We start from the raw sequence: 72,089 nt of genomic DNA on the forward strand, positions 1-72,089 counted from the left end.
GGTCACGGTACAAAATCTCCATAAACAAAACCTGAGCACATGCTAATTTGAACTTCTTGTCCCCATTTCATAGAGCTGCTTACGCAGAAAGTTGTGCTTAAAAAATTCCGCTGAGCGGAAATGAGCAGAATACCAGCCATAAATTGTTCATTTGGACAAGTAGTTTGACTGATAACCTTATTCTGGTTAGCGTCATTTTGTTGTGCTTAGCTACTTGTTATGCTTAAGCAGTTCTATGAAATTGGGCTCTGGTATTCAACAACTTTGACAGTATCGACTCAAATGAGAATATTTATCACGACTATCTACAATGTTGCCTCGTTTCTGAGTAGACTTGAGTTGCTTTCGTTTAATTAAAAATTTTGAAAATGTGTCTATATTTTTTAGTTTCTTTAATACTGTTATAGGCCTAATTGTTATTTTATCAACTGTTTTGGAGGGGAGGGGGAGGTGATTGTGGCCCTCTTTTTCGCCTCTGTATTTCTAATTTCTCACTTATTTTTTTTGTATCTGAGTTTTTCCAACTTCGACTATTATATGTTGTTGCTCGGGAGTCGGCCAGAGCCAAGTACACTTGTTTACTGCCGTATCGTATAGTTTGGCTAGGGATCACACCTGGTTTTCTATAAAACCCACCGAATTTCCCTTGCCGTTCATTCCACTGTTTTGTTGTAGCTCAAAAGACAAAAATACTTGGCAGAGGGGAAAATGCCAAACCACGCCCCTTACTTAATTTGAATAAAAACTCGTTATAGCCTGATCTAGGCTAAGTACCTATCCTATTAAGAAACAATTTTGTTTTGGTCCATTCATTGCATCTCCTAAATCCCCCTCATTCTTCAACATTGCCAAACTACAGGTATATTGAAATGTATTGTAATGCAAACGACGTTTACGCGTTTCTACGATAATGGGGTGGGCGAAACCATGTGCTCTGTTTTACACGGGCACAGGCCGTACAGAAGAAGGTTCAGGCCATTCGCATGCTGGACGTTGGGCTACACACTTGTCTGCTAAAACAACACCCGCTATTAATGTTGTTCTCTATTTAGAAACCTAGAGAATTAGCTGTAAATTTTCTTTAGCAAAAACAACAGTGCTTTTAGCTCTATTTTAGTAAAAAGCCCGCCACGAACTTGAAACTTTTATGAAGACTACACGAACTCAGCCCGGGGACTACCAGAGCTACAACGCCCAGCCAAGCGGGAGCAGAGAGCGGCAAACACGGCACAGCAAGTATAGCAAAGAGACGACCTATGCCGCTGCAATGCAGTCCATACACAAAACGAAAGGTGAGCCATGTTTTCCAAGTACACTGTCTTTCTAAAATTATTCGTAAAACCCAATTTACTAATAATTGTCATTTCAAGATAGCTAAGTGATTTTTTTAAATAAATTTACGGCACTTGCTCTTTTACCAGTTAACTCCTCTTAAAAACACTGATTTATTGCATTATTTTGAATTACATTGTGTCTGTCTGAAATAAATTACATAGCTAATCTAAATTTTGTGATTTCAAGATAGCTCAATGAATTAAACAAATTACGGCCCTTAGCCTCTATTTTTCCTTTGTACTCTCAAACGCTGATTTATTAATATAAATGGACAAGTTCCCGTATCATGGCACCACCGTTTCATTTCGTAATAATTTATAAAACAAAATAGTATATAATTTTACCTATGGGATAATCCTTTTGTAAATATTTGTCAGGAAAAGTTTTCGTATCCTAGCACCACTTTTTCTTTCGTTATGAATAAAATTGTATTTTAAAATCTCTTTTTTTACTCAAATTACATATTTATGCCTTTTGAAAAATGAGTAAAAATGTGGTGGCAGAATACGAAAAGTTTTCCGCTGGGGACCTGACGCTAAAAAAAAAAGCACATGTTTTCCGCGCACTGCTTTACCATTTAGCCCCGCCCACCATGTCTATTCTGTGTCCACCCACGTGGGCAGCTCTCTGCACGTAGCTATAAGTGTGCCAGTACAAGCAGAGCGTGATTGACCCGACCGGCCTACTTATTATTTTGTTAGTTGCAGCGAAGTGTTGGCAAGTGTCCAATTTTAGAAAGCCTGTAATTTTCTGTATGCACAAAATCTAGCTAAGCACAGAAAAAGTATTGCTTAGCAACAGAAATAGGTTATCAGCCCAAATTACATCATGTTTACATTGTAGTGACTGGTGCCCCACTCATTTTTTCGGTTATTGTTTTGCGGTGTTCCCATAAAAATTCATTTGGCTGCATAGGCCCCCCTCCCTATGTCCATTGTTCTTGAGCATTTTTCTAAAGAATCCTATTATAATTTGTCATTCATTTCACAAAAGATGTTCTGAGACAATATTTTACAAAAAAGGAAACTTTGTACATTTTATGCCATTATTAAAAAAAAATTCAATGTTTTTCCCCAAACTTGTCTTCTATCCCGCACCCCCCCCCCCCCTCCCCTCAAAAAAAAATAAAATAAAAAATACTATGAGAGATAGCAACATTGTTTATTTTGACCTAAATGTTAGCGTGGAATTGTTGTTTAACAATACGTGAGAACTGTTTAATACTGGTTCACTGTTGGGTAAAATAATTGTATTTTCTAGTGATTCAACTGAAAAGCCCGTATCTTATTTTTATCCAGACTTATATGCACACATAACTCCCCCTCCTTATTCTTTATAATTTTTGGTATGGATGTTAAAACACTTTGCTCAGTAAATGCACACAATCACCGCCTAAAAAAATTCTTATAATATTAAAAAAGCTACATACAACGTGAGTTGTTTTTGCCCCTTCCGTTTGCAGGCATCTTGTTATACATTCCCCGCATTCTTTAAAGTAATACTTTGCCAAACTGTATGTAAATCTCTTTGTTATGCAAATGAGACGCTTCTGCGTTTTTGTGTATTCTGAATGCATTGCTCTTTTTGACTGACAGCCAACTACCAGTGGGCGAAACCATGTGGTTTTACACTAGTGCAGCAGACTGGACGAGAGGCCGGCTCACTGCTCTTTACATTTTGCTCGCCCGCTACAAAAAAACTCCCGCTTTGTTCTTATACCCTTAATAAAAACCTAGTTAACTTAATTAGTTTTCTATAAAATAAGTGTCTTTTGCTTTGTTTTGGCAGCAGTTTTCATGGCTTCAGTGTGTGTTAACTGCTTCAGTACGTCGTCGCCACAGAGTGAGAACTGAACTTTACGAAATTTCTGCCGACATTGATGTTGAGCTCGAGCGACCAGAGGCTCCGGGGAAAGGGGCCCAGCTTTCTTTGAAGAAAGCTGTAGCAACCTTCCGCACCGGGGCTTATTTCTCTGTTGAGCTTCCAGTTGCTTGCTTCTTCAAGTTGGCTTCAATGTGTCACTCTTATAAGTTTGATCCCGATGACAACGGGAAGAAATACTGATTGGCGAAGACGGTACCGAACAACGTTCCACTGCCAGAGCAGACGACCAAGCCCACGCACGGGACCAGAGCAGACCAACCCAGGCCGTGGGTCTAGAGCTGCAGCAGCCCGGCCCATCAGCAACGATGGCTGCTGCCTCTGCGTGAAGTCCACAAACGTGAAAGGTAAATACCCTGGTATAATATTGTTTGTGAGTCTCATTGCCATAATTAAATTAATGTCATTATCAACCACATTGTTGAGATGAGACATTCGTAGAAAATAAAAACAAAATCTTTGGGGCAATAACCTTAGTTAGCAGGCATTTTCCAGATTTAGTTTTCTTTCCACGGCTACATTTTGCCCCCACTTTTGATTTTCCAAAGTTTTTGAGCGTTTTTCCAAGTTTGGATTATTATCAAACAATTTGTTTATATAAATAATTTCCATAAATTTATTTTCCAGTAAATGCCTGATCTCAAGCCCACATGACCAATAAATAGCATAAAATAATAGCATAGAGATATTATTTTTATTAAAAGTTACGGACGGGTGTCCATGCTGGCTCCATTGAGTTTACAAAAACAAAACAATCGCCAGATATGTAATGAGTGGGTTAGGCCATACCACTATTTTGCCATAGGGATTTTTTGAGGATGAGGGGATAACATCTTTTGCCAACTCATAACCATCATAGGTAGTGCTCTTTTTTTTCTGCAAAATATATATTTTTCAGATGAGCAATTGTTCTTGTAGAAAATAAAAATAAAACTTTTTGGGGAAGATACTTTATTCTCTGCAGTGGTTTAGAGGCATTTTCCAATTTTTGATCTTGAAATTAATATGGCCGAGTGCACCCCATTTCACCCGCTCTTTCTGTCTCTAATTTAGAAACCTAGTAAACTGTAAATGTTATATAAATGAAAGTTATTTTGCCTTTATTTTGGCAGCAGTGTAAATTGCTTCAGTTTGTGTAAAATGGTTCAGTAGACAACGGTACTGAACATGTTTCACTGCAAAAGCTGACGCATCAAGACCAGACCAGACCGCCAGACCAGACCTGCCCAGCCCGATGGCTGCTGCCTCTGCGTGAAGTCCACAAACCTGAAAGGTAAAGACCCTAGGCATAGTATTGTTTGTGAATTCCATTGTCTTCATTAAATCCACTTTTATTATCGACCACATTGTTGTGACAGGTTGGTCTTGAGGAAAATTAGAAGAAAATGCCCCCCTCAGTAGTATCCAAAGTTTTAAAACATTGTTTAAAATACATTTTGCCACTCAACGTTCACTTCAACAAGTTGTACAGCATGACTTGGGTAGTATAACAAAAGTCTTACAAATTAATTAAACAACAAAAATCATAATAAAAGACAGCTTTTATTTGTTGTAAGCTGCTGGTAAATTTTAACCAATTATTTTGACTTTTTTTCTGAAATGCCAATAAAGCTCGCAAAAGTGCTTCTTTAGACATAGTTATTGTGTTTTACTACTGGGGTCACTGTTGATGCAATTAATCTTTTGTTTATCCCTTTTTAAGGGGAAAATATATTTAGCGTTTTTCCGATTAGAAAAACTAATATAACTGCCTACTGTTGATTTCATCCAGATTTCATTACAGAATTTTTTTTTTAAATGTTTTCCCCGATTCTTTAAATTTTTGTTATATCTTTATTTATTTACTTTTTTTTTGGGGGGGGGGTATTGGTGAACTTAAACAAAAAACTACTACCGCATATTTGTTTAAAAAAAAAACCTTGTCTTGGCAAAAATACACACCACCACACTCTTGCTTACTTTAAAAACAAATCTTAATTACAGTACCAAAAAACATAGAAGCGATACCGTTATTTGTCACACATCTTTGTCAAAAAGTTTGCTAATCTCTTTTTCTTATATTATGCAAATGAGGTGATTCTGCATTTCTTATCCTGAATGCATTGCTCTTTTTGATAACAGCTATCTAGCGTACCCCAGCAAGAAAAGACGAACCCAGTCCACAGGACCAGAGAAGACTCACCAGCCTATGGGGTTAGAGCTGCAGCACCCAGCCCAGCAACATATGGATGCAGCTGCGTGAAGTCAACAAACCAGTTATAGGTAAAAAGCCCTAGGCCTATTAGTGTTTGTGATTTCAAAATTTCATCATCGACCAAATTTTGGACATTGGTCTTGACAAAAAAACATTAAAAACTTTAAAAGTTTGCTATCAATAGTCAACTTTCATTATTGTTTTTGGTCAACTTGTCTCATGTGAAATGCACACAACCACGCTCTTGCTTACTTTGAAAACAAATCTATACAGTACCAAAAAGCATAGAAACACACAGCATTGTTCTGGTCTCTTCGGTTTCTAGGCATTCTTCAAAGAAAGACTTTGCCAAATTGTATGCAAATCTCATATTAAACCAACGGTTCTTTTCAGAACCACCCCAACTCATTTAGAGATTATTACATGGTGTTACCGCAAACTCTTCTATATCTTATCTCCACCATGCAAAGTTTCAAATCCTACAATTCTCATGTTATGAGATGATTCTGCATTTCTTATCCTTCGCGTAATGCTTTTTTTGACAACAGCTAGCTAACTATATCCAGTAGGCAAAACTCATGTGGCAGCTTTACATGGCTGCAGTGGGCTGGACACGGCTCGCTACTCTCTACATTTCTTGCCCATTTAAAAAAACACCAACTCTTTCTGTCTGCTAAATTGTTAACTTTCTTTAAAAATAAGTGATTTTGCTTTATTTTGGCAGCAGTGTATGGCTTCAGTGTGAAATGCTTCAGAACGTCGCCACAGAGTGAGAACTGAACTTTACGAAACTGCCGACATTGATGTTGAGCTCGAGCGACCAGAGGCTCCAGGGAAAGAGGCCCAGCTTTCTTTGAAGAAAGCTGTAGCAACCCTCCGCACCGGGGCTTATTTCTCTGTTGAGCTTCCAGTTGCTTGCTTCTTCAAGTTGGCTTCAATGCATCACTCTTATTAGTTGAATCCCGATGACAACGGGAAGAAATACTGATTGGCAAAGACGGTACTGAACATTGTTCCACTGTAAAAGCAGACCCACCCAGGACCAGAGCAAACCCACCCAGCAAGGATGGCTGCTGCCGCTGCGTGAAGTCCACAAACCAGAAAGGTAAAGACCCTAGGCATAATATCATTTGTGAATTCCATTGTTATAACTAAATCTGATTTTGTCATCGACCACATTTGAGATGTTCATATGCTTTGGGAAAATATGTTAATTATTTTGTTACCCCCGAACAAAGATATTGACAAAATAGGGACACTGCCAATGTAGGGCTAGATAGCTCAGTTGGTAGAGCGTCGGCACGTTAATCCGGAGGTCGTTGGTTCGAATCCCACTCTAGTCAATGCTTTGTTCAACCCCAAAAATTATTTTATTCTTATCACCGGATATGTAATGGGTGGGTTATACCCTCCATGGTTATACTATGAAAATATACCATTATATTTTGACAAAGATTAACCAGCATGGGATGTGCTCCAATTTCTTCGTCGACCACATATTGTTGAGATTTGATACTGGTTTTGCAGAAAAAGAAGGGACAAAATTATTTGGGAAAATGCTTTATTCTTTGCAGTGTTGAGAGGCCCAAGTCATATCAAAACTTCTTAGGCGGTTTTTATGATGTTTGTCACAAACTGATCCCTTCACCAAGCCTTACTGGGTAACATAGAAAACAAATCTGAAAGATGCAAACATTTTCTATATAAATGAATTTTTCATTAATTATTTTGTAAATTTCTTGCCCCAAGTCGAATTTTTCCCATTTAGTTTGAACATTTTCCATAAAATAAGTGATTTGATTCTGTTTTGGCAGCAGTGAAAATGGTTTCAGATTGTGCAAAGAGTTGCTTCAGAGAAGATGCAACTAGTCCGTGGGACCAGAGCAGACCTACCCAGCCCATGGGACCAGAGCTGCAGCAGCACGGCCCAGCAACGATGGCTGCTGCCACTGCATGAAGTCCACTAACCTGAAAGGTAAAGAACCTAGGCCTAATATAGTTTGCAAAATTCATTGTCACAACTCAATTTGATTTCATCATTGAACACATTGTTGAGATGAGACATTGGTCTTATGAAAAATTGGCAAATTATTTTACTCTTTGCAATGTTAGTAGGAATTTCCTGGCCCCGTGGCCACATAGCCACATAATGAGCGTTTTTAATGAAACTTGCCTCAAATGTTAATTTCTCCAAGTCTTTTTTTCATTTTTTTCTTTTCGGAATAGTGATATTTGCTTTGTTTTTGTACCTTCAATTCCAGGCATCTTGTAAACTGCATGCATTCTTCAAAGCAAGGCTTTGGTAAACTGTATGTAAATCTCTTATCCAAACACATGTAGCAACTGTACACGGATGCACTGGGCACAAGGCCCTCTACATTCGCCCCCTAAAACAGCCTCCGCTTGTTCTGGCTCCTCATTAGAAAACTATTATTTAACTGACAATTTTCTTTATAAATAAGTATTTTTTGCTTTGTTTTGGCAGCATTGTAAAGGGCTTTGGTTTGTGTGAATTGCTTCAGTACGTCGTCGCCACAGAGTGAGAACTGAACTTTACAAAACTGCCGACATTGATGTTGAGCTCGAGCGACCAGAGGCTCCGGGGAAAGAGGCCCAGCTTTCTTTGAAGAAAGCTGTAGCAACCCTTCTCACTGGGGCTTATTTCTCTGTTGAGCTTCCAGTTGCTTGCTTCTTCAAGTTGGCTTCAATGTGTCACTCTTATAAGTTGGATCCCGATGACAATGGGAGAACATTCTTAAAGAAGAAATAATGATTGACGACGTTACTGTACATTGAGCAAGGATGGCTGCAATGAAGTCCACAAATCTAAAAGGTAAAGACCCTTCGCCTCATGTTGTTTTTCTCCATTGTCAGAAACATGGGTCTGATTCTTAGCTTTATAGCAGTTAATGGCTGTATTGCTTCTGACTGGTACCCCCCCCCCCCCCCCCCCCCCCCCCCCGCCCCGCCCTCAGACAAAGGTGTTGACAAATAAGGGAGATCGGCAACATTTGGCTAGAAAACTCAGTAGGTAAGGTACTGGCACATTAGTCTAGAGGTTCTGGTTAAAATCCAAGCGACTCGGTGCTAGGATTTTGGAAAACTTGGTACCTGCACATTTACTCGATGACCAAAGTACTCAAACTTGAGTGATAATGAGGTCATCCTCTAGTACTCCGCAGTAATTGATACCAAATGAAAAAGACTTGACTACAACACTGATGTCTTCCTGAGAGTACACTTTATGCATAAGTCCTCTTGAAATAATGAGACAGTTGAGTGAACCTGAGCCGGGCTCTGAGTGCTATTCACATGACAGCAGTTTAACTGGGGTCCCTTGCTTCATTTTAGCATGGTTGTGAAATGCAGCAATGTTTAAAAAAGATTATGCAAGAGTACTTGGACAGAACAAGTTGTTGTCCTTTCACACAGGTACATTTTGTAAAATTTTACAAGCATGCAACAATTTAGCAAGGGACCCTTGCAAAATTGATCTCGTCTGAAAGGGGCTCTTGTTGCGTGTGATGTTAACACTTCAGCCTTTGATTTCACAAAACTCTTCCCGACTTAAGACTAATCTTGGGACTTAGGCCGAGTCCCAACCCTGCACTGTAGCATGCAGACCTTAAGATTAATCATAAGTTAAGACGAGTTACTTGTCCTAACTCGAGATAAGACGAGTCCTAACTCTTTGTGAAATCGACGGCAGGGCTCAAATTTTGTTGTGTAAATTTTCCACAAGACCACAAGGCTTCTGGGTTAAAACTTTCACTGGACCAAAATAAAGTTACAATATCGAAGTATTAAAGGGAAAGAACTTTCTGCCAAGTTTTACATGTAAATTGTTTTTATTTGAACAAGCACTATAAATGCGATGTACCTCATTTGTCGTATAGGTATTTCTTATGCCCTTGACATTCAACAGAATTTTAAAATTAGCACAAGACTCGACTTAAACTAACGTCAACATTTCAGACTCCAGTTCAAAATAATCCTTCACCCTTTTAAGGCACTTTATCAAGGCAATCTACATCCGGGACATGATTCACCTCATCAGAATTTAGAACAATTCTTCTATCTTCGAATGACAGCTCAAAGCTCACCTCTTCAAACGAGCATTTTAAATCCTGGACCTTTGACTTTGCGAACCGGCACCCATGAATTTCATTTTGTTGTCAGATACTGTGGGCTTTATAAATGCTGTATATTTTTCTTATTATTTGAATATCGTTTCTTTCTTCCATCTTGATTAAATTCTATTTTCCCCCTTGCAGATCTTTTCATGGACTCTGTCTGACCAGTGTCATGTTTTACCTGGTTGCAACACTCCACCCAGCGAGGACGGTCATGTGTGGAACTAGACATCAAAAGGTGAGTTGCTGTAATGAAGTTCCAGACCTTTTGTTACAAATCTATGCATTATCATTCATTTTAACACCCGGCTCATTAAATGTTGCTTAAAAATGAATGCCCTGTAAATCTTTAGCAGTGTGCCAGTTTTTTAAGGCACTTACAGTAGTGAAAAGATTGTTCGGTTTTATAAAAGCCAGCAGCAACAGGCTGAAAGGAAAAACCATTCCATTTCATTAATGAAGAATCTTTTTTTCTTCAAATGATTGCATTCAAATTTAGTTCTATTTTGGGTGCTTTCTGCTTCATATTTTCTCATGTGAAGGCAGATATTCCGGTATTCATTCTACAATAGTCTTGCATAAAGTCTTTAGGTAAAGCAATTTTTAATGAAAAGATGGCTGCCCATGGTCAGTTCAGAAGAGTGAATAATTACGATAAATGATGCTGATTGAAAAATTGGTTGAACCAGGCTGACTACTTAGATTTAGCAGACACTTGGCATCAATAGATTTAGTACAAACCTTAGCAGAAATAAAAAGGACAACAGAAACACCTGGGTAAACAATCTCAAGGCATTTTGTTTTCATTTCAAAGTTTGGTGGAAATTTTTCCAGCTTTATGCTTGACAGCAGGCCTGGAATTACACAGAGGAGGCAATGGATGCCACGGCCTCCATTGCCCCTGGTCTTGGCCTTGGTGCCCCTTCCAAATGTTTTACATTTTCCAATGAAAGTGCCCTTTTACAAAAAAAGAAAGAAATTGCCCTGCCCTTTCAAAGGTGAAATTCCAGGCCTGTGACAGTGAATATATTGTGAATTATAAGGCTTTAACTTTAATCGTGGAGTAACATAGCAAAAGGACCTACTGTGACAACCACAGGATGTAAATAAAGTGTAAACACCACAGAATTGCATTGAATGAAACTTTGTTGAATTTGGCGGGGGAAACCTATGTTATTATTCTTAAAACATTCACTAAATTTGGACTATAATAATGAATTTAGGGGTTGTTTTTCTCAGGTCAGAGACGGCAAACAACCAGAGAGAACATCTTTTTGTGCTGAAGACTCTCGAGAGTCTGTGACCAGTAGATGGCAGTTTTATCTATGGATGTGTGGTGTGGGTGTGTGTTATCTGTGGATCTGGAGTCCTCGCCGGAGTCCTCGCCGGAGTCATCGCCGGATTCAGGTAAGGAAAACTTGGCAAAATCCGACCTCCACTTTTAACTTTGTTTGGCAATTCATCTCTTTGATAGATTTTGGAATTTAGTTATTTTTTTATTTTTTTAATTTCCCATGAGCAACTGTACTTAACCAACAATCTACTAATGTATTCAGAGACGCAATGTACTTACACTTCGATTTTTGATGCAGTACAAAAGAAAAAGCCCAAATTGATGTGTTTAAACGTTGATTATTTAATTGAACTGATTGTTAACACTTCATTAGTATAAAACTGCTTGACCAATTAACCTTTCTAAAAAGTATTGAAAAACAAAGTTATACTATTAAATAGCGCTTTAGGGTAAAACAAAACAAAATTCATGTGTTTTCACATAATTTGTTTTTATTGAATTGAATTGTAATAATTTATCAGTTAAAAACTGCTTAAATTATTAGACATTTTCGAAAAAGTAACGAAAAACAAAGTTACATTGTTAAAAGAGCGCTATAGTGGAGGTCGGAAAATGCAAGTTGACCTTAAGGTGTAAAAGTCTTCAAGAAGTGTGTGAAGTCAGCGAAGGGTAAGAGGAGATCTAACCCGCTCTCTTGCAGAGTCCAACCCCCGTTGAGCCCCCGCCCCAATGTTCGTCGATCTTGTTGATGTGTCCTTGCTAGTAGAGATTTCAAGGTGACCTCATCAGAGTTTCCTCGGGGTTTCTTAATTTGCATATTGGTCGAAGCCGATGATGCTTGTTAGTTAGGAGACCATAGTCTTTCTGGAAATTTCTGTTGGGTTGGTACTTCAAGTCTCATCAGTTGTTTTGTTTATTTAAAATTGTTGTGATTTTATATTAAAAATAGCGCAATGCTTTAAAAGGTCTATTTACGTCTTTAGAAGGGCAATAAAACAACCCTCCCAAAACCCACCAAATGTCTTGGAGGTTACCATGGAATGTCTTTAGAAGGGCAATTGCCCTGGGCAATAACCCCCCCCCCCCCCAACCCACCAAATGTCTTAGATTTAACCATGGAGTGTCTTTAGAAGGGCAATTGCCCTGGGCAATAACACAACCCTCCCAAAACCCACCAAGTGTCTTGTCTTAGAGGTAACCTCAAAGTGTCTTTAGAAGGGCTATAGCCCTGGGCAATAAACCCCCCCCCCAAAAAAAAAAAAAAGTCTTAGAGGTAATTGTCAGTCCCATTAATGATTGATTAGTGTTTGATTTTGGAGTGGAAAATATAAAATTTAGACCACAGCTAAATTAATATTTACCATCTGAATATCAGCATCACATCAATCATGACCATAAGAAAACATGTCTCGGACCCGTACCCATTTAAATAAAGGTTCAAGTGACAAATTAGGAGGGGGACCTGTTACAAATACATACAACAAGTTAAAGGTATTTTTCATAACTGCAAACTGCGACAAAAATAAGCGAAATGCGAAAAACTTCTCTAAGCTATTTATTTGTGAGCGCTGCGATAAAGACAAGGAAAGAAGAAAGAAGAAAAAGAAGAAGGAAAGAGAAAAAAGGCAGAAGAAGAAAAAAAGGAGCAGATCCTCCATGGGAAAAAGACATCACCAATGTTTGGGTTTGTATGGGTGGTAACCCAGTATAAAGGCCTAGAGTATTGAAAAATGTGGCTTTTGAAAAATGCTCTCTTTCAGCACGATCATTGGCTATGGGTAAAGTATAAAAGATATGACTGGTGTAAGTCTTAGTCTTGATTCTAAGATACTCAATCTTGAAGCAAGATTAAGAGCTACCCAGTCATCAGTAAAGCCACAACTTGAGAAGACTCTCCCTTTGATGTCCCGATCATTGGCTATGGGTAAAGTACAAAAGATATGACTGGTGTAAGTCTTAGTCTTGATTCTAAGATACACAATCTTGAAGCAAGATTAAGAGCTACCCAGTCATCAGTAAAGCCACAACTTGAGAAGACTCTCCCTTTGATGTCCCTGATGAGTGACTGGATGTGACGTCGGGTAATTGCAGCAGAGGTTAAGTATCCGGGTCTAACAAGCGTTCTTTTCACAGCGACTAACAAGCGTTTCTTTCACAGCACTAACAAGCGTTTCTTTCACAGCGACTAACAAGCGTTTTTTCACATTGACCAGTCTAGGCCTAGAGTATTAAAAAAATGTGCATTTTGAAAAAATGTAGAGGACTAATGCTCTCTTTCAGCACGATCATTGGCTATTGGTAAAGTATAAAAGATATGACTGGTGTAAGTCTTAGTCTTGATTCTAAGATACTCAATCTTGAAGCAAGATTAAGAGCTACCCAGTCATCAGTAAAGCCACAACTTGAGAAGACTCTCTCTTCGATGTCCCGATCATTGGCTATGGGTAAAGTACAAAAGATATGACTGGTGTAAGTCTTAGTCTTGATTCTAAGATACTCAATCTTGAAGCAAGATTAAGAGCTACCCAGTCATCAGTAAAGCCACAACTTGAGAAGACTCTCCCTTTGATGTCCCTGGAGTGACTGGATGTGAGGTCAGGTGTTTGCAGCAGAGGTTAAGTATCCGGGTCTAACAAGCGTTTCTTTCACAGCGAGTAACAAGCGTTTCTTTCACAGCGACTAACACACGTTTCTTTCACAGCGACTAACACACGTTTCTTTCACAGCGACTAACAAGCGTTTCTTTCACAGCGACTAACACACGTTTCTTTCACAGCGACTAACACACGTTTCTTTCACAGCGACTAACACACGTTTCTTTCACAGCGACTAACACACGTTTCTTTCACAGCGACTAACACACTTTTGTTTCACAGCGACTAACACACGTTTCTTTCACAGCGACTAACACACGTTTCTTTCGCAGCCACTAACGCACGTTTCTTTCACAGCGACTAACGAGCGTTTCTTTCACAGCGACTAACGAGCGTTTCTTTCACAGCGACTAACACGCGTTTCTTTCGCAGCGACTAACGGGCATTTCTTTCGCAGCGACTAACGGGCATTTCTTTTGCAGGGATTTACAGGCATTTCTTTTGCAGGGATTTACGGGCATTTCTTTTGCAGGGATTTACGGGCATTTCTTTCGCAGGGATTTACGACGTTTCTTTTGCAGGGATTTACGACGTTTCTTTTGCAGCGACTAATAAGCGTTTCTTTTGCAGCGACTAATAAGCGTTTCTTTCTCAGCGACTAACGAGTGCTTCTTTCGCAGCGACTAACGAGTGCTTCTTTCGCAGCGACTAACGAGTGTTTCTTTCACAGCGACTACCGAGCGTTTCCTCCACAGCAACTAACGAGGGTTTCCTTCCGGCGACTAACAAGCGTTTCTTTCACAGCGACTAACAAGCGGTTTTTGGACACAGCGACTACCAAGCGTTTTTTTCACAGCGACTAACAAGCATTTCTTTTTCACAGCGACTTACAACTATTTGTTTCACAGCGACTAACGATCGTTTCCTTCACAGCGACTAACTAGCGTTTCTTTCGCAGTAACTAACAAGGGTTTCTTTCAAAGCGACCATGCAGCGACTAACAAGCGTTTTTTTCACAGCGACTAACAAGCGTTTCTTTTTCACAGCGACTAACAAGCATTTCTTTCAGAGCGACGAACGAGCGTTTCTTTCAGAGCGACTAACGAGTGTTTTTTTTTTACAGCGACCTTCTTTTCCACAGTCTCCGGTGGGCAAATGAGTGACAATGTTCGAACTCTCTTCAAAGTCTCGGAATGGCAGCCCGAGGTTAGCTGGATCAAAACATCAAAGGTTAAGTATCTGAGCTTAGGCGATGCATACCACCATCGACTGTGGTCGTGCAAAAGATTTGGTAATGTATCGGTTGATATGTAGGTTAAACTTTACTTGTGAAGAACTACTACCAAAAACTGGACCCTATAAATAGAAAAGCTACGACAAGAATGTTGGAGAATCATGAACTAATCTAAACCTTAGTTTATTATTAATTTGGAAGGAAAGTGAAACATTCAACAAAACAAAGAAAACGACGAAGTTCAACTTCTCTTCAGAAGTAAAGGCAGTTGTAACCAGCAGTTTAAATAATAGTACCATTTGATATTCTACAACAGCAAGATGGAAAAACCGACCAACCACCGGGGTAGAACAACCTTAACAACCACTTAACTTGCTTTCACAAAATTGTCCTGGGATCAATCCAAACAAATTGACATCCTTCTGGAAATAGTGTTAGTCAGCTCTTATTGCAGTTTATAACAAAGATATGTAAAATGCTAACTTCAACTATATGTTCCCTCAGTTGAGCAGTCTCCTTTGGAGTGGTTACTACAACCGGACCTGTTTGGATGAGCATCGTTGGAGGAAACGGGGGAGAGCCGTCTCTTGTGGAGCTGTGACTACAACCCAGACCCAAGTGCGAAGAGTCGAAACAGTCGGCAGGTAAGTTTGAAAAACAAAAACCCTACAACTTTTCCTTGATTGAGAAGTTTCATTCAACACATTTTGAAAAGCAGTAAATGTTCCAGAATTTGCTTTTAAGACTTTAAATCGTTGATTTGAAAGAATACAAATCATCACAAAACAAACTGGTGGAAAACTTAATTACAAAACAACGTGTTGTGTAAGCATAATCGGAAGCCCAATTTATTACAGCTGCTTATATAACAAGAAGTAGCTAAGCACATCAGTATCATTCTTATTAGAATAAGGTTACATGCAAAACTGCCATGTCACATGTACAGTGTGTGACTGGTATCCCGCTCATTGCTGCTACACAGAAAAGTTGTTGACCAATATTTTCTGTTTTAGCAACTCCGCCAGATTAGGTCCTAATTGGAGCACGGAGGAAATTTTTCTTGAACATGAAGGCATTCAGACTAAACATTTTCTCAGAACAATTGACACGTTCATTAAAAGAGTTTATAAAAAATAATCTGTCATAAAATATTTCATTTTCTGTCACAGATTGAGAGGATGGCCTCTGGTGATAACCTACAACCAATCTTGAGGCTACTATCCATGCTTTTCGGACAGAATGGCAGAAAGGACTGTCAAGTTAGTGCTTTGAGTTGATTCGATGAAGTGATGTCCAGATGTTGAGGCTAAATGACACTGGAAAGTGTACCGCCAACTAAGGTATGTGCGACGGCAAGCCCGATGAATCTCACCTACCAGTTCAATTGTTTCAAGTTAGTCGACTTGTTCAGGCTAACCAATGCTTTTTTGACTGCCTGTCACCAACTGAGGGAACTATGTCAAGTCTAGCATATTGATAACTATGTACAGAAACTTGCAACCAAAACTTAGATTTTTAATCTCTCAAACAAATCTATTATAAGGCAAACAAGTGTCTAAGTAATAAAGTAGTCGTCAAAGTATGTTTTAGTTTCACTTGTGATTCTGCAACAACAAGCAGTATAAATGAGCAGCCAGCCCACAAGAAAACAACAACTTAAGAACCAATGAAATTGCCTTCACAAAAACATTTTTTTAAGCCAAACAAATTGAAACTCGTAAAATAAAAGGAGTCAACTCTTCTTGCAATTAATTATAATAATTAATAATAATAAAACCAGCTCTTATAAAGCGCAAATCCAAAAAAATGATCTTTGCGCTTTACACACAAACAAAAGCAAATAATATAAAAAATATAAAGATGTAAATGTAGATAAATTTGTGCAAACTAAATTTTCCCTCAGATGAACAGTCTCTTGTGGAGTGTTGACAACCGAAGCCTGTTTGGATGAGCATCACTGGAGGGTACAGGTAGTGAAGACAACAACTGAACATGATTGGATGAGCATCGACGGATAACGCAGGAGCAAAGAGTCAACAACGGAATGCTTGGTAAGTTTAAACAAATCATTCTAAAACATTTCTATGAAGAGGAGGTTCATCCCACAACCAGCACAAAACGAGTGTATGTTTCAGAATTTCACTTTTAACTCAAAGTTCTCGAAAGATTGCATCCTTTTCATCATTCTAGTTTGCAATTAAACACACCATACAACCAACTGATGGAAAACTTCATTAAAATTGAAGGTAAAGTTGTTTAGAAATGAAAACACACACAAAAAGAAAAACACTGACGTTGAGGTTGATTTCACAAAGAAAGTCCTGACTTCAGGCGAGTCCCAAGTTAGGACAAGTAACTTGTCCGTTCTCGAGATAAGACTAGTCTTAACTCTTTGTGAAATCCACCCCTGGAATGCTGCATGTGTAAGTCCAACTACTTTAAGAACTCCTTGGAGCTGGAGGGGAACTTTTTTGCACATGGTAGCGTTCAGACTTTAAACCATTCATCAGAACACTTGATTATTGTATTAAATGAGTTTGTCCAAAATTAATCTTTTGATAATTGTTTGTTTTCTACAGATTGAGAGGATGCCTTTTGGAGATGACACACACCCCAATCTTGAGGCTATAAATAATCAATGCTTTTTGGACTGAGATCCTCCACCTGAAGGTCTGCGTCAAGTCTAGCCAGATGACTCTCATAGTTACAGGTTTTTATTGAGGTGAGTTTAGATGTTGATGGTAAACCAATGCCTTTTATATTTACTGTGTGTCACCACCTGAAGGACTATGTCAAGTCCGACATATCGATAACTTTGGAATGACAAACGCGATATGCAGCAAAACAAAGAGTATTTAGAATCCCTCAAACCAATCTCTTCAGTAGTAAAGACACTTGTAACCAGCAGTCAAAATGCTTAGTATCGTTTGATATTCTGCAACAACAAGCATGAACACCAGCCAACCACTGTCTTACAATGACAAAACATTCTTATTTATTTATAATCCATCAAACAAATCTTTTAAGAAGTACAGATTTGTAACCTAACAACCAAAGTACTAATTAGTATTGTTTGAGATTCTGCTACAATAAGCATAAAACAACCAACCACTGAAAAAAAACACCTTATGAATAGGTTTGCAAAGTTCAAACTAATTGAAATCCTCCCTGAAACAAAAGAGGTAGTTCTTCTTGCAATTTATCATAAAGATTTGTAAATACATGGATTAATTTGTGCCTACTATCCCATCCCTCAGTTGAGCAATCTGAATGCTACAATTGAACCTGTTTGGATGAGCATCATTGGAGGATGGAGTGCGACTATAACTGGACCGGTTACAGGTGCAAAGAGACAACACACTGCTTGGTAAGTACAGACAAGTTCATTCTAAACTTTTCTTTGAAGAGGAAAGCTCATCCCACAAACTTGGGATAGGAGTAAAAGGATTCAGAAGTTTGCAATTGTCGATTTGAAAGGACACATTCATTCCTTTCAATAAACAAAACACACAACCAACTGGTGGAAAACTTCATTCAAATAGAAGGTGAAGTTTTTCAGAAACTGATGTCAATCAAACCACAAGCAACGTTGTGTCATGTTGAGTGTGCATATTCATGGGTATTTGAAGAACTGATTGGAGCTTGATGGGTTGTTGGTTCATAATTAACACATTTGAAGGGTTTATATTGTAGATTAACAAGATTTTAAATCTTTCAAATCATTGCTATCCTTTTAGATTGCAATAACTCACCATTCAACCAGATGATGGAAAAATTCATTGAAACAGAAGCTTTTTTAGAAATGACAATAATTATAGACAATAAAATAGAACTGATTGGAGCTGGAGGGGAACTTTTTGCACAGGGTAGCATTCATACTTAACTGTTCCTCAAAACAACTGATAATTGTATTATAAAAGTAAATTAAAACTAAAACTCTTCTGAAAATTGTTTATTTTCTACAGATTGAGACGATGCCCTCTGAAGATGACATACACCCATCTTGAGGCTAATCAATGCTACTATCTGAGGGAGGACGACGTCAAGTCTAACCTTGTGATTCTCTGCTTAACTCTTAAAGTGACTTCAGGATGTTGAGCGTAACCAACGTCTCTTGGACTGTGTGCCACCAGCAGAAGGACTTCGTCAAGTTTAGCAAGATGAATCTCCGCTACAAGTTGGACTAACTTTGCTACACATGCGCGGTAACTAATGCTTTTTGGAAGGTCCCCATGGAAGGAAGACTGTCAAGTCTAGCCGTGATATACTGTTCAACTGTTAAATGTGAGTAAAGATGTTGAGCCTAACCAACGCTTTCTGGAGTGCGTGCCATCAGCTGAACGACGACGTCAAGTCTCTCCACTTCAAGTACAACTTGCAGTGTGATGTTGGCGCTACATTTGTAACTAATACTTTTTGGACGGTCGCCATAGAAGAAAGACTGTCACTGGAACAATCTGGACAATGATGGCGCCATTTATGAACTATAATGAAAAGGAGAGGACCATCTTAGTCTGTGTCGAACTTACAGCCATAGCTATGTATTTGGCTGTTGCGATGGCTTCATGTGTTGCTGCAAGTACATGTTGTCATGGCGATCAAGCCACATCCACAGTCACTACCTTAGTAACGGCCTTAGATTAGTATTTACTCAATTTGCTTTTCTTGACCCCATCAAACTCCAATCGTATTGTACGATGCAGCTCTGTATTCTGGCATCAGTTGATTTGATTAAAATTGGCATGCCCTGCCTCATGCCAAGCAGTGTTTGTTCATCGTGGAAAACAAAACTCATTAAATTCAAGTACAATACTCATTGGATTTTGATGGTCAGTGTAATAATATGTGCGCATTTATGAAGTGTGTTTTGGGGACAATATTTAAATGCTAGTTACCACTTTGCTCAGAAATGTTTGAAATCATGGCAAGAAAAGCTCAGAATTAGTCGTTTAATTGTGGAACAAGCTTATGTCAAATAACTTATTTTTATGCTGGTAGAAAACCTGACAATCTTATGACAAAATTGTGTTAATTTTCAACTATCTAAGTTTTTTAAGAAATAAATTCCATTTTGTAGGATTGAATCAAAGTTATTCTCTGCTAAAAATTATCATATTCAAAGAAGTGTGGGAAAAGTGTACTTGAGCGCAAAAAAGACAAATGCATGTTTTATTGAAATGCACGTATTAGTGAAATGCGCGTAGAACGGGGCCCAATTTTCATAGAGCTGCTTAAATAGAAAATATATAGCTTAGCATAACTTTGTTGGCCACTTTGTGTGCTTAAGCATGCAGCTCTATGAAATTTGGCCTCAACTCTGTTGCGATGTCAACACAAAACACAGCAATGATCACATCACCAGGGCTCGGTTTCACAAAGAGCTTAAGATAATAAGTTGAGTCTGAGTTACTTGGCAACGTGTGCTGCCACAGTATACAAATCACCACGGTGATATTGACAACTTGTCTTTACGTGAATCTTAGTGTTTTTGTGAAACTGAACTCTGTACTCCTCACCCTCACCCTGCACTAACAAAGCACTTTAACTTTAACCTATAGCACTAATACCCTAACAAATATCACTCACAATTTAACATTTACCTATTAACACCTCACCCTCACAGCACCAACCACTATGCCGCTCGCGATTTGAATCAAATAGTAAAGCGTCATTTTATAAAAACATGCATTTTGTCTATGCGCACGCAAGTACAACTTTGTGGTTGGGCGGAAGATGAATAAATACTATCATTTATTTGTAGGACTTATTCATCTTTAATTTACTTGAATATGATATAGCCTGTAAGTTTAGGCATATGTAAATAAGCAAAGAAGTTTGCATTCTTTGTATTTATTTAGTTTTTTATTATTGCAAATTTGTTTATACAGTGTGATGTACAATGTACATGTCAAATATTTTTTTTTTTATGTGAGAAGCCACGGTGCGAAATAAGACCAACAGTAACATGCAAACTATTGTGTATAGTGTTAATTATTGTAATTAGTATATTATGTGGTTTATTTTGGGGTTAAGTGGAGAAATACATGTATCAAGCATGACCGATAATAAAACGATGATAAAGTGACATGGGAATAATTTGGTATAACAAAAAAATTGAAATAATTTCTGTTATAGTTTAATTGATTTTAAAGACATACATAATTATTACATTAGAGCCACAAGAGGTAAACACTTACAAAATCTAAATGTAAACCTAATTTAAAATTGTGTGTTTACTTTTTAATAAGATTAGTGAAGTATGTCACCATGTGGCATGTGTGCATTAGTCATCACTAATGATACTGTTATTTATTAAATGAAAAGGTACCAGACTATATTTTTGTCTTTTAGTCTTGGCTTGGTTTAGTGCCTGTTATTTGGTAATGGCTATGGCTAGACTCAACATTTGTCACTGAAGCCAACAGCCACAGTCGTAGCATTAGCCGCTTGATTAAGACTCGGCCTCATTGATTGAATAGAAGACTAGAACCATGGCCGCTCCGTTTGGATAAAGATCAGGGCCCAATTTCATAAAGCATGTAAGCACAAAAACTTGCTAATAAGCACGTCAGCAAAGTATTGCTTGACAGAGATGGGTTACCGATCAAAATTTCATCGAGTTAACATTGTTGTGCCCCACTCGGATTTTGCTAAGCAAACAAATTGTCAAGCACTTCTGCTTAACAGCTTTATGAAATTGGGCCATGAACAAAGTTAGATGCAATAACAATGGCATATCTCAATGTGATTTTAACTTGTTAAATGCAAGTAATGTTTGTTTTAAAGTTTTGCTGCATGATGGAGCAATTTCATCCGCAAACTTGCATAATAGTATCACCCCGACATGCTTGTGCAAACTGTATGCTATACATGCAGTTAGCAAAATGGTGATTTATGACTAGCTATAAATTACTGATACATTTTGTGAAATATTTTGCAATAAGATGGTTAGCAACATTTTGTTCATGCTTACTAGCTGCATTTTGCAATAAGATGGTTAGCAACATTTTGTTCGTGCTTACTAGCTGCATTTTGCAATAAGATGGTTAGCAACATTTTGTTCGTGCTTACTAGCTGCATTTTGCAATAAGATGGTTAGCAACATTTTGTTTGTGCTTACTAGCTGCATTTTGCAATAAGATGGTTAGCAACATTTTGTTTGTGCTTACTAGCTGCATGTTGCAATAAGATGGTTAGCAACATTTTGTTTGTGCTTACTAGCTGCATGTTGCAATAAGATGGTTAGCAACATTTTGTTTGTGCTTACTAGCTGCATTTTGCAATAAGATGGTTAGCAACATTTTGTTTGTGCTTACTAGCTGCATGTTGTGCCCGTTATAAGCAGTTCTAGGAAATTTGAAATTGTAATAATTTTTAGGAACTGTGAATAGTAACATACAGAGCAAGAAGGTTCACATCTAGAATGCAAAACACTTGATAAAAAGCATAAGTTCCTAAAACAAATTGCTAAAGTTTGCAACATATGTATTTATTGTTTTATTTAGCCTGCTGAAAAATTAAACATGGTCAACTTTGTCAAAACCCCTTTGTAAACTAAATATTTGGGTGTACATGCCATTTTGTCTTCTCTGAGCCTCACTTTGATTACACTGGGCAATACAAAATGGCCGCCAGGGTTCATCTTTAAATTTGTTATTTTCTATACGTAGCCAAGCCAGTAAGAGCAATTAGTTTCTTATTAATTCTCGAAAGCCCGAATGTAAAATATGTTTATGTATTTCATATCAAATACTGTGAACTACCTAACTAGTACTGTGAACTTACAGCCATGGCTATGTATTTGGCTGTTGCTATGGCTTCTTCATGTGTTGCTGCAAGTACATGTTGTCATGGCGATCAAGCCACATCCACAGTCACTACCTTAGTAACGGCCTTAGATTAGTATTTACTCAATTTGCTTTTCTTGACCCCATCAAACTCCAATCGTATTGTACGATGCAGCTCTGTATTCTGGCATCAGTTGGTTTGATTAAAATTGGCATGCCCTGCCTCATGCCAAGCAGTGTTTGTTCATCGTGGAAAACAAAACTCATTAAAATTCAAGTACAATACTCATTGGATTTTGATGGTCAGTGTATTAATATGTGCGCATTTATGAAGTGTGTTTTGGGGACAATATTTAAATGCTAGTTACCACTTTGCTCAGAAATGTTTGAAATCATGGCAAGAAAAGCTCAGGATTAGTCATTTAATTGTGGAACAAGCTTATGTCAAATAACTTATTTTTATGCCGGTAGAAAACCTGACAATCTTATGACAAAATTGTGTTAATTTTCAACTATCTAAGTTTTTTAAGAAATAAATTCCATTTTGTAGGATTGAATCAAAGTTATTCTCTGCTAAAAATTATCGTATTCAAAGAAGTGTGGGAAAAGTGTACTTGAGCGCAAAAAAGACAAATACATGTTTTATTGAAATGCACGTATTAGTGAAATGCGCGTAGAACGGGGCCCAATTTTCATAGAGCTGCTTAAATAGAAAATATATAGCTTAGCATAACTTTGTTGGCCACTTTGTGTGCTTAAGCATGCAGCTCTATGAAATTTGGCCTCGACTCTGTTGCGATGTCAACACAAAACACAGCAATGATCACATCACCAGGGCTCGGTTTCACAAAGAGCTTAAGATAATAAGTTGAGTCTGAGTTACTTGGCAACGTGTGCTGCCACAGTATACAAATCACCATGGTGATATTGACAACTTGTCTTTACGTGAATCTTGGTGTTTTTGTGAAACCGAACTCTGTACTCCTCACCCTCACCCTGCACTAACAAAACACTTTAACTTTAACCTATAGCACTAATACCCTAACAAATATCACTCACAATTTAACATTTACCTATTAACACCTCACCCTCACAGCACCAACCACTATGCCGCTCGTGATTTGAATCAAATAGTAAAGCGTCATTTTATAAAAACATGCATTTTGTCTATGCGCACGCAAGTACAACTTTGTGGTTGGGCGGAAGATGAATAAATACTATCATTTATTTGTAGGACTTATTCATCTTTAATTTACTTGAATATGATAAAGCCTGTAAGTTTAGGCATATGTAAATAAGCAAAGAAGTTTGCATTCTTTGTATTTATTTAGTTTTTTATTATTGCAATTTTTTTAATACAGTGTGATGTACAATGTACATGTCAAATATTTTGTTTAATTATGTGAGAAGCCAAGGTGCGAAATAAGATCAACAGTAACATGCAAACTATTGTGTATAGTGTTAATTATTGTAATTAATATATTATGTGGTTTATTTTGGGGTTAAGTAGAGAAATACTAAAACGATGATAAAGTGACATGGGAATAATTTGGTATAACAAAAAAAATTGAAATAATTTCTGTTATAGTTTAATTGATTTTAAAGACATACATAATTATTACATTAGAGCCACAAGAGGTAAACACTTACAAAATCTAAATTAAAACCTAATTTAAAATTGTGTGTTTACTTTTTAATAAGATTAGTGAAGTATGTCACCATGTGGCATGTGTGCATTAGCCATCACTAATGATACTGTTATTTATTAAATGAAAAGGTACCAGACTATATTTTTGTCTTTTAGTCTTGGCTTGGTTTAGTGCCTGTTATTTGGTAATGGCTATGGCTTGACTCAACATTTGTCACTGAAGCCAACAGCCACAGTCGTAGCATTAGCCGCTTGATTAAGACTCGGCCTCATTGATTGAATAGAAGACTAGAACCATGGCCGCTCCGTTTGGATAAAGATCAGGGCCCAATTTCATAAAGCATGTAAGCACAAAAACTTGCTAATAAGCTCGTCAGCAAAGTATTGCTTGACAGAGATGGGTTACCGATCAAAATTTCATCGAGTTTACATTGTTGTGCCCCACTCGGATTTTGCTAAGCAAACAAATTGTCAAGCACTTCTGCTTAACAGCTTTATGAAATTGGGCCATGAACAAAGTTAGATGCAATAACAATGGCATATCTCAATGTGATTTTAACTTGTTAAATGCAAGTAATGTTTGTTTTAAAGTTTTGCTGCATGATGGAGCTATTTCATCCGCAAACTTGCATAATAGTATCACCCCGACATGCTTGTGCAAACTGTATGCTATACATGCAGTTAGCAAAATGGTGATTTATGACTAGCTATAAATTACTGATACATTTTGTGAAATATTTTGCAATAAGATGGTTAGCAACATTTTGTTCGTGCTTACTAGCTGCATTTTGCAATAAGATGGTTAGCAACATTTTGTTCGTGCTTACTAGCTGCATTTTGCAATAAGATGGTTAGCAACATTTTGTTTGTGCTTACTAGCTGCATTTTGCAATAAGATGGTTAGCAACATTTTGAGCCAGTAAGAGCAATTAGTTTCTTATTAATTCTCGAAAGCCCGAATGTAAAACACGTTTATGTATTTCATATCAAATACTGTGAACTACCTAACTAGTAGCCGGACAACTTTTGGATAATTAATTATTTAATAAATATGTTTGTTTTTAATTGTCTTTCGTCGGTCACTTTAAATCTTTCATAACCTTGAATTTATCATCTGGTCGGAGCTTAATGACTGAGGACAACTGTGATTTGATTCCCCCTTTTTTTGAAGTTCATGCCATCAGTTAATGCCGTTTATATTGTGTGGTGTTTTTTTTTGCCCGTTCTATGTGTATGATGATAAATAAATAATAATATTCAAAACAGAAGTTCTTTGTTGTGATGTTATAAGATTACAAATCGCAGTTTTCTGATCCCCAAGCAAACTCAATTTGTGTTTTTAGAATTGGGTAAAGAACGGGCCTTACAGTAAGCGGATTACATACTGTTATTCATTATGTAAAACTGTCTACGTCACCAGCGGAGAATTATATAAATTACGCAAACAAAAAATGTTTTAAAGGCACTGGACACTATATAAAAAGATTAAAAATATTAAAAGATTTCAGGCCTTTAAGTCATCTGAAAGCACACAAGTTTTGTCCCCCAAAAGGTGTATTTTCTTCCATTAATCTCTTGCAACTTCGATGAACAATAATTGAGCCCATATAATAATGATATTTGACAATTACCAAAGGTGTCCAGTCCCAGATTTCAAGTCGGATCAATACCAAATATTGAGGCATGTCTCCAAATAAACTTAAGTGGGAACATTTTCTTCGTTTCAAAATTTATCTCGTCTCATCACATCGAATGCCAAACAAATAATCCTAACAAAAATCCAGCAGCACTAGTTTGGTAATCACTCTTAAAATAGCAATTAAAACCTTAAAGCCTGCATCAGCATCGTTCGATATAGAGCATTTTGAGAAACACTTCACTTCGAAATATGTTTTTTTTTATCTTTTTTATATTTTATTTTAAGTTTATAAAGATCACAGTTTTTATGCCCCCAGAATTTGAGTCCGAGACACTTCTTGGATTGTGTATTTTATAAAAGGTATAAGTTTGATAACAACTCTTAAAATTAAAAGAGACAATAAAACCTTTGGCTCAAGCCTAAATCAGCAGCGTTTAATAGTATAAAGCACTTTGAGAAACATCGAAGTGGTCATGTAAAAAGATAGCAGTTTTTATGCCCCAGAGGTTGAATCCTGGAAGCGTTACCGCGAAACCCTTTTCAGAATGCATATTCATCAAGGAATCATTAAGGGATTAGTCTTCCATGTGCGGGTCATAATTTGCTCCGGATTTCGCCAAAATCTGAAAAACAGCTCACCTTTTGAACAGAAATTTTCATAGGATGAGTATTGCTGATGTTGGTCTTGCTTTGTACATCTATATTTTTTACAGGATTAAAGACAGTGGACACTATTAGTAGTTGTTAAAGACCAGTCTTCTCACTTGGTGTATCCCAACATATACATAAAATAACAAACCTGTGAAAATTTGAGCTCAATCGGTCGTCGAAGTTGCGAGATAATAATGAAAGAAAAAACACCCTTGTCACACGACGTTGTGTGCGTTTAGATGCTTGATTTCGAGACCTCAAATTCTAAACTTGAGGTCTCGAAATCAAATTCATGGAAAATTACTTCTGTCTCGAAAACTACGTCACTTAAGAGGGAGCCTTTTCTCACAAAGTTTTATACTGTCAACCTCTCCCCATTACTCGTTACCAAGTGAGGTTTTATGCTGATAATTATTTTGAGTAATTTCCAGTAGTGTCCACTGCCTTTAAGACAAATGAAACGGTTTCAAAAACCAAAGTTACACTTTGCATTTAATTTGCTTTAGGGGCCTCGGTGAGGTAGCTAAACGTCTTAACATCCTCGGTGTTCTAGTTTTCCTTGAGAAAGAATCGATAAATTATTTTGAAGAGATTGTGAAAATAATCTGCCATCCTTGGTGCCATTGTTCGATTGTTCCTTCACTGTTGACATTTACTTAAGCTTTAACCTTCTGTCCATTGTATCTTACCAATTATAACTTCGCTTTTAATGCTGAAAGCCCCTGTCAGATGCAATTGTGTCCGCCATGCAATACTGTCCGCTCCAGACTCCCCTGCATATGCAATCGTGTCCGGGGCTATGCAAAAACCGTCCGGTGGACATGTACATGACTGTACATGTTCGCGCGTAAGCGAGCGTGCATGCACTGCTGAACCTTCGTATATTATGCAGCATGAATATTCACGTATTTTATGATTGCAGCGAACAACCAGCGGCCGAACATTTCCCATGCCATTCATGACATGCACTTAGCTTGTAAACAAAGGGCGAATGTGTTCCATCGACAGGGGCGTTTAATTTACTGCAAGGACGGTTTTGCACGGGGGCGGACACAACCGCATTATGACACGATTGCATATGCAAAACCGTCCGGCGGACATTATTGCACCGGATAGTATTGCATATAGAGGACATAATTGCATGCGACACCCCTTTCTCAACATTTTCACAGCATTGTCTCCCACTACTTCTTACTTAAATGATAAACAATATACCTTAAGGGGGGGGGTATTTAAATTTATAACCCATCTCGTAACTAACCAATGGTACCCGCGTGTAAGGGTCCGTAAATACGTTTGGTAATGAAAATTAATGGCAATAAAACTTGCGTGGTGTAAGAAGTCACCACAAAAGCTTTGGATAATATTTCGAAAAATAAAAAATTCACTTCGAAGTACTAACAGTTATGGAAAACAATATCACCAAATCCGTGTAAAAACACATAGATTTGTAGTCGTATACGACCGTAGGTTTTCTGGAGCGGTAGGGCAGCATCCCTCGCTCTGGCGTAGAAAGACTGCTTCAAGATAAGTCTCTCCAATTAATCGATGAGGCAAAAAAAAAGTCACCTCAAAAAGCCTGCCATCGATCGGCGGGTAGTGACAACAATTGCGAAATTACTGTTCATCGTTCGTGAATAAAATCAGTAAAAAACGCACGGTGCTGTAGGCCTACTTCCGCTCGATTCATTCAATGGCTTCGGCTATGACGTCAGAAGCAATTATTTAATATTTGGTACTTGTTGAGGACCTGTACCAAATTGAGGTTGGTCTTCTTCCTGTTTATCATTTCGCTGGTTACAGTTTGCATATTAATTGGATAGTTTGATATGCATGAAATACGGGATACCAGCAAACAACAATGCCACAAGTGGTGTAATAATCAGTGGCTTTATAAATAAATATAACACACACACAATTTTACATGCACACCACACTTACACTTGACCGAAGGAAGAATTTCATCTGAACTGTGACGATGGAGTAACTTATTATAAGAGTGCATCCGACTACAGCTAACGATTTGAGGTAATTTGTAATTTGTATAGGCATTTAGTGATTGAAATCTGATTATATAAAAGTAATAAAAAATATGGCCTTTTATAAAGCAGTCGTATTCGTCACTCAGTGACGCAAGGCGCTTTAACATTTCAGTGTTTTTCTGCGAGGTATGTGGTGCTACGTTTTATACAAGGTGCTGTTAAACAAGGTACTGTGGCGCAATGCTGCATCCAATTAAACCAGGAACATTTCCAATGGTCAGACTGAAGACGACCCTTGCTATGCAGTCATCTGTTGATGTGTCTATTTAAATTATTTTCGTTTAGGAGGGATTGAGGAAGACCAACAAGGAAGGCAAACTATAAGGAAACAAAATCAATAAACAACCATTTACAATGAAAAAAGGCCAATTCGAACTCTTTCATAATTATTATTGTTTTCCACCTGATTCTCCCGCCTAGGTTGACTGCAATGGAGGCTACCAGCTGGTGTGCTGTTTCATTCTCAGCAATTGCATTATTTCTTCTTGGTACGTATGCGATTTTTGTGTTCAATCACCAATAATTAATTTATGCCTTTGTTTGAAAATTCACGTTGAATTCAGTTCAGACAATTATGGTGAAGGGTGTTTGGAAAAACAACTGAAGGGTTTGGCGCCTGTTGTAGATCATTTTTTTTTTGGCCATGGTATAAACATTTGTGATCAATAATTAACCTTTAGATTTTTCAGCTTCATTAGTCATTAAGTTTTTGAGAAAAAAGGGTTCAATTTAGAGCAATGTTTAAAGGAGAAGTGCGCAAATCCGTGTTGTACATGCTGAAATAATTTGCGTCTCTCATCGAGAAGAATTTCGTGATTTATTGTCCGTGTTCTCAAAACTGCAGCACTCATCAGCAATTAACATTTTAAGAGGGGCTTTCTATCATTACCGTTTAGCCGTGTAAGTTTAATGTACACTGTGTATGTTTTTGTTTTGTGTCGAAAGTACCTAAAACCCTTTATGGTATCGGTGAAACCAATGGTAAAACAGTCGTGTCAGATGAAAAAAAAAATCTAACAAATACATCCATTGCAATCATCTTGTAAAGCGAAGTGTAAATTAGATTATTTGGGAAACTTTCACTACAGCTGCGTGTTCGGTCTCAGCCCGCGTCTGCACCCTAGGCACGGAACCAGATGATTCGTCTGGCGGGAGGGTTCGGTTCGTCCTACCGCCCGGGGATCCTTGTTCCTGTACCCGGATCAAGTTGGGTGGTCACAACATGTACGGATCACCGAAGGAGGACGCACTCGTTTACATCGACAACCTACCGAAGGACGCAGCGGCCCTCGGTCGACTGTTCGGCTGCTCTGACAATAATTCCGGAGATAGTCAAGGTATGTGTATGTTCTATGTTCATTCACGAATGAGCCCCAAAGGGGCGGTTACAGGGTGGGTGGGGGACGAGCAGTTGCCCAAGTTCATAAAGTTGTGAGACAGAAACAAAAATGCTTGACAATTTGTTTTCCTAGGAAAACCAACTGAATAAGAGAAAATTGATTAGGGTAACAACCCTACGATTCAAACGTAATGTTATTTGGGCTGGTAAGCCGTTTCTGTTAAGCAATACTATTCTGTGCTGAGTGAGTTTTTGTTCTTGCATGCTTTTTGAAATTGGGCCTTGGTAGAATTTGTTTCCCCTCGACATAATATTTATTTTCCCCGCCGAAACAATAAATAATTTTCCTTCGATTTGTTATCATACGTTTACCTGAATGATCTTTATTTTCGTCACCTTTAAGGATTTTATTACATTCCATCGAAATCATTCCGTAACTAAGGTCATGTTCTATCTTCGAAATAATCTAACTGCTACATATTGAGCCCTTTTCATGCTTGAGCATCTAACCAAGATTCCCTTGCGAAAACTTTCCATGTTGTAAATTGTAAAATTTTCCCCGTGTGGAAGGACAATATTACTGCACTGTCTAAGGTTCCTTTCTAAAACCTTCTCAAATATTGCTATTTTCAGCTTTCTCTGTCTGACCGCAACTTCGTCTTTCAAATTCACTCCCTAAATTGTAAAGAGTGAAAAGGCACTCTTTGAAGAGCCAGATGAAGGACATCTCTTTTCGCCTGGTCTTCCACTCTTTTAGATTGAAGTTTGCAGTGATTTTAGTGATTTTTCACTCTGCCCTAAGTTAATACCCCTCTAAAAGAGTGAACTAACCACCACTCTTTTTAAAGAGCCATTTGAGGGACAACTCGAAATGTAAAGAGTGGTGTTTTCACTCTTTTACATTTTAGAGAGCAAGTCAAATTGTTGTGCACATCATTGTGGTAAAACGGCGGCGACGGGGATTTGTAAAGTAAAGATCTTCTTTTGGGTGATAAATTATGTTTTAAAATACATTTTTTTTTCTTTAAAATAACAGGCATGTCACAGTCCTATGCTGATTGTAATCAAATCCGCAACGCTAGTGGTGTGTACACTCTTAACTTAACCTCTATTCCGGGGCTACAGCAAGCGTACTGTGACATGGAGACGGCAGAGAGTGGCTTTATTGTAAGTAACACTAGTTCTTCTCCTTTTTGAAACCAAAATTAGAGACACTGGACACCTTTGGTAATTGTCAAAGGTGTATCGTTTGGTGTATCTTAACATAATTAATTATGCAAACAATAGCGAACCTGTGCAAATTGAACTCAATTGGTTTTGTCGAAGTTCTGAGATAATAATATGGAAGAAAAAACACCCTTGTCACACGAAGTTGTGTACTCTCAGATCAATGATTTCGAAAACTACGTTACTTCAGAGGGAACCGTTTCTCACAATGTTGTATACTACCAACCTCTCCCCATTACTCGTTACCAAGTGAGGTTTTATGCATACAATTATTTTGAATAATTACCAATAGTGTCCAGTGTCTTTAAGAGTGAATAGCACATTCAATTTCTTTTAATGGGGTATCGGGTTAAGTTGGGGTATCGGGCAAGGCGAGACTGAAGAGAAAATATAAATTGATAAACTTAGATGATTATCGCGTTAAAGGTACAGAGCAGAGAAATCTTGGACAAGCTATTCACGCTCATAACCCCCTGTACGTTCCAGGTCGTATAGGGGCCATGATATAACCCTTTTCTTGGTCCAAGGGTCATGACCCGTTTCCAGGTCCGAAAACTACCCCGTTGAAATATGGATTTTAACTCTAACTTTGCGTAATTTTGACCCATTTTCTTGGTAATAGATTCCAGGCTACACTCGAATCAAGGGGTCAATTCCGACCCGGACATGTTAAAGCCTAAATTAGTATCCGATTTCTATTTTCGTTTAAAGGTTATTCAAAGGCGCCGAGATGGCTCAGTTGATTTCAATCGCTCCTGGTCCGAGTACCAAGAAGGATTCGGCGATCTAGAAGGAGAATTCTGGTGGGGGAATGAGAAGCTCCGGACCCTCACAGACACGGAGGTTTCGACCTGGGAGTTGGTGGTGGATTTGGAAGCGTTTGACGGGGACGTCGGCCGCGTTCGCTACGGGAACTTCAGCGTCACCGGAGAACTGTACGATCTTACTGTTGAAGATTTCGACTCTCTAAATGATGAAGGTAATTTCAAACGTTTGCATCCAATTAGTGGCGACTTCGTGGTTGCTAAAGAGAGAAAAATAGGGTGATTTCAAAAGTTTTCGTTTTTTGACCTGTTTGCCTCTGGAATTTTGACCCGTGAGGAATTTGAAGTAAAAACTCAAAGCCATGTCGAGCTACAAAAGGGACAGTTTTATTGGTCTTCCTCAGGACTAATGAGCAATGGACCTGATTTTTCACTCTCGTTTTATTTACTATAAAAATTATCAAATTGTAAGGCCCTTCATTTTGCACTTTCGTCAAAACTTTAGCTACGTATTCGATACAAATTTGCATATTATTTTGCGGGAAAAATGCTCTCACATGAAATGATATTACCACCATCGTTCATGTCTAGTCCAACCGGCTGCACAGTTTAAAACGAATCATACTTCCAAAAACGTTCCCCTTTTTCAAGTTTCACACCATTTCGTCATTCTTTTTTGTTTATTTGTTAAACCCTTCTATTTTTGTTTAAGGTGACGGCCTCGTTCAGCAACAACTTGCCTTCACAACCATAGACGAGGACAACGACAAGTCTAGGCCGAAGAACTGCGCAAGAGAACGCAAAGGCGGCTGGTGGTACACCAAATGCAAAAAAATTGGAAGTAATCTAAATGGAAAATATTTTAATGAAACTCAAAGCCACGGTCCTGATGAAGGAGTGCTTTGGAAACCATGGAAAAGCAACTCCCTCAGAGGCTGTCAAATGAAGATACGACGCAATAAGTAGTGACAACAATGTATGCTTCGTCTGCTGGCATTGAACATTGTTGGTCAAATTTCATTAGACATGTCGTTCAAGCAGAAAATACTGCTTGACACATTTATTTGCAAAAGAAATAATTAAGTTGGAATTTGGTTACCCGTTTCTGCAAAGCATATACTGTTCTGTGCTTAGCAAGCTTGTGTGCTTACAGACTTTATGAAATTGGGCCCCATGTGACTTTGATAATTTCTAAAAGAAAACAAAACTGAAAATAATGTGATACATGTACATGAGTGTATGGCCCCAATACCGTAGAGCTGATTTAAACACAATTGCTTAAACAATTTCTGCTTAGCAAAGAATTTCTGCTGAGCAAACTTAAGATGTAAACCAGTCATAAAGACGAAAATTGTGACATGGTACTTTGCCTGGTAACTTTTGTCTCGGCTTAAAAGCAGCCCGGACATAGTATAACGAATAATTTTGCGTGGTAACGCTCAACAGAGGGCACTATACAGTTTGAATGGTCTCTTTTCTTCTTCTTTTTAACGCGACAGTGAAATTTAACGGTCTTGATTTTCATAGCCATGAAAGTGGGCCTTGATGTAAAATTCAATTGGAAAATGTAACCGGTCAAAACGAATCGATCTTGATTCTATATTCTAGATTAATATATTCTGTGATGTAGTGTGGATATTTCATTAATACATTTTGTTAGAGAAACTGGGTAGTGTGGTAACACGAAAACATTACATCAACAGTTAATCTTGTTGGTCAGTGATCAGGGGGGAGGGTACATTATATTGATGTCCGTTTCCCGGTGCCCCCTCCCCTCCCCATGGAATCTATACATTTTCGAGAACGGAGGTTGCTCTACGAACAAAAAGGGGATTTTATGTATAGTAGTTTTACTTTGATGCAGTTGAAAAGTTACGCCTGTATTCTTTCTGATGCCACACCATGTATTTGTTTTAACCTCCACGTCGGATTTTCTTGGTAAAAAAACAGTTTAGAATTGCACCCTTTAGGCTCCCTAAGATGTTAGACGTCATGTGTCATTTTAGTCTAGCATTCTTACGTGAACCCTAACCCTTATATTGGGCACAGCAGGGTTGTATAAAACTATTAAAATTATACTATTATTTAACAGGTAACCTTTTTGTTCACATAATCTTGTTTTGTCTTCTATTTGATGCGCTTATGTCTGTTAGCACCTCCCTCGAATTGATGCACGCAAAAACTGGGGTGTTAAAATAACACCAAAAGTGTTGTCACACATCATATCAAAATATCAATATTTACACCATGGTTGCAAATTTCTGATAAAGAACTACATTTTAAGTTTTGTAGCACCCAACTAATTATGTTAATTTCGTTTCTCTGTTCGATATCTATGATACAACACCCATGATGTAAATTTTGACACTCCAGTTTGTGCAGTTTACCTTTTGGAATGGTGGATCTAAACACGAACTGTTTGCCTTTACATTGTCATCTTTGTAGCACTCAAAATAATTGTATACATGCAGTATCAATAAACTACATAAAAGCGTAAAACCGGTATTCAGAAGTGAGTCTTCATCCGGCTGGTATAATGTATTCGTCGCCCCACCAACTTAAACCCAAAGCGATGATAAGAGGGCATAGCGTATACTAAGATGTTGATGAAGAACATGCAAACGCAAACTGAAGTTTGAGCTACCCCCTAAAACCAAATTAATGTAAAAGAAAAAAAAAAAAAAAAAAAAAAAAAAACCCGAATATCCAAAATTTAAAAGACCTGAGAATTACTCTTTACCAATCTAAGATATTGTTAAAATTGTTTTCAGCAGTACAAAAACTTAAGTACAGATTTGTTATCTCCCTAAAAAAATCTCTCTCACCCCAAATTAATGGGTATGGTTGCCACCGCTGCAATTTCTATTAAAACTTGAATGGTCTCGTAAACAGTGGCTTTGAACGCAACCCTACCGCCTGAGCATCACCAATGTAACTTACTACTACTGTTTTGAAAAATATCAGAAAATGCCGAACAAGTTTCTGTAAAAATGTACCGACCGATTATTCTAACTCATTCCGAACAGATGTCAGAAACATGGAGGAATTGTTTTGATGCAAATGTTTGTTATTTTTTCTACGAATTCATGAAGGCGCACCTTGCACAAAATGTCAATCAATTATTAGCAGCAGGTGTATTATATAGAGGGCGCCCTTCTGGTATACTGCTACGAAGTGGCCGCACCCGGGCTGGTAGGGTTATCCATGCATCACAAGGTCATGGTTCGTCAATGGTTCGTCACACCTCCATTGTTCTCGTTATGGGTGCCACGCATTGTGTGAAATAACAAGGCTTGGTATATACACAGTCATTGATATCCATTTTGTTTAGGGTTCGTGCGTTTGGTTTGTATTACGCAGATGTATCGATTATAAGGAACGGCTGGCAGGTTTTGTACACACAGACACAACACGGTCGACGGACTGTACTCCTCCAGTGGGTTCACGCATCATCCAAAACAAGCAAACGGAGTTGGGTGAGGATTCATCACATTTAAGGATAAATTGGTGGCGACGTCCGGAAGATTACCCCATTTAAACCAGAGGTTGATTTGATAAAACTGTTAAAGATGGCCAACACGGCCAAAGAGGACAAATACGCATACTACTACCACACCAACTACATCCGTAATGCCAGGGCGATCGCCATCGCATGGGCACTGTTCACCTTTTGCTTCACCATCATCCTCTGCGTTGTGCTGGTCCAGCCATTTTGGATCGGCCACGGTACGGATTCCCTCGGTGCCGGGTACTTCGGGCTGTACCGGTACTGTTACAGTCCGGCCAGGACGGGGCTATTGGAATGTAGGGGTGCCCTGGCCAATGGAGGGTCCACCATACCCGGTGTCATGCTAGCTGCTACGGTGTGTGTGATGTTATCCCTGGGATGCCTGCTGCTGTCCATCCTCAGCATGTTGTTGTTCTTGTGTAAGATTCCCAGTACAGCGACTGTTTTTATCATCTGTGGATGCCTGCAGATAGCATGTGGTAAGACTAAGAACTACTGTGAAAATCCACACGATAACGTTTACGTTTTATAATGAAAGATAACAAAATAAAAGTTAAACTAGATAGAAAGTCGATAGCGAAATGAACCTCATAGTTCTAGGAGGTGGAGGGGGAGTTGAGCCAAAAACGACACATTTATTGCATGTGTTGCATATACAGGTCATGTACTTTCCTACTTCTAGGAACTATAAGGCTCGCCTTATAGTTTCTAGAAGTAGTACTTTCCCACCTGCACCTTCCTCCCGAGATGTTATGTGTTTGGCGCCAATCACTTCATACATGTATATGTCAAACGCCCAGACCCAGTTAGTCCACAATAAACTGCAACAAACTTTATATCTTTTTAATAACTCTAGACATAAATGCAAAAATCTTAACCCCTTCTCCTGCTGTCAGGAGGAGGGTTACGATTATAACTGCTCTTAGCGTCTAGACACTGTCGACAACGCGCCGCATTCATTCATATTCATGCATGACGTCATAATTCGTATCCAAAATGAGGCTATAGGCGCACGCCGGCCACTACTTGCAGTGGCTGCGCCTATGGCCTCGTTTTGGGTTAGAGTGACGCACTCATGCATAAATATTAAGAGAGGCGTATACACGGCACATCACATGTTGAAATAACTTGACCTGTGGTGGTCCACTATATGTGTGTTGTTGACAGAATCTTTGGGGAGTCAAAATTATTGAGAACTTTAATAATATGAGGGGTGATAGGAGTAACAAGCTGGGCCCAATTTTATGGCTCTGCTTACCTCCGTTTTCTGTACTTATGATCACCATTCGCCGCTTACTGTTTACTAAGTACGCATGCGCCCAAGCAAAAATTCCCTGCTAACTCCTCAAATTTCGCTTGGCATAAACGCAGAATTCCATGCTTCTGAAAGCTTTGATTCTTTGCTTACAGTTAGCAGTCCATTCTAATGGGGTTCATTTGTACCAATATAGCAGTCTTAATCAGATAGTCTTTGGAGATGTTTATGTATAGCGTTGAAAATGACAAACACAGCCAAAATGTGACCCTCATACCTTTTTTTAGTAACTTTTGAAACACCAACACAAACAGGTCTGTGGTGTGGACCTTTTAAATATGCTAATCATCAGTGTTGAACTTCCTTGATGGATCCAGTTATGTAATCAGATTAGGATTATCTGGTGTGAATGGATTAACTGTAAATTGCTTGTAATTAATTGATTCAGCCAGCTTTAGGCATATGTGGTCAACCTCATAACAGTTAAACACTTGATATGCAAACTGTTTAAAGGCAGTGGACACTGTTGGTAATTGTCAAAGACTAGCCTTCACAGTTGGTGTATCTCAACATAAGTACAAAATAACAAACCTTGAGCTCAATCGGTCATCGAACTTGCGAGATAATAATGAAAGAAAAAAACACCCTTGTCACACGAAGTTTGACCGTTTGGATGGTTGATTTCGTGACCTCAAGTTCTAAACTTGAGGTCTCGAAATCAAAATCGTGGAAAAATACTTCTTTCTTAAAAACTATGGCACTACAGAGGGAGCCGTTTCTCACAATGTTTTATACCATCAACCTCTCCCCATTACTCGTCACCAAGAAAGGTTTTATGCCAATAATTATTTTGAGTAATTACCAATAGTGTCCACTGCCTTTAAACTTCATTCCATGAACATTATAAATGTTGAACTCAAATTTTAATGATAGAAGATTGACGTGTGCGATTTGTATCAGAAAAAACTGAGAGAAGGCAGGGGTACCAATCTGAAATTGTTCTATAAAAACCATTGTTATGAGTCTGAGTATAAATGTTATTTGACAAAATCTTACTGACACAGCACTTACTTTTTAAGTATAGTTGCAGCTGAAGTGTTGGCTTGCCTGAGTTCAGCCTTTTCAGCAAGTCAGTATTAAATTCTGGTTTTTTGTTTTTCTCACAAGTATTAGGCTTAAAGGCAGTGAACACTATTGATAACCGTCAAAGAATAGCCTTCACAGTTGGTGAATCTCAACATATGCATAAAATAACAAACCTGTGAAAATTTGAGCAAAATCGGTCATCAAACTTGCGAAATAACAATGAAAGGAAAAACACCCTTGTCACACCTAGTTGTGTTTAAATGGTTGATTTCGAGACTTCAAGTTCTAAATCTGAGGTCTCGAAATCAAATTCGTGGAAAATTACTTCTTTCTTGAAAACTATGGCACTTCAAAGGGAGCCGTTTATCACGATATTTGATACCATCAACCTCTCCCCATTACTCGTCACCACGAAAGGTTTTATGCTAATAATTATTTTGAGTAATTACCAATAGTGTCCACTGCCTTTAATGTTAACAAAGTTTTGCCAAAATTTAAAAGAGAGTAGGCCTAGTGCTTTACTCTGAAGAAGATATGTTTTCATTCTTGAACACCGGTATTGGTAACTCAGCGCTCAAACTGTTTGACTCTGATTATGGTGGTTTGCCTGATCCAATGTAAAGCAACGTCAACTAGTGCAGCCCTCAGTATGACACCCTACAGTAACTCAATACCCAAACTGTTGGCCTATGGTAATTAAATGGTACGTCTAATCACATCTCGTGCGATCGATAGTCTTGGTGCAAGACGTTCTTACATTGTTGTTTTTAGTGAAAAGTCAAGAAATGTCAGCCTTGTAGATCATTGACTTATTATAGGGAGAAGGTTTTCAGGGTCTCATTTGGGCAACCTGTTCTGAATTGGGACACCTCGCTTTGTCTTTTCTCTGAGTGTTGGAAGTGATTCTATGACTCAAACATTCAGATTTCATTTCAGAAAAAACACTGTTTTAGATCCACCAAAAACCCATATTTCATTACATTGACCTTACTTTTCACTATTTGCATGTTCATTGTCCCAATATTAAGAGGCCTTACGTTGGTTTTAAAATTTTATATTTATATTTATTGAAAAAAAAACCCCAAGGCCATAGGTTTGGCAATTGAGGAGTTGCCGTGTTCAGTCACCATGGGAAATTGGCTACAATGACTATCTCATGACACTGTAGGAATAACAATGCATTGTTATTACCAGGGTGCAACGCATTGTTAGTTCAACCATGCTCAAGCACTGTGTCATACCGTATTCATAATTTATTCAGCAAACATTACAATACTCCTCTTGGTTAATGGGAGCCGGATAGCGTAATTTTTCAGTTCAAAGGGCAGTCCCAAGTTTTCAATCATGTAGAAAAAAATAGTAGAACAGGGGTCAGGGGGGGGGGTTCAATTTTTATGCGACTCTTAAAGGTGTGTGCAATTTTGATTCATACGTACATGAAGCATATAATCACGCCTGGAATTACACGCATGCCATAGAGACCATTCGTTGCCCCTGGTCTTGGCCTAGCCCCTTAAAAAAGTTTTCCATTGGCTTAGAGATTTGACAATGAAAGTGCCATTTGTGAAATGAAAACGGCCTGTAATGTGCATAAATTTTGTAAGAAAATTTATCTGGGTACTTTGGAAGAGGAAAGGGTTTTCTCTTTAAAAGAACGTACGAGTATACTCTCTGACACGCTGAAAAGTTTTTAAAAATAAGGGCGTTACCTAAAGGAATAGTCTACCATTGGTGTTTGGAATCTTCCAATAAATTCTTGAGTTTATTTATTAAAATACCAAAGACAACCTGGAATATCTTCAAATTTTCTTTCCATGGTTCAAGCATGGAGGAAAAATTAATAGTGAAGAATTTTGAATGTGTTCAACAGTACTCATACAGTACTCATTACCACCCCGAAACAAATTGTTTGATTAGCTTCACACAGATTATAAAAGTCCGTATACCAGCCTGTACCAATCCACCACAGCAATTATATTCGCTGAAGTATTGACTTGAGTAAACATTTCAAGAAGTCTAAAATAACCATGATTGTTTCAGTTTGATTGCTACAATCAACATGGGGATACATAAATACTGTACTTTGATCACGTTCAAGCATGGAGGAAAAATTAATAGTGAAGAATTTTGAATGTGTTCAAAGTACAGTATTTATGTATCCACATGTTGATTGTAGCAATCAAACTGAAACAATCATGGTTATTTTAGACTTCTTGAAATGTTTACTCAAGTCAATACTTCAGCGAATATAATTGCTGTGGTGGATTGGTACAGGCTGGTATACGGACTTTTATAATCTGTGTGAAGCTAATCAAACAATTTGTTTCGGGGTGGTAATGAGTACTGTATAAGAACTGTGCATTTGTATCAATATTATTATCAACATGCTTCCAATCATGTTCCTTGATGCATGATAGATTGATTGTCATGTTTAACAAATTTAAATTCAAAAGTTTTTTAACACTGGATGCTTCAACCAATTTGTCATTATTTTTGTTAGGCCTACAATGTATGTTTGATTCCCTATAGGCTCACTTTCGAAATCAAACAAAGCAAACTAACATGCACAAAATTCCCGACAAGCCTGTTCCTATATTTTATCAAAAACTTGATCGCCTTATTACTGAGTTTACATTAGTTTGGTCATACATATTATGATGCCTAAATTTAAACAGGCACTTCTTGGCATGAGTGAAATTTCACTGAAATGGCAGATTCATCTTAAGATGACTTGTCAGTATTACCATGGTGATTTGTATTGTGACATCACACTTTGCCTAGCAACTACGATTGAATTGCAGTTAAGATCAATCATAGCTCTTTGTGAAATTGACCCCTGTGATATCAATGTGATGTGATAGTTTTACTCGTGTATAGCAAATGCTCATCGTAACATTTGCACATTCCTGCAATTTTACTGTTTGTTTGCAAAGAGCACTCGACACACTGTGTCGTGTGTCCACATCATACTATTGTCAATTCCTACAAGCTACAATTTCTTTTTGTTCACAACAAAACTTTATCCACACCTTAATTTCATCAAAAACTCCAAACCTGGTCTTAAGGCGTAGTATACATGTAGCGTCATGGATTCGCAAGTGATCGAGATACTGCAACTGTAGATTGTATTAATACTAGTTTGAGAAAGGGTTGCCTATGAAGAAATATGGTTTGGATAATTTTCACCACATAACATTTGAATTTAATAAATTACTCATGTATGAAAGGTAGACTTTTGGACCATCCTTTTTCACAATTCTCGCCAGTAGTGTGCAAGCTCAGACCTACTCGCCTAATACTGAGGATGCGCACACAAGCTAGGAGCGGAAAAAGGGCCATTCCGCTGAGTGTCTTAAAAGTCTCCCTTTGTTTCTCAGATTTTTAAGGGTTGGTGTCCGTTTGCGAATGCTGCTGCCAGAGATGTAACTGGTTGGTACCCGCATGTGTCACCACCTTATGATTTAGGGTTTCATCCAGCTCAGAAATGTTCAGATGCAATCATGAGACTTACTTTAATTGTATCTTTCCTTATACATTGTAAGTTTACCTACAAGTCAGCATGACGTTGACAAAAAACAATTTTTGAGCATACTTAACTTTTTGTTGAGAAATGCTAATTGTTGTGATAATAAGCTAAATTTTGTGTTTGGGCAGGAAGTTATGCATTTTGGCATTAAGCTTCACATTCATGCCTGGTATCGTATGGAGGCATGTCGAGTAGCCCTCAGATGTGTTATTTTGGGCCTTTGATTTGCTTGCCATAAGAATCCCACTCTAAACTCCTGCATCAAAAACTTGAAATTTCCCTGTTGTGTTTCTAAAAGGCACTACACTTCCAGCTAAATCTAGTTTCATTTTCTCAAAACAAATTCAATAAACCTGTATTGTTCAGGTGTCTGTTTTTGATTGTCTTCTAGTGTTTTAATTAATTGTTTGTCCTGCCCTTTTGTTTTCCTCTATTGTGCGTTTTCCTGCTCAATGCATTGGCATCATGACTTATTGTGCAGGGGTGGATTTCACAAAGGTAGTCCTAACTTAGGACTAGTCCTAGGCAATGCTAAGAGATAGGACTGGTCATAAGTTAGGACCAGTAACTCGTCCTAACTTAGGACTGGTCCTATCTCTTAGCATTGCCTAGGACTAGTCCTTTGTGAAATCCACCCCTGGTACCTTAGATCGATTGTCTTCTAATGTTTTATTTGTTTCCCTGCTCTCTGTTTTTTCCTTTATAGGTGTGTTCCTACTGCTTGGCATCCTGATCTACCCAGCCAGTTGGGCTCAGCTTTCAGTGTTCCGCATGCTGTGTGGCGACGACGTATCTTATGGCAACACCGGTACATGCCAGCTGCGATGGGTGTTCTACCTGGCGATCATCGCGGTGTTTGATGCTATTGTGCTTGGCGTCTTGGCTTTTATCCTGGCCAGCAAGCAGGACAAACTCACTAATGACATGCAGTTTTCGGACTACTATCCTCCAGCAAAAGGTCAGTCAAGAATCTAAAGACCGGTTCATAATTTCTCAGAATGTGAATAGGATACAAATTTTGACAACACGAAATCGCAACGGATGCTTATTTTCAACAGATGTTCAACTGCTAAACTTTCCTTGCGAAAAACAGCCATGTGATGTAAAAATTTGCTTCGTAATCAGATTTGCAGGAATAATGAACCAGGCTGCAATGAAAATTCACCATAAAGGAACATACATGTAGCACTAATTTGTGTTTTCCCATGTGTTCAGAGCAACTGCACAAATTTACAGTTTAAATTCTGTGCGTTAAATCAGAAATATCTTGAATTTGCTACAATCAAATTTTATGGATCATGCACTAGCATAAAGAAAGTTTTATCTCCTTTAATTCATAAAAAATTTGAATTTTTATTTCATTGTAAGTTTAAACTTTCCTTCTCAAGCCTCGAAGAGTCAAAACCAATTGTCACAATTTGTGCAACTCAAATTAGTAGTGTAAGCACAGAAAAGTATTGCTTAGTAGAAACAGGTTACAAGCCCAAACTGTATTCAGTTTGCATTGTTTTAGCTGGTACCCAAATCAATGTTTGCTAAGAAAAGAAATTTGCCAAGCAGTATTTTCTGCTTAACAGCTTTATGAAATTTGGCCCTGTATGCTAAAGATCGCTACATCTACAAATGTAGATCACACAGTTCTTTTTCACGCTATTATAAAGCAATCAATCACCAATTACAACAGAAACGCATAATGTTTAATGTCAGAGATGACCCTCCCATTATCATGGTTATTATATCTGGTAGTTCACACTAGAAATCATAACAAGAGACTTAAATAGAGTCTAACGGACCTTGATCTTAAAACACCAGAGAGTGGATCAGGGAGGACCGCGATTCCTTTATCTGTCTTTGCCAAAGTTCAAGGGGAAATGTTGTGCATGGTTTTTGCATATGAATAGCAGTTATGGCTGCTCATTGTTCACTTGGAATGCGTAGGCTGTGAGCATAGGAACGGAAATAATATAACGTCTGAGTATTAGTATAGGAATGCTGGAAGCCTGTACACACACAAGTGTTGAGTGGGCAGACAATGACTTTCAAGGAGGTAATTTCTGGCTAATACCTGGTGCTTCTGGTCTACAGGCTGTGGTCAATTCTACAAAACTTTTGAAAAATGGTGGAAACTATGGGATTTCACTGTTAGGTTTTGGTGGATATACATGTATGTATGTTCAGATAAAACCAATAGTTATAGTATTGTGTCCGCCATACCTCAAAATGGTTTAGATTTGTTTTTGGGCAAAATGAAAATGGCCCGAGCCCTCATAAAAGAATATACCAAGTGTTGGCTGAACCTTATGGTTGTTCTTCTGATCATAAATATCAAACAATAAGCCACAAGGGGAACTGAAAAGGGGCTTGGGTGGTTTGTGGTTTTTGTATTGTAGCTCATTATTACGTCAGTCCGTTAACTATTTTTAGGAAATTATTCACTCACCATTTCTCTTCGATCTCAGTAAAAGATGCCCATCCGTCACTCTGACCTCATTATAGTTGTTTTATGCTAATTTGGCCGACATTCAGCCTCTCTTAGTGAAATAGCCTCAACCCAGTTGACGCTTTCCTAGGTCATATAGGCTCATCAGCCTTGGAAGGTGTCCTGTACATGTTTTGAATAGCGAACAAAGACTTGCGCTGACCACTACTGTGTATATACATGTAGTACATGGCCCATTGAAAAATTGACCATATTTGTCACAAGATTAGAGCAACATTTAAATTGAGCAAAAAATGAAGAAGTTATATTTTAAAATGTTATAGACGGTAATTTTAAATCGAGAAACCTTGTAGGCCCACCAGTGTGTGTAAAGCACTTGATACTAATTTTTTACCCGAGTTCTGTGATAAAAAGGCCACAGGCAAATCATTCAAACCTGTGACCTTTGAATTGCTATGTTTCACTACTACACCACAGAGCTACATGTAGCCTGGTGGTTATAGATGCAGTTTGAATCGTATGTTTTAGCAGTGGGTACCGCAATGATTTAGAATTACTCTTATTTCAAATTACTAATGTGTAGCAGAGATGGCTTAATGCCTAGTCTGTTGCACTCTAAACAACACAGGTCCAGAATAATTGTATGCAGAGTTTTTTTTAATAGTGTACAATGTTTATGAGGCTCTCAATTGTAAAGTCATAAAACTGCTTGAATGCAATTTATGAACCATTTTACATAGTTTGAGCAAAGCCTGGATTCCATCCTCTTAAAGGCAGTGGGCACTATTGGTAATTACTCAAAAAATTTTTTTTTGCATAAAACCTTACTTGGTAACAAGTAATGGGGAGCTGTTGGTAGTATACAACATTTTGTGAAACAGCTCCCTCTGAAGTAATGTAGTTTTCGAGAAAGAATTCATCTTCCAGTGTTATGCTGAAGTAATGGGTGCCTGTTCCATAAAAAAAGTAATTTTGAATCTCTATTTTGTTATTATATTTAAACCATTACAGGTAACTATTCCAATGGCAAAAAGAAGGGTTCAGTCAGTGGCTATCCAACAGCTTCCGGCCAGACCGGTTACCCTTCCACAACTCATCAGAACGGAGGGGCTGGTTCCCTTGATCGACGCAGCAACCACAGCGGGCACACCTCATCGGACCGGGGTCACAGCAGGTCAAATGGAGGTAGTTCAGTCAACAGGCGAGACGGCTCGGACACGTCCCCCGATGGTCTGTACTCCACGGTGAAACCACGCAGCGAGAGGAAATCCGCCCACTCCAGCAGTCGGTCTGGTGGTGTTGACGGGGACGATGAAAGGGATAGCACCAGGAGTGGGATCTCTAGTAAGTCAGGGAAGTCAAGCAAGTCAGGCAACAAGCACACTCATGATGTCATTCTGTAGATATGGATACAGAATGTTATTCCGTAGATATGGATACAGAAATTTGTTCTGTAGATACGGAGCAGGTCAGTCAAACCCACTCAAGTCATTCTGTAGATATGGATTGAGAATGTCATTCCGTAGATATTTATACAGAATGTCCTTCCGTAGATATGGATGCATTGCATAATTATGTTCTGTAGATACGGAGCAGATCAGGCAAACCCATTTATGTCATTCTGATATGGACATAGAATGTCATTCCGTAGATATGGATACAGAATGTCATTCCGTAGATATGGATAAAAATAAGGTCATTCTGTAGATATGGATACAGAATATTGCTCTCTAGATACAGAAAGGTCCGAAAAGAGACCTCTTATCTCAAAAGTTCTTGATATTTTCAAGATGTGTGTAGATACGAAGCAGATCAGGCAAACCCACTTATGTCATTCTGATATGGACACAGAATGTCATTCCGTAGATATGGATACAGAATGTCATTCCGTAGATATGGATAAAAATAAGGTCATTCTGTAGATATGGATACAGAATATTGCCCTCTAGATACAGAAAGGTCCGAAAAGAGACTTCTTATCTCAAAAGTTCTTGATATTTTCAAGATGTGTGTGGAAAACAAACTTTTGAAATGCTCCTTCTTTCCACTCACTTTCCATGGCCCGTTTGTTCATATTTTTGTGTCGGTCACGTCCTGCACTTAAATGAACACTTATAAAGACCCACAAATATTCACCAAGCATTGTATGCGATTTAAACCATTTTTTCATAAATAATTAACAATGAGTGAACTTCTCAAAGATTAAAACCTTAACATGGTACCAGTAACTTTTGAAAGCAGATTCAGTACTAATTTGTATATATTGGACTAGTTTAACTATTTTTAAAAAGTAATGAAATAATTCTGGTACTAGTCGAAACCTCTAACCAATAAGGGTTTAGATTGGTATAGAATGAAGTATTTAAATCAGTTATCACTTTATTACACACACATGCCGATATTCTTTGATAGACAATCCCTTTTTAACATAATGAAATCTTTATAAAAGATAAGCACAATTCAAATGGCATTTACTTTAGGTCCCCTATGAAGAAGTTGCCTCAATTTGTGTCAAAGTTAAAAGATGAAATGTACATGCAAAAACTAGGGCAACACACCCATGCATTACAGTTGCGTCATAAATCGTTTGGATACATTTTTTTGTACTCCTTTGTCATGGATTCTGACTTATGAGTGGTGAAATTCTGTTGAACAGCCAGGACCTCAAGTCTTTATGTAAATAGAAGAATCCTTTATCTGGGGTTTTTATGTTTCAAAGTTCTTGTTTGCTTGGGCAGGTTGAATGGACCTTGTATCTTGACAACAAAAATATATATGAATAGCTGAACCACCCACATGGTCTGGGAAAGGGCACTGTTGAAATGGTGTCTTTATTTTTATTGGGACACACGTCAATTAAAAGTGAATAATTTTTGTTCAATGGACAATTGTAGTTGTCTAGGAAGTGGGACAAATATTATGTCGACATAAGATATTCATTACAAGAAATGCGTAAGGAGAAGTGTATCATATTTATTTATTTTTGTTTGTTCGTTTAATTTTTAAGGCAAGTAGAGTAAACAAAATTCCAGGAAAATGATTGAAGGTTTTGTTTCTTCGAGGAAATAATTAATATAAAACGAATGATTGTAACTTTTTACTACTTGATTTTGTTTGTTGTTATTTTGGGATTACTTAATATTGTTAGATAACATTTCACATTTGTAATACCAGTATATATTATGTTGCTGTCTAAATGTTGTAGATTGAAACTCACCCTAATTGATTGCAACTAGAGACACTAGTCACCATGTGGTCAAGTGGTTAGACTGCAGGATTTGCAATCACAAGAGGTTGTGGGTTCGAATCCCCAGCTAACCGCTGATTTCACATTGACTATAATTAAACTGTTGTCTAGTTACTGAATCATAATTTCTTGATTTGTGTATTTACAATCATAGACGTTAAACCAATGTTTGTATGAGAGAGATTGGCTGTTGCCAGCTTGGTGTTTATTATCCTTTGTGGGAGTTTGCCAAGTCCCCTTGATGGGAAGATCATTCAAACAAACTGCAGATGATTATGTTCCTAGTTTCAATCATTAAGAGTGAGTTTCTATCTGAAAAGATGGTGTTGCCATGTTGGTTCTCACATTCAAATCAGAGTTAGACCGTGTTCCAATTGGCTGCTGCAGCTATGGCTTTGGCTTGATCACTGCGGCTTGATCACTGCGGCTTGACCACTGCGTCATCATGCATTGAAGTTATAGGAAGTTCCTTAGTAGCAATGCCCTTAGCAACATTTGTAGCCATAGCTGACCAATTCGGATACGGCTTCACCATAGTGAGGCTCAAATGGGGGGAAAAAAGTTGGGTTTCATGTATTTAATTTATCACAAAATCGTAGTCTTAAATGCTATGGTATACAGGGAACTTGACCATGCTGGTTGCATGATAAAGGTAAATGGTCACTCTAATATAAGAATAATCAAAGAGTTAGTCTTACAATAATCTTTTTAAACACTTTAATGTGCCTTACACATAGAGGCTTTTGCCAAACTCCTTGTGCACGCACTTAAAACCAGAATAAGAATCTTTATATTAATCATACTCTATATATATTTTTTATAGATTTACATTCCAATTGCACTGGTTAAGTCTACATTACTTGTACATGCACCTGCTTGTTGTAGAAATGCATTGGCAAAACACTCAATGCTATACAGTTGTCAAGAAAGTTTTAAAAGCACTTTATGCATTATAAATATCTTTTACAATTACCAAAACTGTAGTAAAAATGTTGAAGGAGATCCAAAGACTGGGGGGGGGGGGGGGTAGACCTGCCTACCGTCAAACGATTTCAGCCTCTTGATCTTTGTACTGGTCAGTTATCTGCCAATTGTCAGAGTTCCAGGAATTAGCTTGTTTGGTCTGGGAGGGCCTGTACTAGTTTCATAACTGTTAAAAAACAATGTTGCACGCTCACCAACCATTGCATCCTATGTACACTTTGATCTAGTGGAGTTTTCTCTAAAAAGGCTACAACTTTTTTACAGGGAGAAATTAGCAGGTACATCATGACCATCATGAACACTGTTTACTGGTGTCCAATAAAGTCTTTTTCCTGGTATATTTTCTTGACTGTGCTTTATACCTTCTTGTGTTAAATATTATTAGCTCAATGGAAATAAACGCTTTGTATTCACAGCTCAGATTACTTTGTTTTTCTATTACTAGCCCAGTTTTGTACACTGTACGCATATTATCTGTTGCCCATTGATCTACTTCAATCAGTTATCGTGTATTTTAAGAAGTTAAAGACACATGGGCACTATTGGTAATTGTCAAAGACCAGTTTTCTCACTTGCTGTATCTCAACATGCATAAAATAACAAAACTGTGAAAATTTGAGCTCAATCGGTCGTCGGAAATTGCGAGATAATAATGAAAGAAAAAAATACCCTTGTCACACGAAGTTGTGTGTTTTCAGATGCGTGATTTCGAGACCTCAAATTCTAAATCCGAGGTCTTGTAAATCAAATTTGTAGAAATTTACTTCTTTCTCGAAAACTACGTTACTTCAGAGGGAGCCGTTTCTCACACTGTTTTTACTATCAACAGCTCCACATTACTCGTTACCAAGTAAGGTTTTATGCTAAAAATTATTTTGAGTAGTTACCAATAGCGTCCCCTGCCTTTAAACATTTTGGAGTAATATTTTTTTTGGAAACCACACAAATGGCCGTATACGGCCTTTTTTAACTGCATCTTTCTATTAACCATGATGCTAAATAGAACCTGACCTTTAAAGCCCGAAAAAACTTTTTCAAATTTGATCAAACCTCAGGTAATCATCAATCCTATTTTGCAAGACCCCCCAGAATAAAATAACAAAAATCACAAAAGTTGTGGTTGTCCCCTGGTATAGTTTGGTGCACCATTTACTCATTGAGGATTGATTGAACATACTCAAGTGGTTCTCAATGACTTCAATCAATAACATTAACACTTGGGCCAGATGTCCATTTCTCATCAACACAAAATGGATTCATTGACACTTCCTACATGTACATGTATGTAATGATGGAACACGCTAAATTATTACACACTTGACCCTGTCATCAGCCATAGATAAACGTTTTTGTGATCACCCGCACAAAGCAACACCAGTGGATTTGACCAAATTTCCTTGACCCGTCATTTAGTTTCAAAAGGTCTTTAAAGGCACTGGACACTTTTGGCAACTACTCAAAATAGTTGTTAGCAAAAAACACTTACTTGGTAATGAGCAATGGAGAGTTGTTGGTAGAATACAACATTGTGAGAAAAGGTTCCCTCTGAAGTAACGTAGTTTTTATGAGTAATTTCTCACTCAAAATTAAAAAGACTTAAGGCCTGAAGCATTTTTAGGCATCTGAAAGCACACAAATGCATGCAACATGGGTATTTCATTAAGCCCTTGCAACTTTGATGTCCAGTTGAGCCAAAATTTTCACAGTTGTGATATTTCATACAATTGTTTGGACACACGAAGTAAAAATATGGGTCTTTACATGTACCAAAGTTGTACAGTGCCTTAAAACATTGAAACAAATAAAATACCTCAACGCTTAAATAAGTGCGCCATGAGCACTTCTGTGGATTTGTGCGCTTTATAAGTTTTCATTATTATTATAGTTCAGCACATGTGACCTACTTTCAGTTATAAGCGTATAACAAATTACTCCATGACACAAGTCATACTATTACACCTGGTAATCAGTGCTGCATAGTGCAGACTAATCTGTTGACAATCACACTTGCACAACATGTTTAATCAATTAAATACCAATACAGAGTGTCAAATAACACTTGGTCATCATGGCCACACCCACTGAGCAGACCAGTGGGCACAATTTCACAGAGCTGCTTAAGCACAAAAAAAGCTTATCATAAATTAATTATGCATACTAGAATAAGGTTACCAACCAAAATATGATGCCACTTGAATGTACATTATATGACTGGTATCCTGCTCCTTTATGCTAAGTAGCAACATTGTGACTGAACACTATAAAGGTAATACACATAGGGGTTGCTTCTCCATGCCCAGGAGTAATATTATTAGCGTAGTGAACATTCTTCAGCTATATTTCCTGCTTAAGCAGCTCTTAGGCCCTGACGTGATATTTGGCCTTCAGCAATATGTGACAGTTCTCGGTGTCACAGCAAAAAAGTAGACAATTTTTCGTGTACAAAGGCTGACCTTCATGTAGGCTTTTACAAGACTGTTCATTTTCAGGCCATCTATCACCCAGGGGTATTGGGTGCCATGGCTTTTGGGGTAGTGATTGCAATAACTCACTGACAGGAACGTGTTTCTTATACAAACTAATTTTATTTTAAAACAAAAATTTTTAAAGTTTTCTTCGAGCTCACCATTTTTATGCATTTCATAACAAACGTTTGCAAACGCTTTTCAAATACCAACTCGACCGATCCAAGGCAACGTGGTCCTTTAATCTTGATCTTCTATTGATGACTTCTTCTTTTTGTCTCTTGAGCATGTGTGAGGTAAAGGGAGAAGTGTATAGGTTCTAACGTCATAATCTATCGGTCTCATCTATGAAGCGATCAATGAGTGGGTGTGTGACACCCTCTTAGTGATGAGGTAATCAGGGGGGCGTGACGACCAATAAGTGGGAGGGGGGATGAGGGCACTGCATGAAGTAAGGTTCATACTTCAAGCAAATTGCTAAAGCGAAGCGAATTTCCCTGTGCCACAATAAGAAAACAGTGCGTATAGAATTACGTCATGTAAATTCACTCTGCATTCGCCTACTCTGAAAGTATAAACCAGGTTTTACCATGTGATGCCTTATGCAAGAGGTCTACTGACCACCATGGAGAAAACGTGCATTCCATTTGCCCAGGTTTAACATTCAGGTAGGTATTACTTAGGACTGGATCCAGAGTCTTAGCGTAGCGTACTGATACATCCACCACAATAACTGCACCACTCTGTGGCCATTCTAAATCTGGTGATGTACCTGGAAAGTAGAAACAGAGTAATAAGCTGAACATACAAATATTGACAACCGAGAGCGTATTTGAGAGATATACAAAGTCAAAGACACTACATTTCCTATTATAATAATAAGAACAACATTTATATAGCGCTTCAAACATAGCGCTTCATATATACATTGTGTCTCTAAGCCTTATAGAAAAAACAAGGTATAAAAAAAAATTAAAAAACCAATCATGAGATAAAAAGGTGAGTTTTCACTCTTATTTTGAATGTGTTCACTGTCAGAGAAACGCAGATGATGATGGGGGAGATTGTTGGAGACGGCTGTTTTTACTGAGCGAGTCAGTATAGGTACAAGGAACAGGAGCTAATTGCAGCTATGCTGTGGCTGATGAGTGAAGATGTATAGAGGAAGTTTAAATATTTTAGTGAACCCAAGGTGGTATTCTTAATAATAATATCACCATCGCCCATAATTATATCACTATTATTATCACTTTTTTAAAATTCCTTAACCCATCTCAGCTCCTTAGGAGTATGCAGCATCCCCAAACGGGGAGACAGTTTGCCTATAAATCAATGAAATAAACAATCACTCGCAGGTGGCCCATGGAGGTAGGGTGGCCATTTACTCCTGGGCATGGAGAAGCAACCCCTATGTGTATTACCTTTATAGTGTTCAGTCACAATGTTGCTGTAGTATTTGATTCTCTCTATAGCATTCATTCTCATCTCAAGAACACAGGATTGATGGATGAACCAATTCAGACTGTTAGACGCCTGGAAAGAAATACAATAATTACAACAGTCAAGACGACGGATGAAATTATAGGGTTTTATAGCTGGGTGGAAATACTGTCTCAGCCTCACAGATTCAAATATATATACTATACACCTGGGTGAAAAGAAGCAACTATGGTTTCCCTTGCTCAAGGACCCAAGTTTTACGACAAAGGTTTGAACCCGCACTCTGATCAACCATCCGAACATCAATTCAATTCAATTCAATTCAATTCCATAAACATTTATTGATGAGTCCATGACAAAGAAAGCTTTAATAATAAAAATAATATCAAAGTCTTATATAGCACATGTATCTACCAAACAAGGTACTCAAGGCGCTGAGTATATACAAACTTTCAGAAAGATAGGTTATTGTAGTGATGATTTCTAAGACCCAATTATGTAGCACCTTATAAGGGTTTACAAGGTGCTATGGGGCCTACAGCAGCCACAGCCAGGAACACTTGGGCGAACTCCTTCTCTTTTTGATAGGGTTCTTTTATATGTCTAACACAACACTTGGGAAGGTAAAAAGAAATATGCTAAGCTTAGAAAAATCTTACTCAGCAAAAGAAAACAGGTATTACCATCCAGGTTTACGTAACTTTTGCAACTGCGCTCTCTTTCAAAGCTTAATAGAAGGCGAATAGCTAGCCTACCTGTAAGCACATATAGTTGACAGTCCATTAAGACTCTCTGAGAATTGTGCGTAGATTGGAGACTTTGTTATGCTGTCTAGCCTCTGTAACTCCCTTAAAAATAAAAAGAACATTGGTTGGTGTCAAATACACTCATTAGTGTCAAGCCTAAGAGGCATAGCATCAAAAATCAGTGTCAAGTACACAGTCAACCCTCCTACTGTCTAACCGTTTAATATTAACAATGGTTTTAAGTGATAAATGAACTACGTCAGCCTACAATTTGGTATCATGTGGTGAATACATACCTGTGTATGCATTCACCACAATTGCATGCAACCCTCCTACTGTCTGACCGTTCAAAATCATCCATGGCTTTAAGTGATAGATCCACTATTATGCCAGCTTGCAATATATTATGTGGTATGGTGAATGGATAACCAGTACATAGTCAACCCTCCTACTGTCTGACCATTTAATATCATACACTGTGGTTTTGAGTAAAAGGTACTGTGCCAGCCTGCAGTATGATATTATGTGGTGAATGCATACACAGTATACAGTCAACCCTCCTACCATCTGACTAATATCATCCACTGTGGTTGTGGATGCAGCACTATGGCAGCCTGCAAAATGATACATAGTGTATACTTTGCCTTTAATAGTGGAGTTGCTATCCATTCACTCTTAGTCAAAATTGTAACATTTTGTATCAACTTGCTCCAGTTCGTCATGTGAGAATGGGGGTGCTTCTTTAATCAGGATGTTCCAGCATCAAACAGAGCCTAAAAGCCCAAGCCAAGGTTTGGAAAAATTCCAAGGTCTAATTAATAGGCCGGCATTATTCTCATAATGCACTCTTGCCCTGAGCTACGCAAAACAATACAGGGTGCTGCGTTCGTTTAGCATCCTGGGTCTACCCCGCGGTGCTCACTCGGGTGAGCCCCTGACAAGTGCGACAAGAACGACCACTCACCGCTCTCGTATTGGCCGTTTACCTGGGACCAGTACTCCACAAGCAGGGCCGGGCACTGGGACTCACCTGGGTGAGCCCCTGGAATGACGTCAAAAGCTATTCGAACAAACCGGGGCAGACCGGGGATGACCCAGGGAAGCTAAACGAATGCACCCATTGAAAGATACCTTGTAAGGCTGCTGTCACCTTGTGTTTTAATTGACTTGCCGTCAATTTCAACAAACTTTTCCTAACAAAATACGTAGGACGCACTCGTCCTTACTCGAGATAGGATTAAAAATAATCGTTCGTATTAGAAAGGATGGGAGGCAAAAACTCCACCGCCTTAAACTGCATGTGTTCTAGTTTCCCTAATCTCATACGCGGCCAGCTGGTGGTAGAAAATTGGGCCAGAAACGCGGCTAGCTTCAGCTCGGCGATGGAGCGAGCGGATCGCGACAACCTCGTCCTCATGGTTTACTTTATTTTCACCCATAGAGAGCGGTCAACCTTGTTAACGTTCGACACACATTGGGGAATAGGTTGGAATTTCGAAAGTTGAATCAGCAGTGCACCCAGCCAGACAACATTTCAGAACTAGGTAGGAGGACGACTCTCGGTGATTAGGGTTTTGCCACGGTATTTCTTTGTAGCAGCGCCAAGGCATGCAGCTCTAGTTGTCCTGCAAAAAGCGAATTGTACTTTGCATCAAAAAGATTGGGTTCATTCTCAATTGCTCATTTTGGACAACAGTGTAGTACTAGTAGTGTCATGTGCCAGTGTTGCTGCATACAGTGAAGAGACGCACCCCAGCCAGGTCCAACGTAACAACCGTAAGTTCCCCGTTTTAGTCGATCATAATAGTCTTCACGAGTTGTGGATGTGATTCATATCCACAACCCGGGAAGATTATTTTTAAACAGGGTTTGATATGATAGAAATCTATCTATGTTTTCAAGATGCCTTACAGCTTCACACGACCGTACGGTGTACACTGTATGTGTGTCGCTGCATAGGCCTAGTGAAGACGGGCTATCAAAAGACGTAATTTTTTTAGTCCTTTTTCATAAATAATAAAAATGTAAAAAAATAATGGTTATAAGGTGACATACATAGAGAGTCGTTTGTGATTTTTTTGTAATTTTCCGAGGAGTAATAAAGAAAAAAAAGGTTACCTCCGGCTTTTACCATCTCGTCTAAAAGAATAATAAATGCTTCACACGACCGTATGGTGTACACTGTACGTGCGTACGCTGCATAGGCCTAGTGAAGACGGGCTATCAAAAGACGTATTTTTAGTCCTTTTTTTCATAAATAATAAAAATGTAAAAAAATAATGGTTTTCAGGTGACATAAATAGAGAGTCGTTTGTGATTTTTTGGTAATTTTCCGAGGAGTAATGAAGAAAAAAAAGGTTACCTCCGGCTTTTACCATGTAGTCAAAAAGAATAATAAATGCTTCACACGACCGTACGGTGTACTATGTATGTGTGTCGCTGCATAGGCCTAGTGAAGACGGGCTATCAAAAGACGTAATTTGTTTGGTCCTTTTTCATAAATAATACAGATGTAAAAAAATAATGGTTATCAAGAACATAAATAGAGAGTCGTTTGTGATTTTTTGGTAATTTTCCGAGGAGTAATAAAGAAAAAAAAGGTTACCTCAGGCTTTTACCATCTAGTCAAAAAGAATAATAAATGCTTCACACGACCGTACGGTGTACACTGTATGTGTGTCGCTGCATAGGCCTAGTGAAGACGGGCTATCAAAAGACGTAATTTGTTTGGTCATTTTTCATAAATAACAAAAATAAAAAAAAATAATGGTTATCAGGTGACATAAATAGAGAGTCGTTTGTGATTTTTTAGCAATTTTCCGAGGAGTAATAAAGAAAAAAAAGGTTACCTCCGGCTTTTACCATGTAGTCAAAAAGAATAATAAATGCTTCACACGACCGTACGGTGTACACTGTATGTGTGTCGCTGCATAGGCCTAGTGAAGACGGGCTAACAAAAGACGTAATTTGTTTGGTAATTTTTCATAAATAAAAAAAATAAAAAAAAATAATGGTTATCAGGTGACATAAATAGAGAGTCGTTTGTGATTTTTTAGTAATTTTCCGAGGAGTAATAAAGAAAAAAAAGGTTACCTCCGGCTTTTACCATGTAGTCAAAAAGAATAATAAATGCTTCACACGACTGTAGGGTGTACACTGTACGTGTGTACGCTGCATAGGCCTAGTGAAGACGGGCTATCAAAAGACGTAATTTTTTTGGTCCTTTTTCATAAATAATAAAAATGTTAAAAAATAATGGTTATCAGGTGACATAAATAGAGAGTCGTTTGTGATTTTTTGGTAATTTTCCGAGGAGTAATGAAGAAAAAAAAGGTTACCTCCGGCTTTTACCATGTAGTCAAAAAGAATAATAAATGCTTCACACGACCGTACGGTGTACACTGTATGTGTGTCGCTGCATAGGCCTAGTGAAGACGGGCTATCAAAAGACGTAATTTGTTTGGTCATTTTTCATAAATAACAAAAATTAAAAAAAATAATGGTTATCAGGTGACATAAATAGAGAGTCGTTTGTGATTTTTTAGTAATTTTCCGAGGAGTAATAAAGAAAAAAAAGGTTACCTCCGGCTTTTACCATGTAGTCAAAAAGAATAATAAATGCTTCACACGACCGTACAGTGTACACTGTATGTGTGTCGCTGCATAGGCCTAGTGAAGACGGGCGAACAAAAGACGTAATTTGTTTGGTAATTTTTCATAAATAACAAAAATTTAAAAAAATAATGGTTATCAGGTGACATAAATAGAGAGTCGTTTGTGATTTTTTAGTAATTTTCCGAGGAGTAATAAAGAAAAAAAAGGTTACCTCCGGCTTTTACCATGTAGTCAAAAAGAATAATAAATGCTTCACACGACCGTACGGTGTACACTGTACGTGTGTACGCTGCATAGGCCTAGTGAAGACGGGCTATCAAAAGACGTAATTTTTTTGGTCCTTTTTCATAAATAATAAAAGTGTTAAAAAATAATGGTTATCAGGTGACATAAATAGAGAGTCGTTTGTGATTTTTTGGTAATTTTCCGAGGAGTAATGAAGAAAAAAAAGGTTACCTCCGGCTTTTACCATGTAGTCAAAAATAAAAATAAATGCTTCACATGACCGTATGGTGTACACTGTATGTGCATACACTGCATAGGCCTAGTGAAGACGGGCATTCAAAAGACGTAATTTTAATATTTTTTTATAAATAATAAAAATGTAAAAAAATAATGGTTATAAGTTGACATAAGTAGAGATTCGTGTATGATTTTTTTGTAATTTTCCGAGGAGTAATAAAGAAATAAAATTAACCTCTGGCTATATACCTTTCTAGTGTAATACACCATAATTTCTGCAGGGTTCTCGCGTGGTGCGTGTACAGGCATGTACGCACCAACTACACGGTGTGTATACACACCTCCGTTTGTTTTTGAGGGCGCTACAGTGTGACCTTGTTTACTCAACACAAGTACTCCACACGACCAGTCAGTTCGTGCCGTGGGGGCATAGTTTTCCACCACTCAATGGGTACAGAATTGAATTTTAATCCCCGTAAACTGCATATGGGTCTTCCAAACTTCAATCTGAGTGTGTAAGTAATCTTTTTAAATTAAATATCACGCAATTAACGCAACCTCCGGCTACCTCCGACCTCCGACTTTTACCAACACCCCGATAGTCCAAAGGTTCGATGGTCCGAAGGTTCGTTAGTCCGAATGTTCGTTAGTGAGTCCGAAGGTTCTATAGTCCAAATGTTCAATAGTTCGAAGGTTCGATAGTCCGAATTGACAACAAGGTCCGATAGTTCAAATCCACAATAAGCTTCGATCGTCGATTCGGACTATCGACCTTATATCGTCGATTCGGACAACCATTTACCTTCGGACCAGTGAACTTTCAGATCAATGAACCTTATTATTTCAGATCAATGAACCTTCTGACTAATGAACCTTTGGACTATCGAACCCTGTTTAATTTTCCGACTAATAAACCCCCGAAAATTTGTTCGTTCGGACCTATCAAACGTTCGGACTATTGAACCTTCGGACTAAAGGACCTTCGTCCAACCCATCCAACACCTGGTGAAATTAAAGACTGTTGTTGTACAGAGTTTATTTTTGTGCTAATTCTTATCCATATTCCTGTATACAAACCTGCAAAAATTCTCAATGCTCAAATCATAACCGATGAAGTGATTTATTTATTGATGTTTCTTGAGGCTCTTGTTGTTTACGCCATATTTCTCTAAACGTTGCAAAGGTACTGACATTTCAGCTCTCGGTTGTTCACAATTGGATGTTGTAATGTTTACTTTCCCCGTGCATGTTGTACCATTCCTCAAAAGACTTGCCAACCTAATGATTTTTTTTGTCAACTATCAAATTGCATCCAAATTTTGGCCCAACTCTCAAAAATACTCATCTTTTACATTTCACCAATGATAACATGTTTCCCGGACCAATCTATCACAATTTGCTGAATGTTGAAATTGTCTTAAACTGGACTCGTTCAGTACCTCAGAATTTCCAAACCCGAAGAGTTTTTAATTAACAGATAACTTGTTCAGTGAAGCCAGTGTTGTGACATCTGGGAATTGACTCAAGCACATTTCAAAAACAAACGTATTTTATTATATTTTGTTGTTTGCTCATTTGCATCCTGTCACCTACAGACCTGCCAATCTAAAATTATTATTTTTGTTTTTACGTTTTTTACCCAAACACAGATGCGTATTACTACTGTATACTCAGTACTTTCCCTGAGTCCTGTGAAAAAAATATCTCAGGCATATTTCTCGCTTGGGTGGGATTCGAACCCAGGACCCCTTGCAATTCTAGAGCATTGTCTTACTAACTAGACTTTTGAGATTGTGCGGTAGCTAAAGGCTGTTTGAATCCTATGTTTTTGCAGCGGGTACCGCAACGATATATAATGGTTAAAGGCAGTGGACACTACTGGTAATTACTCAAAAGATTTATTAGCATAAAAAACCTTACTTGATAATGAGTAATGGGGAGAGGTTGGTAGTATAAAACATTGTGAGAAACGGCTCCCTCTGAAGTAACGTAGTTTACGAGAAAGAAGTAATTTTCCACGAATTTGATTATAAGACTTCATATTTAGAATTTGAGGTCACAAAATCAAGCATCTGAAAGCATACAACTTGTGTGACAAGGGTGTTTTTTCTTTCATTAATATCTCAGAACTTCGACGACCGATTAAGCTCAAATTTGTACAGGTTTGTTATTTTAGGCATATATCTCGTTGAGATACACTAAGTGAGAAGACTGTTCTTTGACAATTGCCAATAGTTTCCACTGTCTTTAAATTTACATTGGGGATAAAGAATAATTGTTTTTGGTTGTTTTTACCCATACACCGATGTGTGTTAGCAATGTATAATCAGTGTTTCCCGAGTCCTGTGAAAAAAAAATCACAGGCATGTTACTTGGGTGGGATTGGAACCCATGACCCTTGCAATTCTAGAGCAATGTCCTACCAACTAGACTACCGAGATATGGGTAAAAAAAACACACAAAATATTCTGTATCACCGATGCAATTTTACATCTATCATATAGGCTATATCGTTGCGTACCTGCTGCCAAAAACATAGGATTCGAACTGCCTTTAGCTACCGGGCAATTTCAATAGTCTAGTTGGTAAGACATTGCTCTAGAATTGCAAGGGTCGAGGGGTTCGAATCCCACCCGAGTCATATGCCTGGGTTTTTTTTCCACAGGACTCGGGAAAGTACTGAGTATACAGTGCTAACACATATCAGTGTATGAGTAAAAAAAAGCAAATTTAACATCAATTATACAATCTAAAATCAGGGTCGACGTACTTTTTCCTAACACAAAACAGAATGTCCACAGATTTACATGATAATATCATAACTGGTTATATAAGTTGGACTTTACATGCTAAAATAATTGTCGTCTTCCTCAAACGAAAATTATTTTGTGACTTGTTTTAGTCATTTCTCAAAAACTAAAGAACTTCAGTTAGTAATAATTATTTGAAAGCTTTCCACTACCATTATCTTCAAATCTGTGGATATTACAAAAAAGTACCAAAATCCTTTAAGGATGTTGTGCTTTATTAATTAATTGTTTTTCATGATGTCTATTTCTTAAAATGTTGTCAATGTACTGATAATTAGCTCCTAAATTGTTCAGAAGTGGATCATGTAATTTTATAATTATTTCCCCACTGCATAATACCCCAGTTCTCAATCAAAGACTTGCCAATAATTGATTTTGTTCAACTCTCAATCTGTATCCCAAAAGCCAATGTCGTACCATCTATTGCGTTGCAGGTCCCTCAGAACTACTTAACCAAATGTTTTTAATCCTTAAATATTGTTCCCAAGCAAATATTAGATCGTCATATTTAGGTACTTTCATCTTTACGATCCCATAAACCATACTATGACGTCACGCCTACCAAGGCACCTTATACCGCATACATTCTACAGTTTTGTAGAAATTAGTACAGCCGCTTTTTCAGGCCTCACCTGTGTGGGATGTGCGACGGCAATTATTCACCGTGGTGACTTTTTCTGCATGCAATGCAACTGCACGTCGTTCGTTCAGTTGTTCGGTTGTTTGAATAATCGCGATCGCTGAATGCTACTTTTTCCGCAACTCAAGTGTTTGCAACTCTGGGGTACGATTTTACATTACATAAACTTGATTTCATTTTTTCCCACTCCAAACAGGAGAAAGCCTCATCTGTAAAATACCATAGCTATACTAAAGCAGCGATTGCATTTGTTGCTAGGTTCAATTTACTGGTTCATATCAAAGATTTTTTTACACTAGCAAACTGTATCCCAGTGTCCGCGCAACACTCAAAAGTGAATGTTTATCATAATACATTTCCCAAAACTTGCAAAATTTATATTTTCGAATTCTCACTAGTTGTACTTATTTATTGACTGTCTATTAAAAAAAAGTCACTAGTCTTGTGATTTTTAATAATGTGGTTGTTATAATATCGTGTACAGATGATGAAAGCCTAACAACTTGGAACATGTCTAGAAACTCACTTCAAGCTTGCCATGTTTGTAAAGGTTGTGTGTTCACTACAAACACTGTACATGTAGGTCATCCTGTGACGGCAACTATCTTCAATGGGTAAGTCTTGAAGTTTTATCCCATGTTTCTCTCATCAAACAAAACTTGTCCTGTGCACTGAGGTCATATCTCTCTGTAGCCTTGCTCAAGGCAGTCGCATTATTCCCTCCGAAAAGACGCGGAGCGGCAGCGCTGTAAACCCACCCATATATATACACAGTGTGCTTAATAGCGTGTGTAATCACATCGCACGACCCAACCGCATACACTGTCACATCGCTCAACGCCCACTGTATGACTACTGTGCACAAGTCATCCACTAGCCTGACAGCCTTGTCGGGTCTGTAACTTGTGGGGTTTAAAGTGTTTCATGAAAAAAATTCCAATATTGGAAAAAAATGGGGAGGATCTCGGATAGGCTAGTATGCAGCTCATGAATATGTTTATCTTTCATCAGACCTATCAGACAACACAGGATGTGAAGCAAAATAATTATTCATTTTGGCGTCCAATCACACACTTCCCTTATCATGACCTTTGGACCCTATCATGCTTGCTGGGCGTCCTGTCGTGGTGGTGGTGTGATGTTAACATGACTTCCACCACTGACCAATGGGGTCTCGTCTTTCGCGAGCATTATGGTAATGAGTTGACGGTTGGAAATCTTCTTTCGCGCTTATTATAGTAATGAGGTCAGTGGCTTCAACACGGACCCTACAAGACTGTCGGCCTAACGCCCATGCGATGTGGTTACGGGTACACACACTTTACGCACAGTGTATAGGGGTGGGCTTTTACAGCGGCCGTCTTTTTTCAAAGTGAATAATTCGACTGCCTTGAGCAAGGCTAATCTCTCTGTGTTTTTTTTTGTACATCATCAGACATTTTCCCCCCCCCCCCAAAAAAAAAAAATTCACTTTTAAATTGTTCCCAAGCTGATTTTGTGTCATTCACTTTGACAATTCAAGACACTATTTATGACTCACTTTACATTTTAACATCTTAAGTTTGGACTTCTTTGATGCATCATCCGAGGCCTCTACCCATGGAAAAAAAGCGCTTCATAGAAATGCAGATTTGATGTACATGTATGTATTTATGTATGAAATAATGACTAAATTTGGTGCCGTTACTGCCATTCTTTTAGAAGAATTGCAAATCCAATGACCTCTTTGGATTCTTCTTCAAAACTGATTTGTTTTTTAAATTGATAAAATAATCAAGGGGGTGGCCAATAGGGGCCATCCTCAAACCCCAAACTCTAAAAAAAAACCATGAAGCTGTTGATGTGTAGGAATGTAACATTTTTTTTCTGAAATAGAAGCTTTTTAACAAGTTAAAGAACTTGCTAATTAGACAACCGTGGATGTATTTCAAAAGTTTTTCTTTGCCTGTTTAGGCTACACAAGCTTTGTTTAAACTGTGTTCCCTTTGATGCCATAATGATGATGTACATAAAACATGCAATTCAGAAACTATTATCTTCAAGTAAGCGCTAATCCTCCAATCAGATATATTGCCAAATGAAGTGGTGATTTAAACCTATATTGCACGGCTAATACCACTACCTGCGTCTTGTGCGTTCTATGTCACACGTCAAGCTTGAAGATAAATACAATATCACATGCTCGCTCGTTGAAATACAGAAAAGTATAGCGCGTCTGCTACCCATATCCAACTCTGCCTTCAACCTTGTTGGATATGTATCCTCCAATCAGATTTGCAGAATGAAGTGGTGATTTAAACCCATATTGCACTGCTTCTTTCACTACCTGCGGGTCTTGTGCGTTCTATGTCACGCGTCAAGTTTGCTTGAAGATAAATACAATATCACACGCGTATAGCGCGTCTGCTACCCATATCCAACTCGGCCTTCTGCCTTGTTGGAAATGGGACGCACAAGCGTTTTTTTCCCCTGTATTCCACTCGTGCTTGTGTGATAATTTATATAACTATTTGCAGTTTCATATTTTGCTGATTAGTAAACTCAATGCTACTAATCTTTACCACTGCAGTTTATCCAAGCGACAGCACAGTTACTGCTCCACGCCAGCTGCGGCAGGTCATCTATCTGTATACTCACTCACTGCTTCACTCCAACCACTGTAGGTCATCTATGTGACAGCAACTGTTATCTTCAACGGGTAAGTCTTGAAGTTTTATCCCATATCTACCAAACTGAACGTTGATTTGTTTTCAACAAACAAAACTTGTCTCATACGCTGAGGCCATATCCGTTTATTTTACCCTATCAAGTCTGACATTTCGCAACTAAATCATTATATTTTTCCCAGGCTGATTTTGTGTCACTCATATGAAATACCCAAAGATTGTGCTATTCTTTTCAACAGCAGTTTAATTAAAAAATACCCTTGCTCAAGGTGGGGGGGGGGGGGGGTGGACGTGTCATGCGATGAGGTAACACACATTATTTTTCCGCACAGTGTATGTGTGTGTATACGAGTGAATAAGTCGACTACCTTGAGCAAGGCTAACCTAATGTTAGTTCAATTTCCATTTGTTTCAAATTATATAAATTATTCTCTCTTGGTTTTTGTTTGTTTCAATTAATTTTTGTTTTCAAAATTGCCAATTATTTTAAATAGTCATGGGCCATAATATACAGGCCATTCCTCCTGGCCTACACCCACTGTAACACCTTAACCAAAAGTTGGGAATGTAAAATTTGTTGATTGAAACCGACGCCAATTTGAGAGGTTTACAACGAAAGTCTAACAACTTGGAAGATGTTTAGAAATTCACTGCAGGATATCCATGTGACTGTAAAGGTTGTGAGGTATAGGAACTCAGTGCTACTCTGCAACTATTATCTACAATGAGCAAGTCTTGAAGTTTGATCCCGTATCTACTAAATTTGAATTATCATCAAACAAAGCTTCTACAGTAGGCCGAGGTCATATCTCTCTGTTGTTTTTTTACCTGCTCCAGTCCTCACAGATTTACAAGTAACTTACAGGGTTTACAGAAGGTAATGGTGAAAGACTTCTCCAAATGTATTATTCCATGAAATGCTTTACTTTTTAAGAAAACATTAAAACAATGATCAATTCTCGATAGCGAGAATTTGTTTAAAACACATGTCATGACACGGCGAAACGTGCGGAAACAAGAGTGGTTATTTTCTTCCGACTCCGATGACCAATTGAGCCTAAATTTTCACAGGTTTGTTATTTTATATATAAGTTGTGATACACAAAGTTTTACCGAAAGTGTCCAATGGCTTTAAAAGGGCGATCACAGGAGCAATGCCCCCCCCCTGTTTTGATTTGAGATTACACGGATGGCAAGGATTATTCTTTGATTATATTTATTCATGAACTGCTACATGTCTGTAACTAGGTAGCCATGTTTTAACCGTCCAAAGTTTGCCAAGAGAGGGCGCTATTACAATAACATGTAAAATCACCACACCCCCTACTCTTAAAAACAAAACATGTTTCTTATAAGTTAGGAATGTATTATTTTTGTTTGAAATGGACACCAGATTGAGAGGTTAACAAATGTAATAATCAGACAACCCTAGATGTAAAAAGCTTAGGCTGCCCAGTCCCTTGAAACTTCTTAACCTAGTGGTTTTTTTTCCTAAAACATTTTTTACTCAAGCAAAAAATACTGTTTTGTCAACTGTCATTTAAAAAGTTACCATTCTTGCACTTGTGTCTTAATTCAGTTGCCATGCTGGTTGTTTCTTTGACAGAGTTGGCTGCTGCCTGCACATAATATGATGAAAGTGTAACAACTTGGAACATGACTGTGTAGAAACTCACTGCAGGCTATCCAAGTGACTGTAAAGGCTGTGCTATCTAGAAAATCAATGCTTCACTCCAACCACTATAGGCATATAGTTCATTCTTGTGACGGCAACTATTATCTTCAATGGGTAAGTCTTGAAGTTTTATCCCATATCAACCCCAAAAAATGTAAATTTAATCTGTCTCATCAAACAAAACTTGTCCCATGCACTGAGGTCATATCTCTCTGTTTTTTTATTCAGGACATTTGCAACTGAAATAATTTTTCTCAGTTTTAAGTTGTTCCCAATCTGAGTTTGTGTCATTTCTTCCAAATTTCAAATTAAAATTGGTCTGTCTTGGGATCCTTCTTTTTAAATTGAATTTTGTTTAAAAGGGTCAGCACACTCAAGTGGACCACTTTGTTTTCAAGATGGTAGAGATTGCCTATCAAGACAACTGCCTCTAACCATCGTGAGAACACTGGTTGGATGCTTCGAACTGCCCTAAAAGAAATCTTTCATGAACCCATCGATTCTTCTCAGTCCAGCAGCCACCTGATAGACAGAGTATTTTGTCTCAAATATTTAGCCCATGGGTTCTTCTCAGAACCCAAAATACCTAATGACTTTGGAAATCAGTATGTTGCCAAGCTTCGGAGGGTAGGCATTTTGTTGAGCCATTTCAAATTTCTTGTGCTATTGTTAATACTCTTTATTGTGTTTTCTCTCAAAGTCAAATCAATCTTATTAAAGAACTGTGCCATTAATTTATGAGGCCTGACAAATGGAAGAGGAAAATCTGATTTTTACACACACAAAAATGTATTCAGAAAAGATTTGTTGCTTAAAAGTAATGGCACTTTCTTGAAATTTTTGTTTATTTAATTCTTAATAAATTTAGTTGTATACAATAGAATTAACCACCTATGAAAACTTCATTTCAAAAGGTGGTTACAGTTTTGAGATATCACTGAAACTGTGGAGCATATCAATACAACAATAAACTAATCTAAGAAGCTTTACTGCAGTAATGCTTATCATATTAAAATTTCATAAGAAAGCAAATAGTATACTTTCTTAAACTTTATAGCTCTCAGTATAGTAAATAGATGACGCTTTATAACTGCTTGATTTTTATTATTGTTCAACTACTTCAGATCATGGGGGCTCTTGAAGAGGGCCAAAACACTCAAGTGGACCACTTTGTTTTCAAGATGGTGGAGATTGAACAGAACAGAGTAATGAGAACAGCAGTGATGAACACGACATGTGAATTCCCCATTAAGACACGGCCTCTAACCATCATCAGAACACTTGTTGGATGCTTTGTACTGCCCTCAAAGAAATCGTTAAGTAGACTTTGTGTATCAACCCTTCAATTTTCCAAAAGCACACTTGTCCAGTCCCTCAAAACTTTTCATCCTACTGATTTTCAAATATCAAAATTTTTATGAGCTGCATTTGTGCTTAAATTCTCTTAAATTGTCTCAAACCAACTGTATACAACCATTTAAAGTTCGGCTTGACTTTGTGTGGATTGGTCACCCATTTGGTTGTGATGTGGAAAGCTCCAAACTCATGTTATGCTGTCCCTCAAATACTAAGATGGTGGGCCCTATTTAAATTTACTGAAAATCATTTTCAAGTATTTTTCTAAATGTGGCATTCTTGTGATTTTTATTATGTGATATAAATTGTCATGTGAGCTTTGATTTCATTTAGGTTGCCATGCTGGCTGTCCTTAGACAGGGTTGGCTGCTGCTAGCACAGATGATGAAAGCATGTCCACTGGAACAAAAGAACATCACTCAATGTACTACAACAACAATGGCCATGACAGTGACGCTGATGAAGGTAGGCCTATATACACATTTTATGAACTTGTGATTTTATTAAGAGAATTAAAGGGTAGCAAAGAGTTCTTAAACTGCCTTTTAAAATCAAAAAGGTGGTGGCCGTGCGATATACGGCTCAGGCCTTTATCGCAGGGCCACGACCCTGCAAGGTTTTAAGCGGCAGTTTAAGAACAAGTCGCTACTCTTATATTCCCATTTATGAATGCCTTTTTGGTTAAAAGGCGTAACAAAGTAAGACACTCTGTCAGACTTATCCGTTTTCGATGTCCTTTCCTTGAGCTTTGTACGTGTGCTGCATTTTTATGATGGAGAAAATCTTTGGATATGCATGCGTGCACATAGTAGTAGTATGCATCCTTGTATTCATGGGCCAAAATTGCACGGCGAGATTGATCACCACTGAGAACCAAGTTGTGAGCTTAACATATCTGAAAACAACCGGTTTTAAACAGCACCAGCTGGTTATTATCAACTGTTTAAACACCCCCACTCTCCACCATCAGGAATAGCGAGACTGCCTGAGGTATTTATGAATAAACTTTTATTAAACTTGTATTATTCTTTTAGCCACAACTGTACGGTGCCATCTCTGATAAGCAGAATGTCGAGGCCCTAAAAACTTGCTAAGCTGAATAAATTTTCAATTCACTACAAGTTCATGACCCAATGGTGTGCGATCTCTTGAAACTATCAATGTGCTGTCCATCCCTTCAAACAAATTACCAACCAAATGTCATGTGGTACCCTGAAATTTGTATTCTCCATTGATTTTGTGGTGCCTTTGATATTTCGTCGAAGCTCCTGTTGTCCAGCTCGTGAAACCCTCTCTAGCTCATGTTGAACTGCTCAAGTAATTTTCAAAGCAACCTTGTACAATCGCTCGATAACATTTCATGTTGACATTGTATGGCCGTAATTATTGTTAAATTACAGCGACGCAATGTCTTGCTAGATGACTTTTAATGAATGATTAATGTGTGTCGTGTTTAGCTGATTGAAGAACCAACTCATTGTCCAAAGCAATACACCAGTCCCCCCTCAGACCTAGGGTCATATATATCCGAAGTCCCTTTGATTAGGAACCTAGTCGCTTCATCACCAGTCTCCCCCAAACTTAAGATCTTCTAGACCCGAAGTCAATTAATTTAGGACATAAACTTCACCATGACCTTCCTGCTCCAATACTCAACTTTTACTACCACTCTTCTGTATAAAGCAAGAGTTGGAGTCCAGCAGTCTCCTGACCGACAGAGTACATCGTCTTAAATATAGAGCCCACCAGTTCTTCTCGGAACACAAAACTAGTTATTTTAAACCGTTTAAACACCCCCACTAGACACGCTCTCCACCAGTAGGAATAGCGAGACTGTCTGAGGTATTTATGAATGAACTTTTTTAAACTTGTATTATTCATAAGCCACAACTTTGCCATCTCTGATAAGCAGTTGACATTGTATGGCCTTTATAATTGTTAACTTACTGCCATGCAATGTCTTGCTAGATGACTTTGACGAAATGATTAATGTGTGGCTTTTTTCCTCTTTTAGATTATGCACTGATTGAAGAACCAACTCATTGTCCGAAGCAATAGACCAGTCCCCTCTTGGACCTAGGGTCTTCTCACCACGCCCTTCCTGCTCCAATACACAACTACCACTCTCCTGTATAAGCAAGAGTTGGAGTCCAGCAGTCTCCTGACGGACAGAGTATACCATCTGAAAGTTAGAGCCCACCGATTGTTCCCAGAACCAAACATCACTCAATAGAGCTCTACCTACCGAGTGTGGAAATCATTTTGTTGCCAAGCTTTGGAGGGTAGGCCATTTTTGGAGACACTGCAAATTGCCGATGTTATTTTTACAACTTAATGTTTTGTTCTCAACTTTATAGTGTACTGTGCCAATAATTTCTGAGGTAATCATTCTCCATCTATCATTTCAATTCCATTTCCAAGGTTATGTTCTACTTTTCAAATAATTTCCAAAGAGATTTTGTGCAATTTATGAAATCCGTTCCAAGTTGGTGTTCCATCATGAGAACACTGGTTGGATGCTTCATACTGCCCTCAAGGAATTCATTTAGTATACTTCATGTATCAACCCTTCAATTATCCGAAGCACATTTTGGCCTAGTCCCTTAAAGTTTTGGTCCCATGAGACCAAAACTATTTTAGCATGTAAAATCCCCTTAACCATTTATGATGTTATACCAAAACCATAGCGTAACTGGTAATACGTTTTTACATGCTAAAACTGAGACGAAAATTATTACTTTTACTCGTTTCTCAAAAACTACAGCACCTCAGTAAGTAAAATTTCAAGGGAAGCTTTCTACTATCATAATCTTCAAACTGTGTAAGTTTATTGTATATCTGTGGACATTGTGTTTTTTGTTAGGAAAAAGTACATACACCCTTTAAAGGCAGTGGACACTTGTGGTAATTATACTCAAAATAATTATTATCATAAAACCTTTCTTGATTACGAGTAAGGGGGAGAGGTTGATAGTATAAATCATTGTGAGAAACAGCTCCCTCTGAAGTGACGTAGTTTTTGAGAAAGAAGTAACTTTCCTTGAATTTGAGTTCGAGACCTCAGATTCAGAATTGAGGTCTCAAAATCAAGTGTAATGATCCGCCTTCCTGGTCTCTACACAAGCATCTGAAAGTACACAACTTCGACGACCATTTGAGCTCAAATTTTCACAGGTTTGTTATTTTATGCATATGTTGAGATACACCAACGATGAATACTAGTCTTTGACAATTACCAATAGTGTCCAGTGTTTTTAATGTTGGGCATGACTTTGGTTGGATTGGTCACCCAGTTGGTTGTGATCTGGAAAGCTCCGAATTCATGTTATATTGTTCCTCAAAATACTAAGATGTTGAGCCATATTTAAATTTATTTACCAAAAAATCATTTGTCAAGTATTTTGCAAAATATGACTTTCTTATGATTGTTATTATGGGAATTTTGATGTCACGTATGGTTTAATTTCATTTAGGTTGCCATGGTGGCTGTCCTTAGACAGGGTTGGCTGCTGCTAGCACAGATGATGAAAGCCTGTCAACCTGGAAAAAAAGAACATCGCTGAAGGTTCTACAACATAGATTGCCATGACACTACTAAAGGTATATGCACATTTTATGAACTTGTGATTTATTAAACTTTTATTAAATTTGTATTATTCTTAAGCCACAACTGTGCTATCTCTGAAAGCAGAACGTCGAGTCCCTTAAAACTTGCTAATCTGAATAAACTTTCAATTCACTACAAGTTCACAACCCAATGTGTGTGATTTCTTGAAACTATCAATGTATTGTCCAGCCCTTTCAAAAAATTTACCAACAAATTGATTTTTTGGTACTCTGAATTTTGTATTCTCATTTGATTTTGTGGTGCCTTTGATATTTGGTATAAACTCCTGTTGTCCAGGCTTGTGGCATCTCTTGGTACCATCTCTAGTTCATGTTGAATTTTCAAAGCAACCATTTACAATCTCTCGATACCATTTCACATTGAAATTGTATGGTCGTAATTATTGTTAAATTACAGCCACGCAATGTCTTGCTAGATGACTTTTGATGAAATGATTAATGTGTGTCTTTTTTTCTTCTTCAGACTATTCACTGATTGAAGAACCACCTCATTGTCCCCCCTCAGACCTAGGGTTATTTTACCTCGAAGTCAATTTGATAATAGGAACCTAGTCTCTTCATCACCAGTCTCCCCTAGACTTAGGGTCTCCTATACCCGAAGTCAATTGATTTGCGCAATGTAGGACCACAGACATCTCACCATGCCCTTCCTGCTCCAATACGCATCTTCAGCTACCACTCACCTGCATAAGCAAGAGTTGGAGTCCAGCAGTCTCCTGATGGACAGAGTATACTGTCTGAAATATTGAGCCCACCGGTTCTTCTCAGAACCAAAAATCACTCAATAGAGATTTACCTACTGAGTTTGTAAAACATGTTGCAAAGCTTTGGAGGGTTGGCAATTTTTTAGCCCTTGCAAATTTTTGATGTTATTTTTACAACTCAAAGTTTTGTTATCTATTCAAGCTAAGCCAAATGCTTCTCAAATCATTTCCTAAGTAACTTTTGTGCAATTTCTCAAAACCATTCCAAGATGGTGTTGTATCGCTAAAGTTAAATTAAATTGCAAATTTTTCCAAAGACACTTTGCCACTAATGCCCGTCGTTTGAGTGGGGTTTAATGCTAGTGATAGAACCCAATTGTATCTATCTTGGAAAGAAGTGTTTGCCCTGGTGTTTCTGGCTTGTTTGACAAATGATTGTGTATAAGTGGGACTTGTATCAACAAGTTAGCATACTGTCTTAAACATTATGGCTCTCATTAACTTAATAGATGACGCTTTATAAATGCTTGATTTTATTACTTTTCAACTACCTCAGATCCAAGGAGGCTCTTGAAGAGGGTCAGAACACTCAAGCAGACCACCTTGCTTCCAAGACGGTAGAATTTGAACTGAAACTGTCCAATGAGAACTGCAGTGATGAACACAACGTCTAGAGTCCCCATCAAGACAATGCTTCAAACCATCATGAGAACACAGGTTGGATGCTTCGAACTGCCCCCAAAGTATACTTTTTCAACCTTTGAAGTTTCCAAAAGCACTTTCTGTGCACTCTCTTAAAACTTTTTATCTTTCATCAAGGTTGTGTGTTGTTCCTCAAAAACTAAGATGTTGGACTGTCTTTAAGTTTACAGAAAACCATTTGTCTAGTATTTTGTATTTGTGGCAGTCTTGTGATATTTATTATGGGACTTTTATTGTCATGTTTGCTTTAAAGGCAGTGTACACTATTGGTAATTGTCAAAGACTAGCCTACACAGTTGGTGTATCTCAACATATGCATTAAATAACAAACCTGTGAAAATTTGAGCTCAATCGATCATCAAAGTTGCGAGATAACAATGAAAGAAGAAAACACCTTGTCACACGAAGTTGTGTGCGTTTAAATGGTTGATTTCGAGACCTCAAGTTCTAACCTGAGGTCTTGAAATCAAGTTTGTGGAAAATTACTTCTTTCTCGAAAACTATGTCACTTTAGAAGGAGCCGATTCTCACGATGTTTTATACCACCAACCTCTCCCCATTACTCGTTACCAAGTAAAGTTTTGTGCTAATAATTATTTTGAGTAATTACCAATAGTGTCCACTGCCTTTAATTTCATTTAGACTGCCATGCAATGTATGCCTTATTAGGGCATCCCTGCTTTTATTATCCACCCCCCCCCCCTGAATGCCAAACTGGTATTGAACTTTTAAAAAAACTTGCAATCTATATCGACGTTTGTGTTGCTGTGACTTTACACAAGTTGTTCCTGGTACCAGTCATCTTGAGATATAGTTAATATTAAACATTTTTTTCTCAACTCTTTCAATTTCTTTGACTCTCAAAATTATTTTTATTTCTGGGTTGAATTTTTTTCAACTGTTCTTTTCAGCCCTTGAAACTCATTTTTTCTGATTTTTTTTGTTAACTTGTTTCCAATATTTTTTGTGACTCATTTTTTTTTCAATTGTTTTTTTACCAGTCATCTTGAGAAATAGTTAATTTACAAAAACAAAATATGTATTATTTTGTAAGACTCCCTGACCCACTCCACATGATTAGTTAAGCTTGTGTTGGGTTTACTAACTTGAACTTAAATCGGCTGAGGACACTTCAGGTGGAACTTCTTTTGGCTGAGGACACTTCAAAAGAAACTTAGGTCGTAGCTACATTTGAACCTGTGAGTATGAACAAAAATCTTTACTAACTTTGCCACATCATAGAACGACACTTCAGATTGAACTTCATCTTCAGCTACATTTGGACATGTGAGTATGAACAAACTTTCTTGAAAAATCACGCCACACGCACAACATGGAACGGAGCATATGCGGCCTCAGGCCAACGGTCCTGA

The 72,089-nt window shown here is 38.0% G+C and overlaps 2 protein-coding genes and 5 long non-coding RNA genes across 11 annotated transcripts; 6 read left to right on the forward strand and 1 right to left on the reverse strand.

The window, feature by feature from the left end:
- The first annotated feature begins 992 nt into the window (after window positions 1-992).
- On the forward strand, window positions 993-5,472 carry LOC117302776. Its single transcript, XR_004520455.1, has 4 exons — window positions 993-1,292; window positions 3,124-3,563; window positions 4,329-4,489; window positions 5,338-5,472. It is a non-coding gene; the product is annotated as an uncharacterized LOC117302776 (long non-coding RNA).
- Window positions 5,473-6,141: 669 nt separating this feature from the next.
- On the forward strand, window positions 6,142-13,065 carry LOC117302782. 2 transcript variants are annotated; one of them, XR_004520458.1, is made up of 5 exons: window positions 6,142-6,515; window positions 7,225-7,385; window positions 7,896-8,243; window positions 9,685-9,781; window positions 10,783-13,065. It is a non-coding gene; the product is annotated as an uncharacterized LOC117302782 (long non-coding RNA). The 2 variants fall into 2 exon arrangements; XR_004520459.1 differs by having other exon boundaries at window positions 7,228-7,385.
- A 1,277-nt stretch (window positions 13,066-14,342) lies between these two features.
- On the forward strand, window positions 14,343-19,598 carry LOC117307128. Of its 2 annotated transcripts, XR_004521031.1 has the most exons (7): window positions 14,343-14,661; window positions 15,170-15,309; window positions 15,835-16,005; window positions 16,569-16,716; window positions 17,245-17,387; window positions 17,923-18,032; window positions 18,631-19,598. It is a non-coding gene; the product is annotated as an uncharacterized LOC117307128 (long non-coding RNA). The 2 variants fall into 2 exon arrangements; XR_004521030.1 differs by having other exon boundaries at window positions 14,343-15,309.
- Window positions 19,599-28,343: 8,745 nt separating this feature from the next.
- LOC117304026 lies at window positions 28,344-29,757 on the forward strand. The gene is made up of 3 exons (XR_004520552.1): window positions 28,344-28,418; window positions 28,853-28,920; window positions 29,521-29,757. It is a non-coding gene; the product is annotated as an uncharacterized LOC117304026 (long non-coding RNA).
- A 1,052-nt stretch (window positions 29,758-30,809) lies between these two features.
- Window positions 30,810-32,728, forward strand: LOC117303317 (fibrinogen C domain-containing protein 1-like). Its single transcript, XM_033787487.1, has 3 exons — window positions 30,810-30,938; window positions 31,710-31,977; window positions 32,475-32,728. Exons 1-3 carry the CDS (start codon window positions 30,810-30,812, stop codon window positions 32,726-32,728), a joined length of 651 nt encoding a protein of 216 aa, XP_033643378.1.
- A 2,274-nt stretch (window positions 32,729-35,002) lies between these two features.
- Window positions 35,003-45,002, forward strand: LOC117307074 (LHFPL tetraspan subfamily member 5 protein-like). Its single transcript, XM_033791727.1, has 3 exons — window positions 35,003-35,749; window positions 41,844-42,095; window positions 44,589-45,002. The coding sequence occupies exons 1-3, from the start codon at window positions 35,332-35,334 to the stop codon at window positions 44,978-44,980; spliced, it is 1,062 nt and encodes a 353-aa protein (XP_033647618.1). The 5' UTR covers window positions 35,003-35,331; the 3' UTR covers window positions 44,981-45,002.
- Window positions 45,003-51,697: 6,695 nt separating this feature from the next.
- Window positions 51,698-53,717, reverse strand: LOC117302905. Of its 3 annotated transcripts, none has more exons than XR_004520471.1 (3): window positions 53,610-53,717; window positions 52,469-52,561; window positions 51,698-51,806 (listed from the first exon to the last, which is right to left on the reverse strand). It is a non-coding gene; the product is annotated as an uncharacterized LOC117302905 (long non-coding RNA). The 3 variants fall into 3 exon arrangements; XR_004520469.1 differs by having other exon boundaries at window positions 53,591-53,717; XR_004520470.1 differs by lacking the exon at window positions 53,610-53,717 and adding an exon at window positions 53,424-53,521.
- Window positions 53,718-72,089: the final 18,372 nt, after the last annotated feature.

This window comes from Asterias rubens, chromosome 2 (genome assembly GCF_902459465.1).
Source record: "Asterias rubens chromosome 2, eAstRub1.3, whole genome shotgun sequence".
Classification (NCBI taxonomy): domain Eukaryota; kingdom Metazoa; phylum Echinodermata; class Asteroidea; order Forcipulatida; family Asteriidae; genus Asterias; species Asterias rubens.

Bases quoted from the DNA above. Each gene is read 5' to 3' on its own strand.
- LOC117303317 (XM_033787487.1), top strand. From the start codon at position 30,810: ATGTCACAGTCCTATGCTGATTGTAATCAAATCCGCAACGCTAGTGGT. The intron at 30,939-31,709 runs GTAAGTAACACT...TTTCGTTTAAAG, and splicing joins CGGCAGAGAGTGGCTTTATT to GTTATTCAAAGGCGCCGAGA. The intron at 31,978-32,474 runs GTAATTTCAAAC...TTTTTGTTTAAG, and splicing joins CGACTCTCTAAATGATGAAG to GTGACGGCCTCGTTCAGCAA.
- LOC117307074 (XM_033791727.1), top strand. From the start codon at position 35,332: ATGGCCAACACGGCCAAAGAGGACAAATACGCATACTACTACCACACC. The intron at 35,750-41,843 runs GTAAGACTAAGA...TTTCCTTTATAG, and splicing joins ATGCCTGCAGATAGCATGTG to GTGTGTTCCTACTGCTTGGC. The intron at 42,096-44,588 runs GTCAGTCAAGAA...AAACCATTACAG, and splicing joins CTACTATCCTCCAGCAAAAG to GTAACTATTCCAATGGCAAA.